Source organism: Dendropsophus ebraccatus, chromosome 6 (genome assembly GCF_027789765.1).
Source record: "Dendropsophus ebraccatus isolate aDenEbr1 chromosome 6, aDenEbr1.pat, whole genome shotgun sequence".
NCBI classification, from domain to species: Eukaryota; Metazoa; Chordata; class Amphibia; order Anura; family Hylidae; genus Dendropsophus; species Dendropsophus ebraccatus.
Genome location: NC_091459.1, coordinates 107539704 through 107602432, shown reverse-complemented (window position 1 = coordinate 107602432; position 62729 = coordinate 107539704). Strand labels below are relative to the sequence as shown.

Below are 62729 nucleotides of genomic sequence, written 5' to 3'. Positions count from 1 at the left end.
TGCGGAGATACTTGAAGAGTAGAATATAGTTGAGGAATTTGTAGCGGTGCTTGTAGAGTGGAGGAGAGGAGTTTGTCAAGGGACATTTGTGCAAAAATTAGATAAATTTACTATACTTTTATATTAAAAATTATTTTTCTGAGAAAGATAGTCATGCTGCATGAACTAATTATTACTGCAACATCTACATCATGTCTACTTTATGGTGACGTCATTTGGTGAACGTCCTTTTACTTGTTAGGATGTTAGAGGGCTTCGAAATTCTGCAGTGATTTTTCAAATATCAGGAAAATGTCAAATTCTGTTTTGTTTTTTTTAGGGACCAGTCCAGTTCTGAAGTGGACTTGTGGACCCTGTATGTTAGTTACCACCATAAATCTCTCCACTATAAAAACTGCACCTCTCAAAGTATTCAAAGTAACATTTTATAAGTTTGTTAACCTTTTGGGTGTTTCGCAGAAATTTAAGCAAGTTGGAGGGGGAATTTAACATTTTCATTTTTTTGGCAGATATTCCATTTTAATCCATTTTTTTCCCTCTAACACAGCAATTACTAACTGAGAAATGGAACTCAGTATTTATTCCCCATATTCCAATGTTCCTAGAAATCCCCCATATGTGGCTGCAGTGCGTCACCTGACTTATGGCCCTATTCCACGGGTCGTTTTAGAGGAGCAAACGAGCGCTATTAGCGCTCGTTTGCTCCTCGTTCCCCGCTCGCTGCCGCCGCTATTCAACGCGGCTGCAGCGAGCGGGTGTGTGCGGGAGGGGCGGCGGGGAGCTGCGGGGGGGCTGCTCGGAGGATCGCTGATCGTCCGGGCAGCCCATAGGATATAGCAGCGTCTGCTGCCGATGCTCCTATTCAACGGAGCGACGGCAGCAGATCGCTGCTATATCAGTCGCTTGTTTTTCAACATGTTGAAAAACAAGCGACTGCAACGATCAGCCAACATGAACGATGTCGGCTGATCGTTGCACTCTATTCCACGGAACGATTATCGTCCGTAGCGGTCGATATCGTCCGAAAACGAACGATAATCGTTCCGTGGAATAGGGCCATAAACCACAGGCTGCAGACATGACAGAGACCTGGGGAATTTTGGGGTCTTTTTTTTATTTCAGGTTTTTTTAGAGCCATTATACCATGTCACAGGGTCTTGCGGTGCCAAAATATTTGTGTAAGACAAGTTGACGTTTCCATCGGTATCATTCAGGGGGACATGTGACACCCTGATTGTTTTTTAATAACATTTTTTATAAGGTGGTATGAATAAAAAACACAATTTAGCAGCTGTTTTTCACCATATTTTTGTACGCCGTTTACTATTCGTCCCATATGACATGTTATTTTTATTCGTCAAGTCGGTACGATTACAGTGATATCCATATTATATAGCTTTTGTTATAGTTTATGGCATTTATACTATAAAAATTGTTTGTGTCTTGCATATTAAAAGAGCAGTAATATTTTAATTTTTCGCCAATGGAGTAATGTGAGGGCCTTTTTTTTTTGCGGCATAAACTGACGTTCTTAGTGGTACACCTTTTGGGTACATGTGACGTTTTGATAGCTTTTTTCTATATTTTTTAGGGGAGCGGGATTAACAAAAAATTGTCATTTTGGTTAGTTTTTTATTTATTTTTTAAATGGCGTTAATATGGCGGTATAATTAATGTAACGGGTTAACAGATGGGGTCATTACGGACAAGGCGATACCAAATATGTGTATCTTATTTATAGAGATGTGTCACAGCCTCAGAGTTATGCCGGGCTAGAGTAAAAGGACCTTGTTCGGCGCTGAACGGTACTTTAGTTCAAACAGGTATATTGAAGAGATGATTTATTGTCTCAGAAACAACGCGTTTCGAGGTGTAGTACCTCTTTATCAAGTTAAAAGAGAGATTTATTGTCTCAGAAACAACGCGTTTCGAGGTGTAGTACCTCTTTATCAAGTTAAAAGAGACATATATGTCTCTTTTAACTTGATAAAGAGGTACTACACCTCGAAACGCGTTGTTTCTGAGACAATAAATCATCTCTTCAATATACCTGTTTGAACTAAAGTACCGTTCAGCGCCGAACAAGATCCTTTTACTCTAGCCCGGCATAACTCTGAGGCTGTGACACATCTCTATTCTCCGGCATCGGGATCTCGTGGCTCAGGATCCTCGACAGCAAACTCTTGGACTGGCTGCTGCGGCTACTCCGTCTGTCTTCGTTGATAGCGCTACAAGGTGTTGTACTCTTTGTACAACACAAAAAGGTGAGCATAACCATATGTGCTCCCCCTTCCCACCCGAGTATTGATGTTATTACCCTATGGCGCCTCTCTCTTCCTTTTAGCCTGCTTCATATTTTATCTTATTTATAGGGGATGATTTATAAAGAGGGATAGGGAATGTGTATATTTATTTTAATTATTATTTATTTTTATTTATGTATTTATTTATTTAATTTATTTGTTTTATTTATGTATTTCTGTGTGTTTTTTTTTACTTTTGCAGGTGTATATATAATGCATTACAGCACATAATTACTGCCCGGACATTACAGGGGGAAGGAAGGGGGGCCTGGGGGAGGATTACAGCAGTGGCGACAGGAGGAGGCAATGTGCTGCAGCCTCCTCTTGCCGCCCGATCAACCTGCTGCACAGAATCTCCCCATAGACGCTGCGGTTGCACTGACCGCGGTGTTTATGGGGTTAACTGCCCGGGGGGGAGCACGGCTTCCCTCCGGGCAGTGGCAGCAGGGGGAGGCTGTGTCACACAGCCTCCTCTTGCTGCTCGATCTTAGATAGAGACAGAGGGAAAGGCAGGGAAACCATGACATCCAGGGACGTCATGATGCGTTCTGCCACTGCTTTTCATGACGTCCCTGGACGTCATATTGGGGGAAGGGGTTAAAGTTTGTGAGATTGAAAAAGTGAAACTGCCATCTAGAGGTGGAAATAGAAAACAGCTACTTCAAAAGAGGGAGGCCTTATGCACACGTTCAGTAATTTCTTTTGGTCCTGAAACAACTCGCTAAAAATTACGGGTTGGACATCCGTATTACATCCGTATTGCATCCGTATTTCCGTAAATCCGTTTTTGCTACTGACTGCTTTACACAAGTTAATAAAGTTGAGTAGGGTAAAAGTAGGGCACTCCTGACCTGGCTTGTTTCCTGGCGCTTTGGAGAGCAGGACACGCTTGAAGAAGAGCCGAGGAGCAAGTGTCCAGAGATACTGGGTGCATCCCATTGTCTCTGCGCACCCGGAAAGGGAACAGTATTATCAGCTGTACACCGACCTGCGAAGGTATCCTGACAAGTTCCAGACCTATTGCCGGATGACCATTGCGACCTTTGATCACCTCCTTGCTGACCTGCGTCCAGGACTGCTACACAGGGATACAGTAATGCGAGAGGCGATTTCACCAGAAGAAAGGCTCCTCGTGACCCTCAGGTAGGTTTTTTTTTTAATTAAAATCCTACTATTGTTTATTGCTAATTTTAAATAACTAATATTTTTTACTGTCTTTTATTGCAGATTTCTTGCCACAGGTAACTCATTTGCATGCCTGCATTATGAGTTTGCTTTGGGGATTCCAACAATATCCTCTATTATTGGATTGACCTGCTCAGGCCCAAAGGGTATGAACATCCGTCATGAATTATTGCTTCATTATCGATTATAGTCCTTTACTCTGATACTTACATATTCCTCTCTTTAAATCAACGTGCATTTGTATACTTTGTTTTTATAAGGTATGTTTTGTTTTCACTTATATGCTTCACAATGGGGAGGGGCTTGTTCCCCTTATTACCCCAGCTCATTCCAAATGTATCAAGCCTTGACTAAGGGTGGTATTACACGGGCAGATGGGGGCCCGATAATACCTGTAAACGAGCAGCGATCTGCTAGATCGTTGCTCGTTTACTTGGCCTATTACACGGCCCGATAATCGTTAAACAAGGGCTGCAGGGACATCGTTACCGATGTCCTTGCAGCCTTTGTTTAAACTGTATACATACCTAATCCATGGTCCAGGGTTCCTCTTCTTCTTAACTTCTCCCCGGGTCCGCGCACTTCAGCTTCACAGCGGCTTGTCTCTGCTGACAGGCCGCTCGGCCAATCACTGGCTGCGGCGGTTCCGGCCTGTGATTGGCCGAGGGGCCTGTCAGCTGACACAGGCCGCTGAGAAGCCGGAGCGCACGGGACCCGGTAAGAAGCTCTGAGGAAGAGGAACCCTGGACCATGGATTAGGTATGTATTCTTCTTTGCTAATCGTCAGCGTCGGCCGCGCACCGCTATTACACGTAGCGGTGCACGGTCGGCGCCCGGCGATTATAGGTCTGAACTTATATCAACGATCAGCCGATGACAACGATCATCGGCTGATCGTTGTCTTTAGTACACGGAACAATAATCGTCCGAATCGGGCCGATTCGGCCGATTATCGTTCCGTGTAATAGTACCCTAAGGGTGCATAACCAGAAATGCGTTGGCCTAGACCGGGACCTCTGCTGTTTCCAACACGTTGGTTTTATGGGCTGCAATAAACTGCATTTAAAAATCTCCATTGACGCTGATCCTACTTGTATCTTGGATTTGGAGTGAGGGCCAGCCTTGCAGTATTCCTGCTGTGAAGCTCCTTCTAGCTGCTCAATCCCGCTCTCACCTGCCTGCTCGCCCAGGCGTATGAGCAATAGAAGACGGCAGTCACAGTCCAGTACCCGATGTCTGCATTCAGCCCCCCGACAGAGCAGTCTGGACGGCTTTATCAGTGCCAGGAAGTAGCCTAGCATCCTTCTGCCGGTAGAGACAAGACATGCAGCCTGGTGTTACATGCAGGGGCTCCTCGTACCCGACACTGGAGCCAGAGGTCAGTGACCAACAGTGTGAGGGCACCGGTAACCCCGGCAGCCACCCCAATGCAGCCAAGAGTAAGGGGTCAGTGCAGTACACAATCTCCTTTTAGCTGGGCACATATCACCAGCACCTTGTTAGCTGAAGTTCCAGCTTCTCACAGCACACAGCTCCAGGGCCTTTACATGAACAAACTTCAGAGCTCACAGTCCTGGGATTGGCAGGAGCATAGGAAACAGCTTCCCACACGACAGGAAATGGAACATTTTGTGCAGCATGTAAAAATCCTACAAACAGGAGCTGACACCCATTAAAGCTGCTATTCAAACAGCAGAAGCTAAGATTGAGGAACTGGCTGCTGACCATGCTGCAACATCAGTCCAGATAGAGGAGGCAGTGACTAGAGGGGATATGTATGACTTTCCCATAGCCCAGTTATACCCCCTTCATGGTGACAACGAAAATAGAAGCAGGTGCAAGCTGACCTGATTCCTACACTTCAGGGGACATTTAAGCCATACCTCCCAAGTGTCCCTCTTTTGAAGGGACAGTCCCTACTTTTGACCCACGTCCCTCTGTCCCTCTTTGCCCCTCTTTTTGACCTAGATTGGCATTAATAGACTTTTTATGTTACTCTAGAAAGTGTCTGGTTTCTTATTTTATAATAGACCCAAACTTGCATAATATTCCATCATGTGGTGCAAGTTGGATCTTAAATTGGTATATTCAGATGGATCATGTGATATTATTGGCCCTTTCACACATCAATTCACACATGAAAACGCATTGATATCTAAGGCCCCATACACACATCTGTAGGTGTTACAGATCCATTTTGGGGACATGATCTGTGCCACAAAAAAAGATTAAGGTGTTGTGCGTCCATGTCCCCTTTATGACAGTCGGTCCTTGCAAATGCGGACAGTTACTGAAACATATTTGTAATTTTGTCCACAGTTACAGGTCCACAATTACAGACAGGGTTACTGATGTGTGAATGGGACTTAAGGATGCAGTCACAGATACAGCATCTGCTGCAGATTTGCAGATATCAATGTAACTTAACCCCTTAGTGACCGCCGATACGGCTTTTTACGGCAGTCACTAACGGTCCTTATTCTGCTGCCATCAGCTTTTTACGGCGATGGCAGAGAATAAGATTGCGGGGCCGGTAAGGCCCCCACCCCATACCCCCAGCCAGAGGTAGCTGAGGGGTTGGAGCAGTGTGTGGGGTCCGTCCCGCCCCCCCCCCCCCCGTACCGACGATTGACGCTATTAACGTTATAGCGGCGGCCGTCGGTAACGGGGATTACCGGTGCCGCCGCCGCCTTTCATCTCCCCCCGCCGTGAATCCACGGCGGGGGGAGATGAAATAAGTGTCCCCAAGACCTCAGATCAGCCCCCCCCTAGTAGGGCGATCACTAACCCCCCTCCCCCGGCGGCCATCATTTCCAAGATGGCCGCCGCCATCGCTGTGAACAGACTTATGTCTGTTCACAGCGATGGAAAAGTGAAAATGAATGAAAGTGATCGGGGGCCCCCCTGTGGGGTCCCGGTACAAGCGATCAGCGGTATATACTAATATACTGCTGATCGCTTGTGCCACGTGCATCCCAGCACTTTTTATCCCCTGTCACCATAAATGATTGGTGACAGGGGATAAAAAGTGATGTGTCCATCCCCCCAAAGTCGTCCCCCAGTCACCCCCCCCCCTTCCCCATATATGTTACCTGATCCTGGAGCTCCTTCCTCCTCGGCGTCCTGGCTGGTTATGAAGTGCGCACGCGCTTCAGAACCAGCCAACTCTGAAAATTTTAAGTGACAGAGACCAATTTGGTCTCTGTCACTGAACTATGATTACTGTGATAGAAAATATCACAGTAATCATAGTAATACAGTGAAAATGAATGTATAAAGTACAAAAAGTGACACAAAAATAAAACACACTTTTTATTATAGTAATAATTGCAGTTTACTCCCAAATTACCCCTAACCCCCTCCAGATTACTAATAACCACCGCATGTTGCCCATAACAACCGCACGTTGCCCATAACCACCAAACATTGTCCGTAACCACCGCACATTGCTCGTAACCACCCCAAATTGCCAGTGACCCCCTCCAGATTGCCTGTAACCACCCCAAATTACATGTACCCACCCCAGATTACCTATAAGCACTTCAGTTTATTAGTAACAATCTCAGATTGTCTGTAACCCTTCCAGGTTGCACATAACCCCCCCAGGTTGCCCGTAATCACTCCAGATTACATGTAACCCCCCAGATTGCACGTAACCACCGCATGTTGCCTCTGACCACGCCACAATGCCTCTGACCACGCCACATCGCCTCTGACCATGCCACATTGCCTCTGACCACCCCAAATTGCCAATGACCCCCTCCGGATTGCGGTAACCATGCCAGATTACAGGTACCCATCCCAGATTGCCTATAAGAACTTCAGTTTATCCGTAACCACCCCACATTGCCCGTAACCACCCCACGTTGCCCGTAACCACCCCAGATTGTCTGTAAGCACTGCAGGTTGCCCGTAACCACCCCACGTTGCCTGTAACCACCCCAGGTTGCCGTAACCACAGCAGGTTGCCGTTGCCTCTGACCACCGCACGTTGCCTCTGACCACCGCACGTTGCCTCTGACCACCGCACGTTGCCTTTGACCACGCCACGTCGCCTCTGACCACCGCAGGTTGCCTCTGACCACCCCAAATTGCCAATGACCCCCTCCAGATTGCGGTAACCATGCCAGATTACAGGTACCCACCCGAGATTACCTATAAGCACTTCAGTTTATCCGTAACCACCCCACATTGCCCGTAACCACCCCACGTTGCCTGTAACCACCCCAGGTTGCAGTAACCACAGCAGGTTGCCCGTGACAACCCCATGTTGTCCGTAACCACCCCAGATTACCTGTAGCCACCTCAGGTTGCCCATAACCACCCAGACTGTCCGTAACCACCCCACATTACCTGTAATCTTATTTTTTTTATTTTATTTTAGTAACTGCGCTATTCTAATAACCATTACTAGCTGCGGTTTTGCTCCAGTAAATTGGCACTCCTTCCCTTCTGAGCCCTGCTATGTGCCCATACAGTGGTTTATGCCCACATATGGGGTACCGTTTTACTCAGGAGAACCTGCGTTACATATATTGGGGTGACATTTCACTCATGTTCCTCGTGAAATTGAGAAATTTCAAACTAAAGGAACATATTATTGGAAACATTCGAGTTTTTCATTTTTACTGTCTACTTTTGAATACTTTCCTTTAATACCTGTGGGGTCAAAATGCTCACCACACCCCAAAATGAATTCTCTGAGGGGTGTACTTTCCAAAATGGAGTGACTTATTGGGAGATTTTACTCTGCTGGCACTACAGGGGCACTGCAAACGCACCTGGCGCTCGGAAACTTCTTCAGCAAAATCTGCATTGAAAAAGCTAATTGGCGCTCCTTTCCTTCTGAGCCCTGCTGTGTGCCCATGCAGTGGTTTATGCCCACATATGAGGTACCTTTTCACTCAGGAGAACCTGCGTTACAAATTTTGGGGTACTTTTTTTCTCTTTTTCCTCATAAAATTGAGAAATTTCAAACTAAAAGAACATAATATTGGAAAAATTTGAGTTTTTCATTTTTACTGTCTTCTTTTGAATACTTTCCTTTAATACCTGTGGGGTCAAAATGGTCACCACACACCAAGATGAATTCTTTGAGGGGTGCACTTTTCAAAATGGGGTGACTTATGGGGGTTTTTCTCTCTGCTGACACTACAGGGGCACTGCAAACGCACCTGGTGCTCAGAAACTTCTTTAGCAAAATCTGCATTGGAAAAGCTAATTGGCGCTCCTTCCCTTCTGAGCCCGGCTGTGTGCCCATACAGTGGTTTACGCCCACATATGGGGTACCGTTGTACTCAAGAGAACCTGCGTTACAAATTTTGGGGTGCTTTTTCTCTCATGTTCCTTTTGAAAATGAGAAACTTTAATCTAAACGTATATATTATTGGAAAATTTACATTTTCAATTTTTTTACTGCCTAATTGTGAATACTTTTCTCCAGCCCCTGTAGGGTCAAAATGCTCGCTATACCCCTAGATTAATTCTTTAAGGTGTGTAGTTACCAAAATGGGGTCACTTATGGGGGTTTTCAGGATACCAGACTTCTAAATCCATTTAAAAAAATAACTGGTCCCTAAAAAAAAAAAAAGAGTTTTGGAAACTTTCACGAAAATGTGATAAATTGCTAATTTGCTGATAAATTTCTAAGCCCCATAACACCCTAAGGGTACAAACCCACTTGACGTATTTGCTGCGTGAATCAGTCTTAAAAATAAGCAGGCAAAACGCAGGTTGGCTTTATACAATTGTTCTGCGTTAAAATACGCAATTGCGTATTTTTGAAGCGTGAAGCTACATGCGTTTTTCGCACAGGTTGTTAACAACTGATGCTTTGCTAACAACAAGCTTCACGCTTCAAAAATACGCAATTGCGTATTTTAACGCAGAACAATTGTATAAAGCCAACCTGCGTTTTGCCTGCTTATTTTTAAGACTGATTCACGCAGCAAATACGTCAAGTGGGTTTGTACCCTGAAAAAGTAAAATATGTTTACCAAATTATGCCAGAATAAAGAAGACATATTGGTAATGTGGCTTAGTAACTAATTTATGTGCTACGACATTCTTTTTTTAGAAGCAGAGAATTTCATAAAATGCTAATTTTTTTAATTTTTCATGATATTTTGATGTTTTTCACAAAAAACACACAAAGAAGTGACCAAATTTTGCCACTAACATAAAGTGCCATATGTGACGAAAAAACAATCTCAGAATCGCTAGCATAAGTTAAAGCATCACTGAGCTATAAGAGCATAAAGTGAGACAGGTCAGATTTAGAAAAATTAGCCTGGTCATTAAGGCCCAAACTAGCTGCAGCACGAAGGGGTTAAATCATCAATCTGCAGCAGATCCTGTATGTGTGAATGCATCAATCTACAGCAGATCCTGTATGTGTAAATGCATCCTTGAATTAAAAAGAAATGTCTGTAAAATTTTCCTAGCGTGAACCACAATTCCCTCTTTGGCCATCCAAAAAGTTGGGAGGTATGCATTTAGCTTCCTTCTACATCGCTCAGTGAAAAAAAGAGTTGGAAATCGATTAGGCGCATAGAGCTTTGGGCCCTATGAATGCTGACCCTAACAGGCCCTGTGATGTAATCTGCAGGCTGTACTACTATTCCATTAAAGAGGAGATCATGTGAAAAGACGGGAAAAAGCAACCTATTGACTCTGACAGTGCAAGCGCCATACCCTCGAAGACCCATCGGAACTACCATAATTCCTTCATGTCCTGGGCTTGCCTAAAGTTGTTTGGTTCACATAATATATTAATTTAACTATACTTTTGCCCTACATTCTGTGAGACATTGCATACTCCAATTGACCGGATTGGGTTAACAGTGGCAATCTTGCATGCATCTTGCTCATAACTGGACTGTTGCCACTCTTGGACTTTTGCCTGTGAACTTCACATTTTGTCCGCTGGACTTTAGTAATGGCGCGGCATTCTCGACAAAGTGTGAGATTCTGACATGATACCATATTGTGAAATGTATTTTGAGATGTGCAGTTTCTGAAAATGATTGTTTTTGTATGTTTTGTATGTTTATGTGGAAAATTCTATTAAAATAAAGAGTGTATATCAGGTATACCATAAAGGTGTATATCAGGTATGGGGAACCTTCGGCCCTCCAGCTGTTGCAAAACTACAATTCCCATCATGCCTGGGCAGCCGAAGCTTAGCTTCGGCTGCCCAGGCATGATGGGAATTGTAGTTTTGCAACAGCTGGAAGGCCGAAGGTTCCCCACCCCTGGTGTATATGGACCTTAAGAAGAGGCCTGAATAGTGCCACTAAACATAAAGGGGGAAATTTATCAAACTGGTATAAAGTGAAACTGGCTTAGTTGCCCCTAGCAACCAATCAGATTCCACTTTTCATTTTCCAAAGAGTCTGTGGAATCTGGTTGCTAGGGGCAACTAAGACAATTCTACTTTACACCAGTTTGATAAATCTCCCCCAAAGTGTGTGTGGTGACAGAGCGGAACAGGGATGAGTCTTAGAAAAATTGAGAGTATGTAAACTAAGCCAAAACAGAGTGTTCTTTCTACCTGCAAATAAGTATGAGTGGTATCTGGTGAGGATACTGAACAAAGTTGTTCTGTGTAAAGAACTCTAGAGTGAGAGGGGTCACAGCGGTTGCCATTGCGACTGGACCCATCTGCTAGGGAGGTCCGCCCGTTTCTCTCACCACTTGCTGTCACTTTGCAGTTCTCCTGAGTTAGTTGGGTGAGCAGCTCTCTCCCTGTATTCAATTGTATCAGCACATTGCTAATAAAACTGAATAGCCAAGTGCTGGCAGGAGGAGGGAAGCCCTGGCATTGGAGGAGAGCAGGAGCCTGGACAGATAAGTATAACCCAGGCGTGGGCCTCTCTGCGTTGCAGAACTACAACCCCCGTTATGCCCTGCTGACAGTTCATGATGGGAGTGTGGGTTTGTTACTTGGAGAAGACAGTGAAAAGAACACTGACCAGAGAAGACGTCACCTGTCAGTCACTGGATAGAACTGTTAATTCTGCCTCTGGCTGCTTCTGCCTCAAATTGGAGAGGGGAGCTAAAATTTTGCTTCGGGGCTTATAAACCTTTAGCTAAATTCCTGGTGAAGAAACTTGTTGACCTGTGTGAAGTTACCTATGTGTTGCTGCAATATTGATGTTCCAGATTTAAAAAAGAGCAGCATTTAATGGGATGGTTCCGTGAAAGAGCTGATCACCTTGTGGTTAGTGACCATACAGATGCTCTGAGTGTTGGTTGGTCATGAGTAAATTCTTTGAAAGGACTGTACTCTGACCTATGGCTGCGTGTGACCCAACACATGTCATAACCATGAAATGTACTGTGCCTTTTGTTATTGTAACCATCAAGTGTGCTGTGGTATAATTGAGAAAAATATAAAGGTACTTGACCCAAAAGTTCAGTGTCATTCAAGTGGGGTAACACCCCACATGACTTAGTGGGGTAACACACCTCCATGACAGCACCTAACAACCTGTTACATGTAGTCCTGCTATAGCATTTTACCTGTATTATATTATGTGGTTGTGGTGAAGCTTTATTCATATGACAATAATAAACCATACATGAATATAAAGAACTATTTTATACATGAATATAAAGAACCATTAGCAATGTAGTATAGTATATAATAGATTTATATAAGATTCATTGTACATTACCAATGTAGTACAGTATATACCAGATTAATATAAGAATCATTGTACATTACCAATGTAGTACAGTATATACCAGATTAATATAAGAATCATTGTACATTACCAATGTAGTACAGTATATACCAGATTAATATAAGAATCATTGTACATTACCAATGTAGTACAGTATATACTAGATTAATATAAGAATCATTGTACATTACCAATGTAGTACAGTATATACCAGATTAATATAAGAATCATTGTACATTACCAATGTAGTACAGTATATACCAGATTAATATAAGAATCATTGTACATTACCAATGTAGTACAGTATATACCAGATTAATATAAGAATCATTGTACATTACCAATGTAGTACAGTATATACCAGATTAATATAAGAATCATTGTACATTACCAATGTAGTACAGTATATACCAGATTAATATAAGAATCATTGTACATTACCAATGTAGTACAGTATATACTAGATTAATATAAGAATCATTGTACATTACCAATGTAGTACAGTATATACCAGATTAATATAAGAATCATTGTACATTACCAATGTAGTACAGTATATACCAGATTAATATAAGAATCATTGTACATTACCAATGTAGTACAGTATATACCAGATTAATATAAGAATCATTGTACATTACCAATGTAGTACAGTATATACCAGATTAATATAAGAATCATTGTACATTACCAATGTAGTACAGTATATACCAGATTAATATAAGAATCATTGTACATTACCAATGTAGTACAGTATATACCAGATTAATATAAGAATCATTGTACATTACCAATGTAGTACAGTATATACCAGATTAATATAAGAATCATTGTACATTACCAATGTAGTACAGTATATACTAGATTAATATAAGAATCATTGTACATTACCAATGTAGTACAGTATATACCAGATTAATATAAGAATCATTGTACATTACCAATGTAGTACAGTATATACCAGATTAATATAAGAATCATTGTACATTACCAATGTAGTACAGTATGTAGCTGCTTACTTCCAGAAACATCACCACACTTATCCTCGTTTTTTGTGTGGCATGGCAGATCAGCTCCATTGAAGTGAGAGTAGCCAAGTTGTAATACCACACACAACCTGAAGACAGGGGTAGCACAGTTTTTTCATGAAAGCAACTATTTTTTCCCATTTAGTAATAGCATGTTCCATTCTGCAAGTACATAAATATATGAATGGAGAACACGGAGATCTTTCTGGTGATCTTTTTACACCTAGGCCTGTAACCATGACAAGGGGGAATCCTCTAAGTGTAGAGGAAAGAAAATTTCACCATCAGCACAGATGTGGATTCTTTACTGTAAGAGCAGTGAGACTATGGAACTCTCTGCCACATGATGTTGTCATGGCTGATTCATTAAATTATTATTATTATTATTAATTATTTATTTATAGCGCGCCCTCAATTCCAGAGTGCTATACAAGAGATAGGGGTAACAAACAGGAACATTACACGATCAAAAACACATTACATGAAGGCAAATGGCAGACTGATACATGGGGGAAGAGGACCCTGCCCGCGAGGGCTTACAATCTATAAGGTAATGGGGAGAGAGACAGGAGGTAAAGTGCAGCCAGTCAAGTGTGATACAGAATTGTTATAGGTTGTAGCCTAGTTTGAAGAGATGGGTTTTCAGGTTACTTTTGAAGGACTTGATGGTGGATGAGAGCCGGAGGTGTTGGGGTAGTGAGTTCCAGAGTATGGGAGAGGCTCAGGCAAAGTCTTGGAGGTGGTTGTGCGAGGTACGAACAAGGGGGCCCAAAAGGAGGTCACTGGAGGATCGAAGGTTGCATGAGGGATATCAGGTCAGAGATGTATGGAGGGGACAGGTTGTGGATGGCCTTGTACGTCATGGTCAACAGTTTAAAGTGAATACATCACCCTCGATAAAGCAAGTATGCGAAACGCGCGTCGGGTGAGTGGTATGGTGGTCGTTGCACTAAGGACATATGGGTAGTATCTAAATATGCACTTTATGGACTTGTATGCACCTTATAAAGCACTATGCATAAATTTAGCTAATTACATGCCCAATGCCCAGTGCTTCATTTGTGTAAATTAATTTATTACCTCTGCACTCTGTATACATATTATTTTGTACAATTTACCACCACCATTGTTCTGGGGATCTGTTTATGTGTCAGTTGCTTTACTGTTTTAAATTTTTGCTTTGTAAATACATTTTTCTATATATGCAAATAAAGATAAATAACATATACATATTTTGTGATTTTTGGTCCTGCATGTTTTGCTAGTGGGGTGGTTTTTTCCCCCTCTTCTTCTTTTTTGGTTTTAGTGAATACGTTGGGCAATGGGCAGCCAGTGGAGGGATTGGCAGAGGGGAGAGGCTGAGGCAAAGCGAGGGGAAAGATGGATTAGTCGGGCAGCAGAGATAAGGATAGACTGGAGAGGAGTAAGGGAGTTAGCTGGAAGGCCAGAGAGGAGGATGTTACAGTATTCCAAGCGATAGATGATCAGAGCATGTACCAGCAGTATTGTGGAGTCAGGGGTGAGAAAAGAGCGGATTCTGGAACTGTTTTTGAGATGAAGGTGGCAGGAGGTGGTCAGGGCCTGAATATGGGGTTTAAAAGACAGGGCAGAGTCAAAGGTGACCCCAAGGCAGCGGACTTGAGGGACAGGGGACAGAGTGCAGCCATTGATAGCGATTGACAGGTTAGACGGCGGGGTGGATGAGATGGGGGAAAGATGATTAGTTCTGTTTTGTCCATGTTGAGTTTTAGAAAGCAGGAGGAGAAGAAGGAAGATATAGCTGATAGGTATTCTGGAATCCTGGATAGCAAGGAGGTCACATCTGGACCAGAGAGGTAGATCTGGGTGTCATTGGGTGGTACCTGAAGCCGTGGGATTCTATGATATGTCCCAGGCCAGAGGTATAGATGGAGAAGAGAACAGGCGCGAGTACAGAGCCTTGGGGAACACCAACAGTAAGGGGATGAGGAGAGGAGGTGTTGTGGGAGTGGGAGACACTAAAAGTGCGGTTGGAGAGGTAAGAGGAGATCCAGGAGAGGGCTGAGCAAGTGATGCCAAGGGATGAAAGAATTTGTAAGAGGAGAGAATGGTTAACTGTGTCGAAGGATACAGTTCAAGGGAGGCCTGGATGCTTTTCTCGATAAATATAATATTACAAGTTATGGGCATTAGATTACATGTGATAGGACGCTAATCCAGGGATTTATTCTAATTGTCATTTTTAAGGCTATGTTCACACTACGTAAGTTTCCGGCCTTAGCGCGTTCCGTGAATAAGCGGCCGGAGACTTACGTAGTTTGCGTATTATGGAAAGTATACGAAGTACGGCTGCACAGTTCACACTACGTACGAACTTACGCCCGGATCGTATGCGGCGGCGTAGAAAAATTAACCAGACCATTGTTTGCGGACGAAAACTTACGCCCGTAGCATTACATGCGGTCCCGTACGTAGTGGTGATTTCTTTATTTTTGCAGCTTTTTGTGCCAATCTTAAAAGGTTCTGTGGGGTGTCCGGGGCTAGGCGAAGATTTCCAAGTAAAAGACCGCTGTCAGATCGTTACGTAGGGCGCTCGGGAAGCGTAAGTAGACTTCGGGCGTAAGTTCGCGGACCGTACGTAGCCGGCCGCAAGTAGCGTAATTCTCCGGCCGGAGTTTACCGCGTATATGTCTGGCCGGATATATACGCAGTGTGAACATAGCCTGAATCAGGAAGGAATTTTTCTCCCTGTGATGGAGCAATTGTCATCTGCCCCTTGAGCATTTATTTTCCCTCTGGATCAACATAGTAGGGTTATAGGTTGAACTTGATGGACTCTTGTCTTTTAACTATGTAATTATATACATCTCTATATAATATAGTACTATAGGATTTTATATGCAGGTCCCATGCATGTGTCTTTGACATGTGCTCAGGGTTATAAATTAACACTAAATAGAATCAGTAGATTAATGTGGAGTTCAGAAAAAGAATCATAACATATGTATCTAGAGTATGTATCAGAGATGGGATACCTTGGCCCCCCCTACAATTCCCATCATGCCCAGACAGCCAAAAGTTCCCCATTCCTGGTATATAGAAACAGTAAATTCACTTAGAACACCACCACCTGCAATAGAAATCTTTTAGAGACAGGAAAGTTATGTGACTCTTTTAGGAGTTGAAGAAATTTTAAAGAAGGCTCAAACACTTACATAAATTATCAGCTGCCTGCAAATCTAAGTATATTTTTTCTAAATCCTTAGCACAATCTCTTACCTTTGCAGCTTCCTCAGTCCTACCTCCTCTGTGCAGATCTATTGCTCCCCTAACAATGTAATATGCATCAAGTATAATAAAGACCCCTGCCAAAACCCCAGAAATGGCTGTGGCTGCCTGAACTCCCCGAGAAGCTAACTGGGCCCCTCGAGATGCCAGTGTTGTTATCTTACCCAGTTGGGCCAGCCTACCAATCTCTGTCGAAGCAAACACACCTCTTCCAAACAGTCTTGTAAACTCAATGCTTTTGTTTTGATCAAACCCTTCGACCCTACTCTGTAGAGTTTCAATTACGGAGGCAATTTTGGCAGAAATCTCTTTCAGATGCTTCATCTCAGCATTGAATCGATCTACAATCTCTTGTACCCTGGTGGTCTTCTGTCTAATATTTACAATATCAGCAATAGAAGCCCCCGCCCCTGTGACTCCGCCAGCTACAGCAACACCAACACCGACGCCACTGACAATCAGGGATGCACCGAGTGTAACGGGGATCAGTGCCAGGCCTACAATAGTAAGGATGCCTCCAGCAATTCCGAAGGAACTTCCCGTCACACTGGCGATGGTGGCTCCTCTATGGAACCTGTCCAGCTCATTTGCAATTATGGTCATTTCTAAGATGCAGCTTTTAGTTGTTTCAATCAATTGTGCTAATGTCTTAATATATTGGGAAACATATCCTTCTGACAGTTCTATCTGTGAATAGTAAAATATGAAGCAGCAATTAGTCTACATCCATAAGTCTTAATATCATGCAGTAAAATTAGTACATTTTGATATACAGTATATTACAGTTTAATGTTTTTACTTATTGTGCACCAATTCTTTGCAGCTCTTTATGGTACATAGTTTCACCATTGTCTTGGTATTTTTGCTGACGTTATCATATGTTTTGTATAATGTATTTGCACAAAGCCCTTTTGTCCTTCTACTTGGTAGATATGGGAATCCAGGCAATTGTAACGCTATGGTGTTGTTGTTGTTTTTTAATTTGTGGTGTCTGAGATTTGGTAAAATAAAAAAATATATTTGTGCAGTATTTGCAGTGTGGCTTTTACCAGTAGTGCTGTTGCTTTTTACTTGTATTTTGTCTCTACTATGTAACTACTGTTACCCATTACACACACCCATTCCCGGGATATCTTCTTGATCTTTGCCTTTCTAAATAGTATTTGGGCAACATCCATGCCTCTTCTTCTTGTCCCAGAGTCTACTGAGGTTCCAGCAGATAATTGGCAACAAAGATCTCCCTTTGGTAAGCGGTGAAATAGAATGTAGATGTTAAATATGAAGGTCTCCTCCCCAGTTAGCTCCAGGTGATAGAGCTTGGCTTTCCTCATGGAATATCCAGATGAGCGTTTCTATTTATAAGTTGACTCCTCAGTCCCCTGGTGGTCCTGAAGATGATCAATCCGGGGTCTTATAAACTCTGATTACCACCTTCTCTTAAAATTCCTAATGCCTTCCATATGTCTCTCCTCAAACCGTTAGTTCTCAACATATACTTCATCCACATCTGTCACCACAGACTTTGAATCAGAGTATGAGGTAAAGAACATCCTGAATTGCAAGGTTGTTAGAAGAAAAGATATGCAAAGTATCTCTCACAAGTCAAGTCTCGCTCAGTCAAGGAGCCTTAGAACATTGAATGGGGATTTTATGCCAAGCCAAACTATCTGTCCAAAAGGAAAGATTTCCCATCCGCAGAGTTATTTTGGGGTGCAGAGCAGGGTGTTGGCTGGCTAGTGAGAAGTCTATCGACGTGGGTCAAAGGGGTAGTGGCTCTCCTTAAGGAGAGCTTGTCATAAAGACGTGTGGAGACTTACAGACCATTGCTGCTCCACTGAGAATTCTGGGAAGAAAGGATATGCAAAATGGCTCTCACACCTCTTAAGCAAAGAGATGTCCCTTCAAGTCAAGTCTCGCTCAGTCAAGGAGCCTTAGAACATTGACTGGGGATTTTATGCCAAGATTGTTTGAAGAAAAAGATACTTCTTGGTGGATTAAAGGAATTATGGACCAGAAGAAAGATCCAGGGAACCGAAAGAGAATTTTCATGTCGTCTTCTCCTCCATAGCCTTGTTTCCCACTTTAGACCCAAGAAAGGGGTGTGTGGAGGTGGGAGTACTGTCCTGACACTACTGGCGGCACTGTCCTTGACTTGATCCTATCCTACATTCTGCCTTGGTCCTGCCCGCTCCTCCGCTGCCATGGTCCTGGGGGCACTGGTGTCCACTTGTGTCCTCACTCCTCCTTGTCTATATTGTTATCCAACCACCACTGCAATGCCACCTTCGTCTGCTAGGGTGGGTGTGTGGCTGCTCGCCTGAGATTTCAAGGGCCAGTGTATCGCCACCTATTTCTGCCTCCACCAATCCTAATCTACCTGCACCTATTTGCCTCATGTTGCTGATTTGGACTGTCTGACTTTATCTGAAGCCACCTACCCTGATCCTACACCTGGTTGACTATGCTGCTGTCCCATCCCTGGTACCATGCTGATTCTCTCTTTGACAATCCGGCTTGCTTGCCATTCTTATTTCCCCTGTTCTCTGGTGCCCTGCCACAGCACCCTGTTTCTTAGGACCAGCCACTACCTACATAGGGACAATGCTTGTGAGTGACCTGGTTTCCTCAAGCTGCAGAAACCCATGAGATGAGCATGCATTTCCTATGTCCAAATAATAATAATAATAATAATAATAATAATAATTGCTTTCCAACACTACATTCTGACCCCTATAACATTTCTATTATTTTGTCCATGGTAGTATGTGGGGCTCATGGTGCAGTAAGCTATTTGTACAATCTTAGGCAGATGTAACTACTTGATAGCTTTTTAATCTATGATTTTTGGAATGTGCAATGACAAAAAAGGTAAGGATCTATAACTTTATTTTTTAAAATTCCACTGTGTGACAATAACAAGTTTGTATATGTGTGTGTGTGTGTGTGTAGGGGGTGGGGCTTGTTTTATGCAGGCTGGTGGGGTTTGTGTGCCAGAGCTGCTTTCACTCTTAGGGTACTATTACACGGAGCGATAATCGACCGAATTTGCCCTATTCGGCCGATTATCTCTCCATGTAATAAATACAACAATCTGCCGATGACAACGATCATCGGCTGATCGTTGATATAGGTTTGGACCTATTTTCGTCGGGAGCCGACCGAGCACCGCTACATGTAATAGTGGTGTGCAGCCGGTGACTGATGATATACATTACCTATCCACGTTCCAGGGCTGCTGCTGCGGTCTTCTTTTCCCCGGGTCCTGCGCACTCTAACTTCAGAGTGGCCTGTCAGGACCCGGGGAGAAGAAGACCGCAGCAGCAGCCCTGGAACGTGGATAGGTAATGTATATAGTTAAGCAAGGGCTGCAAGGACATCGGTAACTATGTCCCTGCAGCCCTTGTTTAACGATTATCGGGCCGTGTAATAGGTCCAGTAAACGAGCGACGATCTAGCAGATCGCTGCTCGTTTACAGGTATTATCGGGCCCCCATGGCAGGTATGGACTTATAATGTAAGTCTATTAGGCCTTCCTTGTCTCAATGACATAGACTCGTGATCATGGACATGGACTTTAACAATGCTTTGTAAATAATGTAAGTGCATATAGAGTAAAACAAAGGCAATTTCACTGTTAAAGGGGGTGTCCGGCATTAGCAAATTTTTCCTATATAGCTGCAATCATATAGAAAATAAGAAATATCTTGACCCAGATTTATCAAAGAGTATAAAATATAGACTGGTGTAAACTGCCCACAGCAGCCAATCACAGCTCCTCACTCATTTTACCAGAGCTGAAAGCAAAGCTGTAATTGGTTCCTATAGGCATATTACACCGGCCTATATTTTCACCCTTTGATAACTCTCCTTCCCTATGCTTACCTGTCCACACTCCCCCGATGTCCTGCTTGCGCTGTTTCTGGTCTCCCCCAGCTGACTGCAGTCACTTTGCTTCACTCATTCAGAAGTGATAGCCCGCTCAGCCAATCACCAACTGAGATGGTATAGTACCAAGGCCTGTGATTGTCTGAGTGAGCTCAAATCCAAGAGAAGTCCATCTCGGAAGTGAAACCCCTGCAGTCAGAGTGGGACACCAAAGAAACCGCTAGCAGGACATCAGGGGAGTATGGAGAGATAAGCGTAAGAATTTATGTTAAACTCCTGGAAGGAAATCTAATAATTTTTTTTCTTTTTAAAAAAAAAATTCCTTACCTCACAGGGGATCTGTTCATATTGATTGGCGCTATGTGTCTAAAAACAAAAAAATAGGTAACTTACATTTTCTTAAAAGCAGTTATGGCATAAATATGCTTGCGGGTAAAAGAAAAAGAACACAACAACATAACTTACCATGGTTGATCCTAGAATTTTATTTTAATGTCAGATGAATGTAGCTGTGTGCGGCAAATTGTTGAGTAATAGGCTACAAAAGAGAAATTAGATAGAATTTAGCTGTCAGTTATACAAAGGTAAAAAAAACACTGAACTATAACAATAGAATAAAAGTAATTATCAATACAGCTGAGATTGTCCGGATTGGCACTAACATGCTTATCACAATGAAAAGGCACAGATTTTTGACTTACCTACCGTGTAATCCTGGCAGGCCTGACCGGCCAGAAGGGAGGGGAGGGGGGGGGGTCTGGCCTCTTCCCACGCCTAATTTTTTTTATGGTTTACGCCTATTAATATATGTTTGATAAATGTTCCCCAAATTATCCTAAATTATATCGCTATTGGCTGCACATCTCCCTGTGTAAACAGGATATGTGCGTCCAACAGCAATATATTTAATGGGCCGCACAAATGATACAGTGATTGTTTGTGTGTCCCACCAGTGTAATTAATCATGCCTTCTGAAGCTATTGCCATTCCTTCTGAAGCGTGCTATTCCACGCAGCAGCATTGTGCGGGTGAGTGCGGGAGGGGCCGGGTGATCGCTAGAACTTCCAGGCAGCCCATAGCATACAGCAGTGGTCTGCTGCCGCCGCTCTTAGGGTACTATTACACCAACAGATCTGACGACAAATTATCTGCCAAAGATTTGAAGCCAAACTCAGGAGTGGATTTGAAAAAAGGAGAAATCCAGTCTTTCCTTTATGACCTGTTCTCTGTTTATAGTCTGTTCCTGGGTTTGGCTTCAAATCTTTGGCAGATAATCTGTCGTCAGATCTGTTGGTGTAACAGTACCCTTATTCCACGGGGCGAAGGCAGCAAATCTTTGCTGTATGAATTGTTTGTCTTTCAACATGTTGCAAAGACAAACGACGCAACGATCACCTGACATGAACAATGTCGGCTGATCATTGCCTTCTATTGCACGGGATGATTATCGTCCGTAGCAGTCGATATCGGCCTTAAGTCCTGGGGGTAATGATGTCTAATGATCAGACCATGGTGGCCATATTCAGCCTCTATTTACACACAAAGTTTTTTCCTCAAATTTAGATACACACATAGATAATATGAGAGAAAGAAAACTGTGCCCTGTTCTATCACATGCTATATAATTATTTCCTATAAGCCCCGTGAAGGCACCATACATTTCTTGCTGTGCATTCTTAGACCAAAGCAGTAGCAAATTCCCCCCAAAAAACCTCTCCTATTCTCCAGACTGAAAAGCATATCACTTCCTGCAGGACATAAAGCAGCTGATAAGTACTGGAAGATTTGACATTTTTTAATCAAAGGTTTTACAGTTTTAACACTGTGCTTACTCCTTTCTCCTTTGCTCTTTTCTGTGACACCATTATTGTCACACTTGTATCTTTACTATTAAGAATAACTGTAAAGTTTTGGAGAGCTGTTTTTTTATATTTAAAAGTTTTATTTTAGTTTCCAACAACAAGATAAGGAGGGGAGGAAAATGGATGCATCAAAAATGAGTATAGTAGTTGAACCACCTGATGGTCTACAGAAGAAATAGGGAGATGGCGGATACTGAGAACTAAACCAATAGCAAATACAAGCAGTCTGATATGAAGTATGGTTAGAAAAAGTCTGTTCATTGCCATTCTCTGTTCATTAAGGGTACAAACCCACACACCGTATACACAGCAGATACGCAACAAAAACGCAGCAAATACGCAGCAGATTTGTTGGTACAGATTTGATGCTGTGTTCAGTTATTTAGATATAATCTGCTGCGTTTTTGATGCGTTTTTGCTGCGTGTTTGCTGCGTATTTGCTGCGTATCGCAGCAGTAAATACGTTGCTTATACGGTGTGTGGGTTTATACACTCAAGGAGCATTTAAAGGGTAGTTCAGCAAAAAAAAAAAAAAAAAAAAGAGAAAGAGAAAAATTCAAATGAACTGGTGCCAGAAAGTGCAAGCGACTTCTAATTTACTTCCATTAAAAAATCTCAAGTCTTCCAGTACTTATCAGCTGCGGTATGTCCTGCAGAGAGTGGTGAATTCTTTCCAATTTGCAGAGCAGGAGAGGTTTTCTTTGAGAATTTGCTACTAGTCTGGACAGGTATCAGCAGAGAGCACTATTTCATGCTGCGTTTATACGAAACGATAATTGGCCCGATCGTACGATTAACGATGTCGGAGTAACGTTTTTTTTTTTTTAACAAACAGCGTTTAGACGGTACGATATATCGTACGGAAAAATCGTTTACCGATCACGTTCCCGCAGCCCGCCCCCCCGCTCATCCGCAGCTCCTTGCGCCGGCTCAATCGCCACCCTACCTACCCCCCTCCGGACACTCTGTAGTCTAAGGGAGAATACTGAAATATACCTTATAATTTGCCTACACAACAATAAATCAGGGAATCATCTTACTTAACCCCTTAACGACCGCGGGCGTATATTTGCGCCCTGCGGCCGTTAGGACGTTCAGAGCGGGGCCGCGCGGCGGCCGTGCTCTGAACTGCGGCGGTCCCGGGTGTCGCTTGTAGCCCGGGACCGCAGGTATTAGCGGGCACGGTCCGGTCGCCGTGCCCGCTAATACAGTAATCAGATGCAGCTGTCAAAGTTAACAGCTGCATCCGATTACCGTTTGCAGCGTCATCCCTGGTGTCTAGTGGGGAGATCGCTTCTCCGGGACGTTATCCCGGAGGAGCGATCTCCGTTTCTGAAGCTGGCTGGGGACCGCTCCAAGATGGCACCGTCCCCGGCTCGGCACTCGTTTACTTCCGGCTGCAGCAGCCGGAAGTAAACGAGTGCCTATCTCATGGCATAGATATGCTGCAGAGATCTCTGTAGAGATCTCTATGAGAGATCAGTGCACTTATACTAGAAGTCCCCTAGGGGGGCTTCTAGTATAAGTGTAAAAGTATTAAAAAAAAGTGTTGTTATTAATAAAAAGCCCCCTTCCCTAATAAAAGTCAGAATCACCCCCCTTTTCCCAGGTTATTAATAAAAGTAAATAAATAAACAAACATGTTTGCTATCGCCGCGTGCGTAATCACCCGAACTATTAATTAATCACATTCCTGATCTCGCACGGTAAACTGCGTAAGCGCAAAAAATACCAAAGTGCAAAATTGCGCATTTTTGGTCGCATCAAATCCAGAAAAATGTTAATAAAAAGCGATCAAAAAATTGTATATGCGCAATCAAGGTACCGATAGAAAGAACATATCATGGCGCGAAAAAATGACACCTCACACAGCCCCATAGACCCAAGAATAAAAGCGCTATAAGCCTGGGAATGGAGCGATTTTAAGGAACATATATTTGTAAACAATGGTTTTAATTTTTTACAGGCCATCAGATACAAGAAAAGTTATACATGTTATATATCGTTTTTATCGCAACGACTTGTGGAACATATATAACAAGTCAGTTTTACCCCAGGGCGAACGGCGTAAAAACACATATCCACTAAAAACACAAAGGGCCACATGTATCATCCGGCGACTGGCTGTTTTTCGGCGGAAAGTGCCGATTTGCGTCTTTTTTTAAGCAAAAATGGCGGATTTGCGAATAAAATATTCGCAAATCGGCACTTTCCGCCGAGTACGCCAGGGGGCGGAAAGGGGGCGGAAAAGGGGCGGAGAGTGGGCGGAACGGAGGGCGCGGACTCAGAGTCCGCGCGATTTATCATCCGTTCCGCCAAAATGTACGCCGAAAACCTACTCCAGTCCTCAGCTGGCGTAGGTTTTCGGCGGTGCGCAACGTCGCGCACGGGATTTATGTAGAGGCAGTCCGCCTCTACATAAATCTCCGTAGCGCCGGAGCTGCGGGGGCATTTTTACGTCCGGCGTAAAAAACGCCGGACTTAATAAATGCCTCCCAAAATGTGTTTGTTTTTTTTTCAATTTCACCACACATTGAATTTTTTTCTGCTTTTGCAGCGTACTTTATGCAAAAATTCAGCCTGTCATTGCAAAGTACAATTAGTGGCGCAAAAAAAAGAGCTCATGTGGGTTTCTCGGTGAAAAAATGCAACTGCTATGGCCTTTTATGCACAAGGAGGAAAAAACGAAAACGCAAAAATCAAAATTGCCCCGGTCCTTAAGGGGTTAAAGTGATGTTTGCATAATTATCAGTGATTAATATTAACATGGATTAATAAAAAAATACAATACATACAACACACAGTATACTACTTACAGAGTCTCAGTCAGGAACAGATGTGAGCTGCGTGATGCCTCCTAGTAAAGTGAAAATGAAAAGAAATCTATCTGTAATAGGAAGCCTTCATACCCCACCTTCCATTGTTTTATGGTTACTGCCCAATTCTTAAAGTGCCCACAAAAAATGTTTTGTTTACCTACTAGAATAAATAGCAGGATTGTGATCTGAATAACCAGCTGGATAAGAAACCAGGATAGTCATGTGATCTGCAATTTTAGACATGTTATTTTCATTTTCGTTTTCTTTTTCTTCTTTTTTTTTTTTTTTTGCTGGAAATCTAAAATAAAATCTAAAACAAAAGTAAACATACTGTATGTTTGTTCTTATGGTGACAAAGCATGGTGATACTAAGGGTTATTTTACTGGGTCACCTGGCTCACAACATGGGAACACAAGGGGCGGAAAGGAATTTTTGTGCAAGTCTCTCTCCCCAACCCCAGAAATTTTTTATAAGTACATAAGTCCTTGAGCAAAGAGCTGTTTCAGTTCCTTTAAAGGGAATCTGTCAGGGATGTTCTTCCTTTAATAATCACATGATGTTGCTGTATGTAGAGACAAAGTCAGTGTGAGTGCTTAAAGGGAATCTGTCAGCTCAGAAAGGCCATGCTCACACACTGTTGAAATTGAGTGGATGGCCGTCATTTAATGGCAAATAATTACTGTTAAAACAGCGTCCGATATTTGCCATTAAATGACGGCCATCTGCTCAATTTCAACAGTGTGAGAACATAGCCTTTCTGTGTTCTCAATCCACTCCTGGTTTTGGTTGCAAAATACTGACCAAAGTACTGAGCAAAAATACTGTGTGAACATCGCCTTAAAAATGTTACAATAATGAGAAAAAAAAGACATGTATTTAATTTCCATCAGGCGATTCAAACCAGAGAATGGGCTGCTGGCAGGTCTCTAGACAGGTTAGTTACCCCTAGACCACAGCTCAAACACATTAGGGAGAAGAGATTCTTTCAGACATAACCTGCCTACAGAGGACTGATCTGCAATCTGACAGCTGAGCGAGCAGGAGGCCGGGCAGCATTAATTATTCATGAAGGGAGGAGGATGCATGCCAGAGTGTGGCACAAACAACTGCTCTGTAACTCTTCAGTACAGTAGGAGACATAAGATTGTACATAATCCGCTGCATGGAAAATTACCAAACAGGCACCATGCTCACTGGGAGACTGCCAGCTATACCACACTGTCAGCACCTCAGGTAGTGCCTGGGAGCTGACAAATTCCCTTTAAGCACTCACACTGACTTTGTCTCTACATACAGCAACATCATGTGATTATTAAAGGAAGAACATCACTGCTTATTGCAGAGGTCTCCCCATCATATGTTGCTATAAAGCTCACAATATGGTCAAAAGAACAATAACAAGTATAGTAATTATTGCCAATCCCTGCTGCCTAGTTCATGCTACTGGTGGTCACATACAGCTACAGTTCTGCACTAAAATACACACTAAAAAACGTTGGCCCCTTTCTCAATGGCAGATCATTTTTTCCCCATATTGTAGGTAATGGGAGGTGAAACAACAATTTCTTCTTTCTCTACAATCAGTACACATTTCAGCAGGTCAGTACTGGCTGCCCCTGAATGCAGAGCTGTCTTTCCCACTGGGCAGGGTAGTAGGCTGCCGGGGGGGGGGGGGGGCTCTCAACTGCAGCTTGGAAAAGGGACCAGGAGAACTACATGGAGGAGATGGTCCCAGGCAACATCCACTGGAATGCCTAGTTTACAGCTCTGCCCAGGGGCTCATAATGCTGGTAATGCCATGCCTGAATGGAAAGAGCACAGCTGTACTTGGGGTGAAAATGGCTAGAACACTGGAGGAGTTTCAAACTAAGGAACATGACCTTGGATGCTCAAGGCCCTTTAACCCCACCACAGTCCCAGATTCTGCTATCTTTATGAGATCAGGATATATACTGTATTAGTTATACACCTCACCTGAAACTGTGCTCACATGTTCTACTTTGGTGCATTTTTTTCAGTTTTTACCATGATTCTCCCATAATTGCAGCAAAAATGGTGCTGTTTCAACCCAATTGTGCAAGTCATTGTAAAAAACATGCCAATGCCCTACAGAGTCCTGGAAAACATAGATACGGTCATGTTGCTGATTTGCAACAACAGCCGTGATTAATAGAAAATTTATGTTGCATTGCAGTCAATGGAATCTTGGCCGGAGTGTATACACATGGTATACACTCTGGCCAGGATCCCTAGCGGCCGTACGAAAAACTGACATGACATGTAGCGGCCACACAGAATGGACAGCTCAAACAATGGAAAGTGCGGCTCTGACCGCACTTTCCATTGTGTGCTATGGTGAATTGAGATGCAGGTGCAAATAGATGCGCCCGCATCCCAATTCAGCACAAATGAAGTTCATCCGGCCAGTACTGCAGTACCATCCGCAATAATCTTCAGTGACACTAGCCGTTCTGTGACCCGACCGGGTCACAGAATAGACAGTGTTTTACAGCGTGTGAACCTGGCCATAGGCTGTATCCATGTTTTTCTGGCAGCCCTAGAACAACATCAAACTTTTCCACCTGGGTGAGAGTCAAATACCCAGTGTTCGGGTTTGGAGAATGTTTGGCAAGTCTACTTAACACTAGTCTCAACCAGTAATGGGCTGCCATGTCAAAAGCATTTCTAACTTTACCACCACTGATGCATGAATTTCAGGCATGTAAATAGGTAAGTGTCCCAGGTAAATAGATTTGAGCCAATGTGGTTATCTGTATTCTAAATATAGTCAGGATCTTTCACTTTCGTCCTTTAGTTTTTTTCCTTTGTGTTATTAAGGTGTTTTAAGAACAAGTAGCACTGATAACGATAACATTTCCATGGAACTAAGACTGTAAATATAAATTGTGTTTTTGGAGGGGGGAGGGGTGTTATTTGCCTTTTAGGGTTTGAATAATTTAATCATACAGTCATGGCCAAAAGTTTTGAGAATGATACAAATATTAACTTTTACAAAGTCTACTGCTTCAGTTTTTAAAATGGCAATTTGCATATACTCCATGTTATATGTTATAAAGAGTGATCAGCTTAACAGCAATTACTTGCAAAGTCAATATTTGCCTAGAAAATGAACTTTATCCCCCCAAAACACATGACTTTGGTATTGCAGAGTACGGCTTCCATACGCCACAATCCCAATGCCAATCCCTTCTCCCTTTTACCACAGCCCCGCCCCCCTTCTTTCCACCCCCACCCCTGAAATTTTCCACCCCCCCCCCCCAGCTCCTCCACCTTAAATAATGACACAACCACTGTTTGGCTAATAATGGCCACAGCAGCCAATATTTATTAACAAATACAAACATACAAGTTATTAACAATATAAACCGGATTAACTACTCTTCTAACATAACCCTTGAGGGAGGTCCTTGTAGCTACATAGATCTGACGCCCATACTAACACATCGGTTAATTATCTATATATATTGCCCCCAGCCGCCCCCCAGACTCAGGGACACCAAGCCCAATATGGCTACCATGCCAACCACCAACTCTCCGGTGATAAACCTTCCTTGAGAGTCCACATGCGCCAGACCACCATTTTAACTACTTCCAGAAATGAGGAGGAGGGTCATACCCCGGATGATCCCCCCATCCCCCCGCCAATTTACCTCCAACTACAAGGACCCCCCCCCCCCCCCCGCCTGGCTGCAATGACACCTGCACCACTGACCGAACCCCAAACTGCCGTGACCCCCCTTAACCAAACCCGCACCAACCTGGTAATAAACAAAAAGGGAGGGAGGGTGGGACTGCTGAAGTGCTTCCCGCCGACTGATTGGCGCCCCCGCCGCAGGTACGTATATAACTTAAGCTCCGCCCCCCACGTTCCTACGTGCCTCCTACAAACCCTAGTCATGTGGGCCTCCTCACATGACTGCGTCCCTACTCCGGCCCTCCTTTTCAACATCATTGCAGCCCTGCCTTAAAAGGACCAGCTAATAGTGCGTTTACACAGGCAGATTTATCTGACAGATTTTTGAAGCCAAAGCCAGGAACAGACCATAAACAGGGAATGGGTCATAAAGGAAAGACTGAGATTTCTCCTTTTTTCAAATCCATTCCTGGTTTTGGCTTCCAAAATCTGTCAGATAAATCTGCCCGTGTAAACGCACCATAACATTGTTTCAGTGATTGCTTCATTAACACAGGTGTGGGTGTTGATGAGGACAGGGCTGGAGATCAATCTGTCATGATTAAGAATGACACCACTGGTATTCTGACTCAATGACCTGGCAGTAAGTGTGGGGTGTATGAGATAGTCTCTGTATCTGTATTCCATTTACTTACTCCGGACCATATATTATCAGATAGCTAAACTCCACTGCAGAGGCATTGTAGAAAGATTCCAGGTTTATTCCAGGTAGAAATCTTGTAGAAATGCTGGTTACAATGGTGTGAAAGAATATAAATGACCAGGGTCAACAGCAGGATACAGTGGCTTGTACAATACAGTAAGATAAAATGGCTGACAGGATGAGGGACAAGTGGGGAGCTAACACACCACAGCTAGGGTACAGGAAGACAGGAGGGTCAAACTAAAACAGACAATGCAATATAACAGACACATGTCAGTGAATGAAACGAAGTCCTGGGACATGACACTCCCCGTCTGAAATCTTTTAGATTTCACTACATACTATCGTAGGAACAATGTTCCTTTAAACCTGTAAACAAGAAAGAAACAACAATATGCAACAATAAGAAACATTCGGTCCAAACCTTGAAGACTAAGACTTGTATCTTCAAAATGGAGAACTCAAATAAACCCATCTTCAGATTAGGGAAGCCGCTATAAGCCAACACTTTCACCAACCCACACTAGTCCACGGGTGAGGTGTCCACTGATGCAGGGCCATCTTACCCATTGGGCATGGTAGGCGGCTGCCCGGGGGCCCTTGCGTCCTAGGGGGCCCCTGTCCCAGCCCGGGCGCACACTGAGCTTCCGGATGAAGAAGCTTCCGAAGAAGCAGCAACAAGGGAGCGCTTGTTAGGTGAGTTGTGTGTTTGTTTGTTTTTTATCTGCTGTGCAGGGGGCCATCTATAAGGGGAGAATACAAGGGGGAGCCATCTATACGGGGGGGGGGGGGGATACAGGGGGGAGCCATCTATAAGGGGGGAATAAAGGGGAGCCATCTATAAGGGGGAATACAGGGGGGAGCCATCTATAAGGGAGGAATACAGGGGGAGCCATCTATAAGGGGCCAATACAGATGTGCAGTTTGTAGAGAGATGAGGATGGTGACAGAGTGAGGAGCCTAATATGTCTGTCTGGCAGATTCTGTGGATTAGTGGCTCGGAGAAGTTCTCATAACGGCCCAGGTTAAATGGAGAAGAAGATGAAAAGGGAAGAACTCCGATCAGAGAAGACGTTCCCTGTGAGTCACCTGATGTAACTGCACTGTAATGTATTTGGTGTACAGAACCTGTGTAGAGCTGGGTACCTCTATATGACTGGATGAGGTGCTAGTGATATGTGTACAGTGGATTAGTCAGTAGCAGCGGTGGTGTTAGTCAGTATGTGGTGGTAATATTTGTTGCTTGTTATCTGGCACTGTGTTTTATTGGATTTAGTGTACAGGATTTAGTCAGTAACAATATGGTGGTGATGGTTGTGGTGTGGCAGTAATATTTCCCCCTTGTATACTGGTATTATTGGTAATACCATATATATATACAAATAGCATGCGCTTGGTCGAGGAAGGAAAGGGCCAAGTTAACAGTCTGCAGCCCTCAGGATATGCTGGGAGTTGTAGTACAGTGTAGACAGATGTATTTCTGGACCTTCAGGGCTGATGGCTGTCACCCACAGATTGCAGCCACCAGGAGACTCTGCACACACTGATTTCTTAAAAGGTTGTGCCCTCAGAAACTACAACTCCCAGCATACCCTGAGAGCTTTATAAATGTAGGGGGTTCTGAGAGTTTTAGTTCAACTGAAAATGTTGTTCACAAGGGATTTGTCACAGATACAGATGAATCCAGGGAAGGAGCAGGGTCAGCATGTCGTGTCTCACTGGTTCTATGTTGGTGGGCCCCAAGGATCATTTCCTCTGGTGGGCCCCAGGTACCCCAGTCCGATACTGGCTGTGACATATTCCCTGTCCCCGGCCCCCGAACAAGCAAGCTCCCTTGTAGGTATTGTGCCTGTGCTGCCGTCAGCCGCTCCCCCCTCCCCCCGGCCGACGTGACATCTTCCTTGTCCCTGGTCTGCACAGCGCAAGCTCCGCCTTGTAGGTGCTGTGCAGTGCCTGTGCTCTGAGTCCTGCCGTCAGCTACCCCCCCGTGTGTGGTCCTCAGGCTCAGGCCAGCAGAAGGGAGAGGAGTCTGTGAACGCTGTACGCAGCAGCTGAGACTCCTCCTCCTTCACATATTAACTGAGGAGGACAACGTCAGGTCTCAGCCCATGAGGGTGGCCGTCGGAGTACTGTGCAGTGAACAGGGAAACGTGGTGAATATATTACATGCCCCAGATACAATATATGAGACATGTTGCTGTCCCTCTGCATATAAGCCTTGTTGTCTCCCTGTATACTGTATAATACAATATACAGGGAAACAACATGGCTTATATATAGCGAAGGGCAAAACAACATGTCTTATATATACAGAGGGGCAACAACATGACTATTATATTATATATGAACCATGTTGTTTCCCTGTATACAGTATACAGGGAAACAACATGGTTCTCATATATAATAGTCGTGTTGTTGCCCCTCTGTATATATGAGACATGTTGCACTGGTGTGAAAATAAACCCTGAAGATTGCTGTTGGAAGTGCTGTCTCCATTGCGTTTTTTGGATACTTTGGTCTGGTTTGGTGAGGCATGCACGCACGGTTATTTTTCGTTTTTGTGCTGCTGGGAGACTGTGTTGTGAATTAAAGTTTATGTTAACAATAATTAGTATTTTTTATTGTAAGTAATTGTACTGGCTAGGGGCGGGGTTGCAAAGATGGGGGGGTTTTGATGGTGGCGGCTGCGGGGGGAGGGCAATTCGCACCTCTCCCCAGGGGCCCATAATGCTGTTAAGACGGCCCTGCACTGATGACACAGTCATAGTTCACGGTGGTAAGCTCCCCGCCATGGGCTGAATATGGTATCACAGTCACTTATGTGATATCTTCCTTAGGGTATATTCACACAAACGGGCTCGCAGCGAGAATCTCGCTGCGAGCCCGGCAGGTCCTGGCAGTTCCCATACACTACATACTTGCTGCGGTCTAAACGACCGCAGCGAGTATGTAATTATACCGCCCTTAACCCCTTCTGCTCCCGCCCGGCTCCCCCGCTGTAAGCATACTTTACCTGTCCTTGCTGCACGGGTCCGGCGTCCTGCTCTCCCGCCCGGCCAATCAGTGGCTGCGGCTGGGCAACACACTAATTGGCCGGACAGGAGAGCAGGACGCAGGACCCGTGCAGCGAGGAGAGGTAAAGTATGCTTACAGCGGGGGAGCCGGGCGGGAGCAGAAGGGGTTAAGGGCGGTAGAATTACATACTCGCTGCGGTCGTTTAGACCGCAGCAAGTATGTAGTGTATGGGAACTGCCAGGACCTGCCCACCCGTGTGAATATACCCTTAGGAGGAAAAAGTACTAGTTCGTTGTTAGAACAGAAGAAGACTGGGTTGAGTTTGTAGAGTGCACTGCTCCTGGACAAACTGACGTTTCTTGAGGTGCTGTCTATCTCCTGACGATACACTTCATGTTGAACACAACGGATGATAACTTGTTTAGCTTTTTCGAGGTCTGCGGCTGTAGGGTGTTCCTTACACATATGCCAACGACGACACTGTGACGAAGTGTCCCTTGCAAAGCAGTGAGACATGTGAATTAATCTAGCAATAGCTCACACAATAGATGACCAAGTTGAGAAGCGTTCGAATCGTTGTGACTTCAGCTTGACTCTCGAAGTTACAGAAGTGTAGAGTGTGCAGTTTGCAGGCCAGGATCAACTAGCTCAAAGACGTCATTAGTTGGAGTCAGACAGGGGTCTTCTCACAGAAACTTTGGAGGATGTAACCACATGTGATCTAAAAGGCATGCAATTGATGCAGGTCTTGTTCCTCGATCAGCTGGGTTATGTTCTGTGGAGATATAACGCCACTGTTCAGGAGTAGAGAAGCTTCTGATGCGTTCCACACGATTGCTGACATACATATAAAATTGTTTGGTCTGGTTATGTATATAACCGAGTACGACTTTGCTATCAGTGTAGAATATAAATGAATAAATTGTAATGTGCATTTCGGCTCTTACAACTTCAGTACATCGTACATCCAAGATTGTCTAGGGTTAAAATAAAGTCTGGAGTACCCCTTTAAGCTGGCTATACATAGTTGCCATGGATGAACCAATTGTTTCCCTGACAGTACTCTCCCCCGTCCTCCCTATACACAGTGGCGGTCTTTGGCACCAAGCACCCCAAGCGATCGCTTGGGGCCCCCAACATCCAGGGGGGCCCCCACGCCCCGCTCTTGTGCTCAAGACTGCTGGACAGGGCCCTCTGCCCCGCTCGCTGCTGCCATCTGAACTGTAACTATGAGCACTCGTAATGAGCGCTCATAGTTACATGCAGCAGCAGCACTTACAGGGCGGGAGCCATGGGCTCCCTTCCTGTCAGTCACTCTTGTGGCCGCAGGAAGGCAGCTTTGTCCTTGTGGTGCCGGCGCTCCAGTGACATCACTGGAGCATCGGCGCCAGGACAAGGGGAGTGCGGCCTCTTGTGATCGCAGGGAAAACCCTTCCTGCGGCCACAAGAGTGAAGAGAAGAGGAGACGCCCGGACCCAGTTGAGTATAAGTGTTTGTTTTATTGTGTTATATACTATATGGGAGGGGGAGCACACAGGGGTCTGTTTAACTGGGGGAGCACACATCGTGGGTCTATATAAAAGAGGGGAGCACACAGGGGGGCTATAGACTACTGGGGCTTCACAGAGGGGTCTATATACTACTGGGGGCAGCAGAATGGGGTCTATATACAACTTGGAGAGCACACGGGAGGTCTATATCCAAGTGGGGAAGCACACAGGGGGGCTATATACTACTGGGGGAGCACACAGGGGTCTATATACTACTGGTGGGGCACACAGGGGGTCTATATACTACTGGGGGAACATACAGGGGGTGTATATACTACTTGTGAGGCACACAGGTGGTCTATATATAACTGGGGGAGCACACAGGTGTCTGTATACTACTGGGGGAACCACACAGGGGGTTTAAATACTACTGGAGGAGCACACAGGGGTCTATATCAAAGTGGGGGAGCACACAGGGGGGCTAAATACCCCTGAGGAAGCACACAGGGGGCCTATATACTAGTGGGGGAGCACACAGGGGGTATATACAACTTGGGGCAGTACACAGGGGGTCTATATACAACTGGGGCAGCACACAGGAGGTCTATATACTTCTGGGGGAGCTCACAGGGGGCTATATATAACTGGGGGAACACACAGGGGTCTATATACTGCTGGGGGAAGCAAACAAGGGGTATATACTACTGGGGGCAGGACACAAGGGGTATATACTATTGGGGGCAGCACACAAGGAGTATATATTACTGGCGGTAGTGCACAAGGGGTATATACTTCTGGGGGCAACACACAGCGGTCTATTGTTTTGGAATGCGTGTCGAGGGGGGGGGGGCAGACATAACTTCGCTTGGGGCCCCAGAAATGCCAAGACCGCCCCTGCCTATACACATGAACATTCAGCATGTCTGAATGTTTCTGTGTTCTCTATGGGGCGGGGAGGGGTAAGCCACAGTCAGACAGCTCTGGTAGTGACTTTACTCTCCGAGAACAAAGGGGTCTTTCTCTCCACTGACACTATCTGTCAGAGACTTGGGAGGCACCATACACATTATATTGTCACCTAAACCAACAGCAAGCAGCAAGTTTGATGGATATCACTATAAAGTACACAGGAACCTTTACAATTGTATTTTTTGTGCTGATTGTGAAATAAAATGAATGTGTATTATTCCACCGTTGCCTCCACAGCAAAATCTGCACCATCCTTTTTATTGTAGATTTGTTGCAGATTTTGTCCTACTTAGGGCTCATTAACACATCTGCACAATGTGTCTATAATTGAAGATTAACAATTAGGGACCAATTTAAAACCAATAAGTTTCTATGTCCGTATTCAAACATTAGTGAATAGGCAGTGATCCCTGCTGCAAAAAAATATGTGGTAGGGCAGAACCATAACTGCGGCACAGATCACTGTCTATAATGTAATGGTCAGTGAATTACGGAGCGCTAGAGGTACAAAGTGCCGTCTGCTGTTGTGGATCCGTGATTTCAGATGTGTGAATGTAGCCTCACTGAGGTCAATAGGGAAAAATCTTAGCGTATCTGAAACATCTGGTGTTTTTTTTTATTTAAATTTGGCAACCAACAGGGGGGAATTCGATTACAACTTACCTCTCCCTGTGCCCACAGTGAGCGACGGGACCGTCCTCGGGACCCCCGCCGGATTGTGATGATGTCACATTTCGAGAGAAAAGTCCTGTCCCGGCTGATGGACTGGCCACTCAGCCAATCAGTGACTGGAGTGGCGTCCCTCCAGTCCATCAGCCAGGTCGTGACGTGTCAGCTCCGCAAATCCCAAATTTGTATTCAGGGGGAATCTGTGTGATAACCCAGGACCTTCTCTTCTCTCTGGATAACCCCTTTAAGCAACAAGTAGAGTTCTTAATATCCAGACCCCCACCATGTCAATGACATGTTGAAAATGTTTAAAACGTTTTCTTAACCAGGTATAAGTACATTTCATTTTTGAGGAACATTTACCAATTTTAATCCCAGATTAAGACATCGCAGGAACACAATGGGCACCAGGTTCAGGTGTCTATGTTACGAAATTAGAAAGCTTCAAGATATAAATTGATGGTTTGGTTTTAGGGCAGAGGTGAATCTGACAACCCCTACTGACTGGTGGACCATCATGTACATAGTACAGGCTGCAGGAAGATTATATATGATTATAAGTGATTTCCTAGCCTCAGGATATAGAACTAGGTGATGGCGGGAGGTCAGACAGCAAATATGGGAGCCACCGGAGATAGCAGAGCTTTGTAGTCAGATATCTCCCACACCTCCCATACAGATTTTCTCATGTTGTAGAGACATATCAAAAGTTTTTCATGATGTGAACACTAGAAATGCTCTAATGCAATTCAAAGTTCACTCATCTATACTTACCTGTCCGCGATCCCCCATTTTTCTTTTTCTCCAGTCCCTTATTTGGTGACACCTTGCTCATCCAATAACAATTCAGGGGAACAGCACATGCACAGTAAAAGTAGAAAAGGTAGATACAGAGTGCTCGTCTCACTGGACAGGACCCCTCCTTCCAGATACAAATCTTCAAAAATCAGCAGGAGACAGCACTTCAAGGTGAAAAAACGTGATGCTTTTATTCAGGATGTGAATAAAAGCATCACATTTTTTCACCTTAAAGTGCTGTCTCCTGCTGATTTTTGAGACCTTGCTCATCCAATCACTGGCTGATTTGGACGGGACAGCACCGCAGCCAGTGATTGGCTGAGAAGGCTGTCACTCTTGTCTCTCTTTTATTTTAGTGGCAGGTACTCTTTATTAAAGACCTTACACCAGTTAGGCTTATTTCACAATTTTAACGTTTCTTGGAGTTCATCCAAGGTATATTTTGGTGAACTCTCCAGCATATACTCTGACAAATGCCTCAAGTGATATCTGCCATACATCAAGCTCCTATGTAAAAAAAAAAAAACGACAAAACACAGTAATCACTGAACTCAAGGAGAACAGTGAAAAAAAACAAACTCCATTGAAGTACTCAACCAAGAGTCTCCACTAATGCCCCCAAAAATGTAATTATGCAAATGAAGAGTCCGTGGAGTCTCGGTTGCGAGTCTCAAAACACAGGATAGCCAGATATCTCTAGCCTGTTGCCACGGGGTGCCTCCATGATGGGGAGAGCACCACACCACCCTGATAAATAGCCCCTTAAGTCCCACTCGGTTGCGAGTATTGGAACATAAATAGGGAAATACCAGGGTGGCCCCTTTTTGTCAATGTCTAACTCAAGGTACGAGTATTGAACTAGACGTTAACAAAAAGGGGCCACCCTGGTATTTCCCTATTTACGTTCCAATACTCGCAACCGAGTGGGGCTATTTATCAGGGTGGTGTGGTGCTCTCCCTATCATGGAGGCACCCCGTGGCAACAGGCTAGAGATATCTGGCTATCCCGTGTTTTGAGACTCGCAACCGAGACTCCACGGACTCTTGTTTTTCCTATGTAAAGAAGTATCATTTAATGAATGGTAAAGCAACCTGCACAGTATACCATATGAATGGAGGCCAAAGTGACACTTGTGGTGATGGGGTCTATGGAGGTTTCTGGGCACATACAATAAGTAAATATGCAGCGCTGATGCCGTGTGAAAAGATCTGATGCAAGATGCCATAATCCAGCACTATATAGGGGGCAAGTATAGTCTTTGCTCTGGGGCCCCTCTATTCTATCTACATCAGTGTCAGCACAGATCTCTCCCCTGTCCTGGAGCTTTACTACAATGTATCTGCCTGCAGCTGGATGTGTCGTCTATTCTGTAGTAAAGTGTCAGCTGTGAGAAGAGGCTATTCCAACTAGCATCATGGCTGATGGATGGCAGTGACACCATTACTAGTAGCAGATTGTGCTATACTTACCACTGCAAATCCTCCATCCATCCATAAGAGTTACCATCTGTGTCCCAGTAAGAGAGCAGCGTCATTGTGATAAACCACATAGAGAGGTGATAGCCAGACTGACTGTGATGGAAAAGCTTATTGGAGTTACAGCAATCAGATATCAGCAATGTCCAAGTGTAACTCTCAGGAGGGGGCCGCCATGTTGTCACTCTTTGCACTCATCCATAACCATGTACTGTATATATGACCATGACCACTAGGGGGCAGCAGAGCCAGGGGGGCAGGATTAGGTCTGGACATCCCCTCTGGGTATAAGATTTTCCTTCATTGATAATGATGAGATAATAAATCACACAGGGGGAGATGTAACAAGCCGTCTTATGGGAACAATCTCCTGTGTTGCCCATAGCAACCAATCACAGAGCAGTTCTCTAATATTCATGAGCTCTGGTAAAATAAAAGCTGAGCTGTGATTGGCCGCTATGGTAAACAAAGAACTTTCCCACTGTAACTGATTGATAAATCTCCCCCATAGTATTATATATCAGAGAGTCCCATCCATGATGAATGGCTATGAGATGGACACCCAGGAGCCCAGTTATCAGAGCTCTGTCCTGTAACAAGCCAGGCCCCTGTGTGACCATCTCATGGCCAGGACAGATGTCATCCACTAGGAGGAAACAATAAAGGTTCCTATTACATGAAAGCAAGTAGAGATCTTACACTGTGAGGAAATATATATAACATAACTCAGAGTAATAGCAAAGCTGAGGAAGATGACTGGGATTTCCACCAATAAGACAATGGCACAATGCTAATAAATAACAACAATAACAACAACAACATGATGTCATAATGCTTTGCACTTTCCACCAAACAGAAGGTTGCCCAGACATGACTGCTGCAAGGTGGCTGTGATGTCATAATACCGTGCATATGTCACCAGTCAGAAAGCATTGTGATGTCATGATGGAATTACCACCAATCAGGGCACAACACTGGCAGCACATATAGCTGCACACAGCTGCTCCTGCTCATTCTACACAGAGGCAGCAGCAGGAGAACAGCTAGGAGCAGCATCTAAGGAGGATCTGAGGGAGCAGCAGGGCCCCATCCAGGAAGGAAATTAAGTTTTAAGTAGCTTCCTGGATGGGGCTCTGCGGCTCCTTCAGTTTCTTCCTGGATGGGGCTCTGCTGCTCCTTCAGTTTCTTCCTGGATGGGGCTCTACTGCTCTTGCCTCATCCAGGAGCCCAATCTAGGGAGGACCCAAAGGAGCAGCAGGGCCCCATCCAGGGAGGAACTGGAGTTTACAAAAAGGCTTTCTATGAAAAGGTATTTATGTATATCAAATGCATTATTACTGATAATTTACTGAAAGTTTGTGACTGTTTTTTGTTTTGTTTTTGTTTGTTTTTTTTTTTGGGGGGGGGGAGGGGGGACACTGTAAAGACCATCAATAGGCTCTATGGATGACTTTATGATTTTGCTATATGACATTTATATACATTTGTTTTGATTGATTTGAGCCGAATAGTAAAATATGTTGTTTTTATTTCCTAACCTGTTCCTATTTTCTCATTATAGTTCTTTTTCTTACAATTTATAGTACATTATTTTGGAGACTACCATCTTGTCTGAGCTATATACGTATTTTTCTATTTAAATCAAGAAAAAATGTATATAATGTAAGTATACAAATGTTTTATAGAGTAATTGAGTAAGGGGCTGTGCATATCATCATTTTGCTGTACATCAAATATCAATAATCTCATTGTAAGAGGAACATCTGGACTAGGAACTGCACAGACTGTATTGTCTAACCAAGCAGAATTTCCTTTAAGAAAATAATAACTCTAATTTACTACTCAACTCATATATACATAACCAGTATAGTAAAATACACATTAGTATCCCCATTCCAGGAATATATTATCACACAATAGTCAGGGTTTCCGCACTGTATAAGCAATGACACAATAGAATATTCTGGCCATAGAAAGACGCCCTTAGAGTGTTATCTATATATTGGGATCTCCATTCCAGGAATATATTATCACACCTATGACTTTTCCTAGGTAGCCGATTAGAAGAAAGAAATTGCAAGAAAGTGACGGACATTCAGATCAGATGCAAGAAGGGAATCGCAGGACAGGTAATTAATATTGTTATTAATTACTGATAACTATCAGGCTAGGCTCTAGGTCTAGTCCTGCATAGGTGTGATGATATGTCCCTGGTCCATGAAGATATATGTTTTGTAATGACATACATCTTCAATAGACGTTAAATATGATAACACTTACATTTAGGAAGAGAAACGTGGTATATCTTTGCCACATATCTCTGATCATGTTAGTGTAATATTATATATGCTCTCACATACACTAGGACACTATGCCCCCAAGAAGTCATATTCCCCATTTTTTGCCCACTAATATTATTATCACACCCTGTGACCCCAAGTATTTATTATCCTCGTCCTGTGCCCAGAAATATCAATAATATCATCCCACCTTTTGCCCCAAAATAGTTTTTCCCACCCTGTGTCCACTGATATTAACAATATCCCCACCCTGTGCCCCCAAGCAGTAGTGGATTATAATAGGGGCCTTTCGGACGGCAGCCCGGGGCCCTGAGCTCAGGGCCGATTCCAGGGTTTCTGCCGCCTGAGGCAAACCTCAGGCGGCCGCCCCGAGTAATGGCCGGCATGTGACCCCCGCCCCCTTCCCCCCCGCAGCCAGCTGCTCACCTGTCCCATGCTGCAGCCGGCCCGCGCTCTCCGCTGTCTCCACATCCCGTCAGGTCCCGCGACGTCACCCTGCAGCTGTCACGGACCTCCAGGCTGTGGTGAGTGAGTGGGGTGATCGGGTCACGCGGGGCGGCCCTGCGCGACCCGATCACCCCAGCGCATCCCCCACCGACCCCGGGCACTCACCACAGCCTGGAGGTCCATGACAGCTGTAGGGTGACATCGCGGGACCTGACAGGATGTGGAGAGCGCGGGCGACAGGACAGGTGAGCGGCCGCTGTCATTTTTGTTAAGTGATACTTAACAAAAATGACAGCAGGGGGGACATAATGCCGCCCCCTGCCGGACCTCAAAATCTGCCGCCTGAGGCGGAAGGTTCATTCCGCCTCATGGCAGAAGCGGGCCTGCCTGAGCTCCTGGGGGGCCCATGACCAACCAAAAAGACTGTCTCCTGGCTACACTTCTGCCATGATTTGCAAAAAATCACAGTTTTTTTTATGGCAATTTTGCACAAATCAAGACATCATAACATTATCTGTCCTGTACTATGAACGCCAGGCTAGTGCTGCCATAGTTACAGTGGGGTGGGGGGGCCCAGGCTTGGTGAACAGCCCGGGGCCTATGGTAAAGTTAATCCGCCCCTGCCCCCAAGTAGTTATAGGCTATGTTCACACTACGTAAAACTACGGCCGTTGTTGCCGATGGCAACAACGGCCGTAGTTTTTGCGCGGTGGAACAATACCTTACTTTCAATGGGATCCCGGCCGGAGCGTATACACATCGTATACACTCCGGCTGGGATCCCGTGCGGCCCCGCAAATAACTGACATGTCAGTTTTTTGCGGCCGCAATTCAATGAATTGCGGTCGTAGAAAACCCTGTCAGTTCACACTATGAAGCGAGCGCCTCTGGCCGCTCGCTCCATAGTGTGCAGGGGGAAGCGCTGATGCGCCTGCATCAGAGCTCTGCGGCCGGACAGATCATCCAGACGGTACTTAAGTACCAGTTGAGATGATCTGGCCAGAGACCGGCCGTTCCGTGACCCCGACTGGGTCACGGAATGGCCGGTCTTTGGCCGGATCATCTCGGCCAGTCTTATACGACGTGTGAACATAGCCATAATCTGCATCCTTTGCCCACAATTTCTAACAATATTCCACCTTGTGCCCCCAAGTAAATCTAATGTCATTCCTGTGTCTACAAAGATTAATAATATCCCACTCTGTGCCCCCCAATTAGTTATAATCCCTGTCCTGTATCCACAAATATTAATATCCCAACCTGTAGCCCCCTAAGTATTTTTAATCCTCGCTTTGTGCTCATATACTTTGTATTAAGAATATCCCACCATGTACCCACAAATTTTAATGCTATCCCCACTCATGCCCCCAAGTATATATAATCCCCATTCTATATCTATAAATATTAATATCTTACCCTGTGCCCCCAAGTAGTTATATTCTCCAACAATTCCCACAAATACTCACAATATCTTATCCTGTGCCCCCAAGTAGTTATAATCCCCATTCCGTACCCAAAAATATTAACAATACCCCAACCTATGCCCAATGTAGATATCATCCCCACCTCCCGTGCCCCCAAGTAGACGATAAGGGTGTCTATAATAAAATAGTCAGGGTTTCCTCACTGTATAAGCAATGACACAATAGAATATTCTGGCCATAGAAAGACGCCCTTAGAGTGTTATCTATATATTGGGATCTTCATTCCAGGAATATATTATCACACCTGTGACTTTTCCTAGGTAGCCGATTAGAAGAAAGAAATTGCAAAGTGACGGACATTCAGACCAGACGCAAGAAGGGAATCGCAGGACAGGTAATTAATATTATTATTTATTACTGATAACTATCAGGCTAGACTCTAGGTCTAGTCCTGCATAGATGTGATGATATGTTCCTGGTCCATGCAGATATATGTTTTGTAATGACATATATCTTCAATGGACGTTCAATATGATAACAGTAACATTTAGGTAGAGAAACGTTGCATATCTTTGCCGCATATCTCTGATCACATTAGTATAATATTGTATATGCTTTAACATCCAGTAGGACACTGTGCCCCCGAGTAGCAATAGTCCACTTTGTGCCCCCAAGTAGTCATAATCCCCAGTTTTGTTTATAAATATTAATATCCCACCCTGTACCCAAGTAGTTATAATCCCCAAATATTTATAATTCCCTTTTAGTATCCAAAAATATTAACGATAATCCACCGTGTGCCCCCAAATTTGTTATAATCCCAATCCTATGTGTACATATATTAATATTCCACCCTGAAACCCTTAGTAGTTATAATTCCAGCCCTTTGTCCACAAATATTAGGATGGGGTTTAACTACTTGAGGACACAGGGTGGGATATTCCTGTGTCCAAAAATATTTATAAAATCCTACTCTGTGACCCTAATTAGTTACAATCCCTGCCGTGTGTTCATAAATATAACATCCCACCCTCTGGCTCCACAGATATTATAAATATCATCCCAACTTGTGTCTTAAATAGTTATTATCTCTTTTCTGTTCCCATAAATACTATTATTGCACTCTGTACCCCTAAATATTTATAATCCCCCCGTCTCTACAAATGTCAGTAATATCCAACCATGTGCCCCAATTAGTTATTATTCTCTTCCTGTGTCCATAAATAATAATAATATCCCACCCTTTGTCCCTAGGTAGTTATAATCCCCGCCCTGTGCCCAAAAATATTAATAGCCAAAGCTGTTCCCCAAAATGCTTATAATAGCTGTATTGTGCCAACAAATATTAATTATATCCCACCCTGTGACCCCAAGTACGGTCCACAAATATTATTAATATCGCACTCTGTACCTTAAACCCAGTCCTGTCTTTATCAAGAATATCCCACCCTTTGTCCCCCAAGTAGTTTTAATCTTCATCCTGTGCCCAAAATTATTAATATTCCACCATGTGCCCCAAGTATTTATAATACCACAATTATCAACAATAACATTCCACCTTGTGCGCCTAAATAGATATAATCCCCACCCTGAGCCACCAAATATTAATAATAACCAATACTTTGCCCCAAGTAGTTATATTCCCCATCCAGTGCCCACAAATATTAATAATAACCAATACTTTGCCCCCAAGTAGTTATATTCCCCATCCAGTGCCCATAAATCATGTTGAAAATTATCCCACCTTATGCCCCATATAGTTATAACCCCCGTACTGTGCCCATTAATTCTAACAATATTCCACCTTGTGCCCCCAAATAGTAATAATCCCTGCCTTGCATCCACAAATATTATTAATATCACACCCTGTACCCCCAAGTAGGTATAATCCCTGTCATGTATCTACAAATATTAATATCCCAACCTGTACCCCCCCAAGTTTTTTTAATCCCCGCCTTGTGTCCATATACTGTGTATTAAGAATATCCCACCGTGTGCCCCAAAGTAGTTTATATCCCCACCCTGTGCCCACAAATATTAATACAAACTCACTTGTGCCCCCAAGTATATATAATCCACATTCTATGTCTACAAATATTAAAAAAATATCCCACCCTGTGCCCCCAAGTAGTTGTAATCACTCCCTGTGTCCACAAATATCATCCCACCCTGTGCCCCCAAGTAGTTATGATCCCCATCCCGCTCCCACAAATATTAACAATATCCCACCTTATCCCCAAAGTAGATATAATCCCCCTCCTGTGCCCCCAAGTAGTGTAGGTGATAAGTTGTCTATAATAAAATAGTCAGGGTTTCCTCACTGTATAAGCAATGACACAATAGAATATTCTGGCCATAAGAAAGACGCCCTTAGAGTGTTATCTATATATTGGGATCTCCATTCCAGGAATATATCATCACACCTGTGACTTTTCCTAGGTAGCCGAATAGAAGAAAGAAATTGCAAAGTGACGGACATTTGGATCAGACGCAAGAAGGGAATCGCAGGACAGGTAATTAATATTATTATTAATTACTGATAACTATCAGGCTAGGCTCTAGGTCTAGACCTGCATAGGTGTGATGATATGTTCCTGCTCCATGGAGATATATAGTTTGTAATGACATAAATCTTCAATGGACGTCCAATATGATAACAGTAACATTTAGGAAGAGAAACGTGGCATATCTCTGCCGGATATCTCTGATCACATTTGTATAATATTGTATATGCTGTCAAATCCACTAGGACACTGTGCCCCCAAGTAGCAATAGTCCACCCTGTGCCCCCAAGTAGTCATAACCCCATTTTTTGTTCATAAATATTAATATCCTATCCTGTACCCATAAATAATATGTCACCCTGTGCCCCAAGTAGTTGTAATCCCTGCCCTGTGTCCACAAATATCAATAATATCCCACCTTGTGTCCCTAAATAGTAATAATCCCCACCCTGTGCCCAAAAATATTAGTTATATCCAAAACTGTGCCCCAAAATAGTTTTAATCCCAGTACTGTGCCCTCAAATATTAATAATATCCCCCTCCAAGTATTTACATACCCTTTCCTATGCCCATAAATATTAAGAATAGTCCACCCTATGCCCCCCACGTAGTTATAATTTCCATCAAATATTGCCCAATATGTGCCCACAAATGTTAATATCCCACCATGTGCCCCAAGTAGTTATCATCCCCGTCTTTTTCTCACAATTATCAATAATATCATCCCACCTTGTGCACCTAAACAAATATAATCCCCACCCTAAGACCCCAAGTAGTTAATCTCCATCCTGTGTCCACAAATATTAATAGTATCCAATTCCGTGACCCCAAGTAGTTATAATCTCCCTCCTGTGCCAAATTATATTATTATCCACCTTGTGCCACTACGTAGTTATAATCTCCGCCATTTGCCTAAAATATTAGCGATATCCCACCCTGTGCCCCAAACTGTTATAATCCCTCTTTTGTGCCCACAAATATTAACAATATCCCGCCCAATGACACCATAGAATATTCTGGCCATAGAAAGACGCCCTTAAAGTGTTATCTATATATTGGGATCTCCATTCCTGGAATATATTATCACACCTGTGACTTTTCCTAGGTAGCCGATTAGAAGAAATAAATTGCAAAGTGACGGACATTCAGATCAGACGCAAGAAGGGAATCGCAGGACAGGTAATTATTATTATTATTATTAATTACTGATAACTATCAGGCTAGGCTCTAGGTCTAGACCTGCATAGGTGTGATGATATGTTCCTGGTCCATGAAGACATATGTTTTGTAATGACATATATCTTCAATGGACGCTTAATATGATAATACTAACATTTAGGAAGAGAAATGTGGCATATCTTTGCCGCATATCTCTCATCACCTTGGTACAATATTATATATGGTCTCACATACACTAGGACACTATGCCCCCAAGTAGCAATAGTCCACTCTGTGCCCCCAAGTAGTCATAATCCCCATTCTGTGCACACAAAAAATAACAATATCCTACCCTGTGCCCCCAAGTAGTTATAATCCCTATGTTGTGCCCACAAATATTAATTATATCCCACTGTGTGCCGTCAAGTATTTACATACTCGGTCCTATGCCCATAAATATTAACAATATTCCACACTAGTTATAATCTTATTCCTGTGCCCACAAATATTAATTTCCCACTCTATGCTCAAAGTAGTTATACTCCCTGCCGTGTCTACAAATATTAATATTATCCAACTCTTTGCCCCCATGAAGTTATAATCTACCTCTGCCCCCAAGTCCTCATCCTGTGTTCACAAATATTAATTTCCCACCCTGTAACCCCCCTTAAGTATTATAATCCCTACCCTGTATCCACATATATTAAGTATATCCCACTGTGTGCCCCAAAATAGTTATCATCCCTCCCTGTGCCCACAAATATTAATCTCTAACTCTGGGTCCCCAAGGATATATAATCCCCATCCTGTCTATAAATATTAATAATATCCCACCCTGTGCCCCCAAGTAGTTATATTCTCCGACATTTTAACATAAATATTAACAATATCTTATCCTATGCTCCCAAGTAGTTATATTCCCAGACATGTGCCCACAAATATTAGGAATATCTAAAACTATGGACTCAAATAGTTTTAATCCCCATTTTGTGCCAATAATATTATTAATATCCTACGCTGTGCTCCAAAAATAGATATAATCCTAACCTCCCAAGTCCCCAAGTAGGTAATAAAATAGTCAGGGTCCCCTCACTGTATTAGCAATGACATGAGAGATTATTCTGGCCATAGAAAGACGCCCTTAAAGTGTTATCTATATATTGGGATCTCCATTCCTGGAATATATAATCAAACCTGTGACTTTTCCTAGGTAGCCGATTAGAAGAAATAAATTGCAAAGTGACGGACATTTGGATCAGACGCAAGAAGGGAATAGCAGGACAGGTAATTAATATTATTATTAATTACTGATAACTATCAGGCTAGACTCTAGGTCTAGACCTGCATAGGTGTGATGATATGTTCCTGCTCCATGGAGGTATATGTTTTGTAATGACATATATCTTCAATGGACGTTCAATATGATAACAGTAACATTTAGGAAGAGAAACGTGGTATATATTTGCCGCATATCTGTGATTACGTTAGTATAATATTATATATGCTCTCACATCCACCAGGACACTATGCCCCTGAGTAGCAATAGTCCATTCTGTGCCCTTAAGAAGTCATAATCCCCAGTTTATGTTCATAATTATTAATATCACAACCTGTCTCCCAAGTAGTTCAAATCCCCATTCTGTGCCAACAAATATTATCTCACCTTGTGCCCTTCAGTGTCCACAAATATTAACAATAATCCACCTTGCGCCCCCAAGTTTTTTTTAAATCCCAATCCTATGTCTACATATATTAATAATATCCCACCCTGTGCCGTTAAGTAGTTAATATCTCCCTCCTGTGCCAAAATATATTAATAATATCCCACCCTGTGCCCCCAAGTAGTTATAATCTCCCTCCTGTGCCCACAAATATTAATAATATCCCACCCTTTGCCCCCAAATAGTCAAACCCCATCCTGTGTCCAAAAATATTTATAAAATCCCCACTCCTTGACCCAAGTTAGTTATAATCTCCACTATTTTCCCCAAAATATTAAAAATATATCACACCATGTGCCCCCAAGAAGATATAATCCTTGATATGTGTCCACAAATATTAATATCCCACCCTGTGCCCCCAATTAGTTATTATCCCCGTTCTGTGCCCAAAAATATTAATATTGCATCCTGTGCCCCTAAATAGTTGTAATCCCTGCCCTGTGCCCAAAAATATTGCTATCCCACCCTGTGCCCTCCAAGTAGTTATAATCTTAATCCTATGCCCACAAATATTATTATCCCACCATGTGCCCCAAATAGTTATAATCCCCGTCCTGTGCCCACAAATATTTTTAATATCATCCTAACTTGTGTCCTAAATAGTTATAATCTCCTTTCTGTGCCCAAAGATATTAACAATATCCGAACCCTACTTATATTCCATACTTATATACCCTACTTATATACCCTACTAATATTCCACCTTGTGCCCTCAAGTATTTATAATCCCCGCCCTCTGGCCCCAAATATTAAAAACATCCCACATTATCACCCAAGAAGTTATAATCTCCGTCCTGTGCCCGAAAATATTAATAATATCCCACCTTGTGACCCCATTTAGTTATTATCCCCATCCTGTGCCCACAAATACTATTATTGCACTCTGTACCCCTAAATAGTTATGATCTCTGCCCTATGTCTACAAATGTCTATAGTATCCCACCATGTGCCCCAATTAGTTATCATTCTCTTCCTGTGTCCTCAAATAATAATAATAGGTGATAAGGGTGTCTATACTAAAATAGTCAGGGTCTCCTCACTGTATAAGCAATGACACAATACAATATTCTGGCCATAGAAAGACCCCCCTAAAGTGTTATCTATAAATTGGGATCTCCATTCCAGGAATATATTATCACACCTGTGACTTTTCCTAGGTAGCCGATTAGATGAAAGAAATTGAAAAGTGACGGACATTTAGATCAGACGCAAGAAGGTAATTGCAGGACAGGTAATTATTATTATTATTAATTACTGATAACTATCAGTCCACAAAATGTCCACAAATATTAGGAATATGCCACCCTGTGCCCCCAAGTAGTTAAACCCCATCCTGTGTCCAAAAATATTTATAAAATCCCACTCAGTGGCCCCAATTAGTTATATAATCATATAATAATATATAATATAATTATATATAATATAATACATTTTCCCAAAAATATTAAAAATATCCCACCTTGTGCCTCCAAAAAGATAAAATCCTTGATCTGTGTCCACAAATATTAATTATATCCCACCATGTGCTCCCAATTAGTTATTATCCCCGTTCTGTGCCCACAAATGTTAATATTGCATCCTGTGCCCCTAAATAGTTGTAATCTCCGTCCTGTGGCCAAAAATATTGCTATCCCACCCTATGCCCTCTAAGTAGTTATACTCTCAATCCTATGCCCACAAATATTATCCCACCATGTGCCCCAAAGAGTTATAATCCCGCTTCTGTGCCCACAAATATAAATATTCCACCTTGTGCCCCAAGTATTTATAATCCCTGTCCTGTGTCCACAAATATTTTTATTATCATCCCAACTTGTATCCTAAATATAGTTATAATCTGCTTTCTGAGCCCACAGATATTAAAGAGGATGTACCACCAGGTGCATCCTCTTTAATCTGACACAGGGATAGAACGGCGCCGTCACGGCAAGCCGGTGCCGCGGTCCATTTTCCGATCTGCGACCCAGTTCCTGTGTACGGCATCTGCCACCCGCCCCCCAGTGGGAGGAATCCCCCGCCCCTGTATGACACGGCTCCATTGATTGTAAAGGAGCCGCGTCATACAGGGGAGGGAAGTCCCTCCCACTGGGGGCGGACCAGTCTACCTCCAGTGCTTGAGCAGCGGGCCGGGACCCGTGCATAGAACGGCGCCGTACACGGGAATCGGGCCGCGGATCGGAAATCAAACCGTGGCACCGGCTTGCCCATGACGCCGCCGTTCTATCCTTGTGTCAGATTAAAGAGGATGTACCTGGTGGTACATCCTCTTTAACAATGTCCCACCCTGTGCCCCCAAGTAGTTATAATCACTGCCCTGTGCCCACAAATATTAAAAATATCCCACACTATCACCCAAGAAGTTATAATCTCCTTCCTGTGCCAGAAAATATTAATAATATCCCACCTTGTTACCCCATTTAGTTATTATCGCCATCCTGTGCCCACAAATACTATTATTGCACTCTGTACCCCTAAATAGTTATGATCTCTGCCCTGTGTCTACAAATGTCTATAGTATCCCACCATGTGCCCCAATTAGTTATTATTCTCTTCCTGCGTCCACAAATAGTAATAATATCTCATCCTGTGTCCCCAAATACTGATAGTCCCCCTCCTGTCCCCCTGAGTAGTGATAGTCCTGCCTCATGTGGCCCCAATGTAGATATAATCCTCACCTCCCATGCCCCCAAGTAGGTGATAAGGGGGTCTATAATAAAATAGTCAGGGTGGCCTCACTGTATAAGCAATGATAAAATAGAATATTCTGGCCATAGAAAGACGTCCTTAGGCTATATTCACATTATGTGAACGACCGGCCGTTCCGTGACCCCTGCCAGGTCACGGAACGGCCGGTCTCTGCCCAGATCATCCCAGCCGGTGCTTAAGTACCAGCGGGATGATCTTTGTGGCCGTAGTGTTCTGATGCGGGCGCATCAGCGTGCGCCCGCATCAGAACTTCCCATAACGAACAATGAAGCAAGCGGCCAGAGCCGCTTGCTTCATTGTGTGAACTGACAAGGTTTCCTACGCCCGCAGTTCATTGAATTGTGGCCGCAGAAAACTGACATGTCTGGCGATGTTCAGACTCAGTCAGTGTTTCTTTTTGTTTTTTTTATGTGCGGCCGCTGTCATGCCAAACTGCAAGAGGTTTGATTTGGTAGCGAACTGATTTTTTGCAAAGTTTGTAACGACTCTGGGTTCGGCACGCGAAAAAAGTCTTTGCTTTGCAGTTTAGTCTTTGCTCTGGGGCCCCTCTATTCTATCTACATCAGTGTCAGCACAGATCTCTCCCCTGTCCTGGAGCTTTACTACAATGTATCTGCCTGCAGCTGGATGTGTCGTCTATTCTGTAGCAAAGTGTCAGCTGTGAGAAGCACTAGAGGCTATTCCAACTAGCATCATGGCTGATGGATGGCAGTGACACCATTACTAGTAGCAGATTGTGCTATACTTACCACTGCAAATCCTCCATCCATCCATAAGAGTTACCATCTGTGTCCCAGTAAGAGAGCAGCGTCATTGTGATCAACCACATAGAGAGGTAATAGCCAGACTGACTGTGATGGAAAAGCTTATTGGAGTTACAGCAATCAGATATCAGCAATGTCCAAGTGTAACTCTCAGGAGGGGGCGGCCATGTTGTCACTCTCTGCACTCATCCATAACCATGTACTGTATATATGACCATGACCACTAGGGGGCAGCAGAGCCAGGGGGGCAGGATTAGGTCTGGACATCACCCTCAGGGTATAAGATTTTCCTTCATTGATAATGATGAGATAATAAATCACACAGGGGGAGATGTAACAAGCCGTCTTATGGGAACAATCTCCTGTGTTGCCCATAGCAACCAATCACAGAGCAGCTCTCTAATATTCATGAGCTCTGGTAAAATGAAAGCTGAGCTGTGATTGGCCGCTATGGGAAACAAAGAGCTTTCCCACTGTAACTGATTGATAAATCTCCCCCATAGTATTATATATCAGAGAGTCCCATCCATGATGAATGGCTATGAGATGGACACCCAGGAGCCCAGTTATTAGAGCTCTGTCCTGTAACAAACCCGGCCCCTGTGTGACCATCTCATGGCCAGGACAGATGTCATCCACTAGGAGGAAACAATAAAGGTTCCTATTAGGCTAGGTTCACACTGCGTTTTCAGCATCCGTTTAACGCATCCGTTTTTTGAAAAAAACGCATAAAAAACGGATTGCAAAAAACGGATTCATTTGTGTGCATCCGTTTTTCCATTGACTTCCATTATAAAAAAAAAACGGATCCGTTTTTTTTGACGGACCAAAACGGACAAAAAAACGTTGCTGACCCTATTTTTCTGGACGTTAAAAAAAACGGATCCGTTAAACGGATGCTGAAAACGCAGTGTGAACCTAGCCTTACATGACAGCAAGCAGAGATCTTACACTGTGAGGAAATGTATATATATAACATAACCCATAGTAATAGCAAAGCTGAGGAAGATAACTGGGATTTCCACCAATAAGACAATGGCACAATGCTAATAAATAATAACAACAACAACAACAACAACATGATGTCATAATGCTTTGCACTTTCCACCAAACAGAAAGTTGCCCAGACATGACTGCTGCAAGGTGGCTGTGATGTCATAATACCGTGCATATGTCACCAGTCAGAAAGCATTGTGATGTCATGATGGAATTTCCACCAATCAGGGCACAACACTGGCAGCACATATAGCTGCACACAGCTGCTCCTGCTCATTCTACACAGAGGCAGCAGCAGGAGAACAGCTAGGAGCAGCATCTAAGGAGGATCTGAGGGAGCAGCAGGGCCCGGCCCAGGAAGGAAATTAAGTTTTAAGTACCTTCCTGGATGGGGCTCTGCGGCTCCTTCAGTGTCTTCCTGGATGGGGCTCTACTGCTCTTGCCTCATCCAGGAGCCCAATCTAGGGAGGACCCAAAGGAGCAGCAGGGCCCCATCCAGGGAGGAACTGGAGTTTACAAAAAGGCTTTCTATGAAAAGGTATATATATGAATAGGCTCTATGGATGACGTGATGAGTTTGCTATATGACATTTACATACATTTGTTTTGATTGATTTCAGCGGAATAGTAAAATATGTTGTTTTTATTTCTTAACCTGTTCCTATTTTCCCATTATAGTTTTATTATATTGAGGACGGACGTCTTGTTTGAGCTATATACGTATTTTTCTATTTAAATCCAGAAAAAATGTATATAATGTAAGTATACAAATGTTTTATAGGGTGATTGAGTAAGGGGCTGTGCACATCATCATACACATAACCCGTATAGTAAAATACACATTAATATCTCCATTCCATGAATATATTATCACACCTGTGACTTTTCCTAGGTAGCCGATTAGAAGAAAGAAATTGCAAAGTGACGGACATTCGGATCAGACGCAAGAAGGGAATCGCAGGACAGGTAATTATTATTGTTATTAATTACTGATAACTATCAGGCTAGACTTTAGGTCTAGACCTGCATAGGTGTGATGATATGTTCCTGGTCCATGGAGATATATGTTTGGTAATGACATATATCTTCAATGGACGTTCAATATGATAACACTAAAATTTAGGAAGAGAAACGTGGCATATCTTTTACATATCTCTGATCACGTTAGTATTATATTATATTATATATGCTCTCACATTCACTTGGACAATTTGCCCCTAAGAAGTCATGATCCCTATTTTATGTCCATAAATATAGGACACTGTGCCCCCAAGTACTGTAAATATAATCCCCATCCTGTTTCCACAAATATTAATAATATCCAACCCTGTGCCTCTAAGTATAAACGTACCCGGTCCTGTGACCATAAATATTGAGAATATCCCACCCGTTGCCCTAAAATAGTTACAATCTTTATTCTTTGGCCACAAATATCATTATTATCCCACCTTGTGCCCCCAACTAGTTATAATCCCCCTCCTGAGCCAGAATATATTGATAATATCCCCCTGTGGCTCCAAGTAATCTACGCCATTTTCCCAAAAATATTACCAATATCCCACTCTGTGTCCCTAAGTAGTTATGATCCCCGTCCTGTGTCCACAAATTTTAATTATCCAACACTGTGGCTCCAACTTTTTACATACCTGTGCCCATAAATACTAATAATATCCAACTTTTTGCCACCAAGAAGTTATAATCTATATCCTGTGCCCACAAAAATTATTATACCACTGTGTGACCCCAAGTAGTTATAGCCAGCCTACCTCTCGTGATCTCAAGCAAAACACTGCTTGCGGTCGCAAGAGGGAGTGGGTGGGGGGCAGTGCGGGGGCTTCGTGCCCCCCCCCTTGGTAGCAGCGCGTTCGCAGTGGCGACCGCGGTAGATACGCCACTGCTCCATGCCCTGTGTCCACAAATATTAATAAATCCCCCCTGTGCCTCCAAATAGTTATCATTCTCTTCCTGTGTCCACAAATATCAATGATATCCAAAACTATGCCCCCAAACAGTAATAATCTCCGCCCTGTGCCCCAAAATATCGATAATATCCCCAAATTTTCCCCCAAATACTTACAAACTCTGACAAACCCTCCTTTCTGTCCATGTCGTAAATTAATATTATCCCACCTCATGCCTCTAAATAGTTATAATTTTCATCTTGTGATAACAAATATTAATATCCCACCCTATAATAAAATAGTCAGGGTTTCTTCACTGTATAAGCATTGACACAATAGAATATTCTGGGCATAGAAAGACGCCCTTAGAGTGTTATCTATATATTGGGATCTCCATTCCAGGAATATATTATCACACCTGTGACTTTTCCTAGGTAGCCGATTAGAAGAAAGAAATTGCAAAGTGACGGACATTCGGATCAGACACAAGAAGGGAATCGCAGGACAGGTAATTAATATTATTATTATTAATTACTGATAACTATCAGGCTAGACTCTAGGTCTAGTCCTGCATAGGTGTGATGATATGTTGCTGGTCCATGGAGATTTATGGTTTGTAATGACATAAATCTTCAATGGATGTTCAATATAATAACACTAACATTTCGGAAGAGAAACGTGGCATATCTTTGCTGCACATCTCTGATCACATTAGTATAATATTATATATGCTTTCACATCCACTATAACACTATGCCACCAAGTAGTAATAGTCTATTTTGTGCACCCAAGAAGTCATAATCCCCATCCTGTGCCCAAATATATTAATAATATTCCCCCTGTGCCTCTAGTTATATTTTCCGCTATTTGCAAAAAAAAAGATTATTAATACCCCACACCCCACCCTGCGCCCCTTCATAGTTGTAATCCACACCCTGTTCCCAAAAATATTAACAATATCCGAATACTGTGCACACAAATATTATCTCACTCTGTACCCCCAAATAGTTATAATCCTTTCCCTGTGTTCACAAATATTAAAACCATCCCACCTTCTGCTCTAAGTATTTACATACCCGCTCCTATGCCTAGAAAAATTAGGAATATTCCACCCTTTGCCCCCCAGTAGTTATAATCCCTATCCTGTTCCCATAAATATTAATAATATCCAACTCTATGCCCCAAGTACTTATAATCCCCGTTCTGTGTCTACAGAATGTTGCCCCCCTTATAGATGGCCCCTCTCCCCCCCTTATAGATGCCAGCCCTTATAGATAGACCCCTCTCCACCCCTCCTATAGATGCTAGATGCTCCCCTCTCCCCCTACCTTATAGATGGCCCCCTCTCCCACCTTCCTATAGATGGTGCCTTCCCCCCCTTATAGATGGCCCCCTCTGCTATAGATGGTCCCTCCCTCCCTTATAGATGGCCTCCTCTATAGATGCCCCCTCCCCCCCTCCTTATAGATGGTCCCCTCTCCCCCCTCCCTTATAGATAGCTTCCTCTCCCCCCTCCCTTATAGATGGTCCCCTCTCCCCCCTCCCTTATAGATGGTCCCCTCTCCCCCCCTCCCTTATAGATGGTCCCCTCTCCCCCCTCCCTTATAGATGGTCCCCTCTCCCCCCCTCCTTATAGATGGTCCCCTCTCCCCCCTTATAGATGTCCCCCCTCCTATAGATGGCCCCCTCTCCTCCCCTCCTTATAGATGGTCCCCTCTCCCCTCTCTCTTATAGATGGCCCCCTCTCCCTTATAGATGGCCCCCTCTCCCCCCCTTCTTATAGATGGTCCCCTCTTCCCCTTCCCTTATAGATGGTCCCCTCTCCCCTCCCCCTTAGAGATGGTCACCTCTCCCCCCCTTATAGATGGTCCCCTCTCCCCCCTTATAGATGGTCCCCTCTAACCCCCCTTTATAGATGTTCCCCTCTCACCCCCCTTATAGATGTTCCCCTCTCACCCCCCCTTATAGATGTTCCCCTCTCACCCCCCCTTATAGATGTTCCCCTCTCAGCCCCCCTCCTTATAGATGTTCCCCTCTCAGCCCCTCCTTATACATGGTCCCCTCTCACCCCCCCTATTGATGGTCCCCTCTCCCCCCCATATAGATGGTCCCCTCTTAGCCCCCCTTATAGATGTCCCCTCTCAGCCCCCCCTTATAGATGGTCCCCTCTCAGCCCCCCCTTATAGATGGTCCCCTCTCTTGCCCCCCTGTATAGATGGCCACCTCTCCCCCCCCCCCTTATAAATGGCCCCCTCTCCCCCTCCCTTGTATAGATTTCCTCCGTCACAAGAGGCCGCCTCCGTCTGCCCCCGGATCATGCGCTGCTGCCGGTGGTGTCGCGTCCTATCCCCGGCAGCGCGCGCATCATAGACTTCCCTGTGCGCCGAGGCTGGGACCTCCAGCACAGGGAGCGTCTCTAATGTGCGCTCCCTGTGCCCGAGGTAACAGGCGCACAGGGAACTCTATGATGCGCGCTGCCGGGGATAGGATGCGACACTTCCGGCAGCAGCGCATGATCCGGGGGCAGAAGAAGGCGGCCTCTTGTGACCGCAAGCAAAACAATATTTGCAGTCACAAGAGTGATTGATGAGGGGGGCCTCAGGGGTCATGCGGGCCCCGTGGGGCCCCCCTTGTGGCTATGTTCACACTACGTATGTGTCCGGCCGCATATTTTTCGCGGCTGGACATATACGAGTAAAACTGCGGCCGGGATTTACGCAAGTTGCGTCCGGCTACGTACGGTCTGCGAACTTATGCCCGTAAGCTACGTACGCTTCCCGAGCGGCGTACGTAGCGATCTGACAGCGGTATTTTACTTGGATATCTTCGGCTAGCCCCGGACACCCCACAGAGCCTTTTGGATCGGCAAATCAAAGTGTCAAAAAGAAAAAAATCACTACTCCGTACGGGACCGCATGTTACGCTACGGGCGTAAGTTACAGCATTTCCGTCCCGAAACAATGGTCTGGTTCATTTTTTACAGCGCCGCATACGATCCGGGCGTAAGTTCTTACGTAGTGTGAACTGTGCAGCCGTAGATCATATACTTTCCATTGTACGCAAACTACGTAAATCTCCGTCCGCTTATTCACGGATCGCGCTACGGCCGCAAACTTACGTAGTGTGAACCTAGCCTTAGAGTGTTATCTATATATTGGGATCTCCATTCCAGGAATATATTATCACACCTGTGACTTTTCCTAGGTGGCCGATTAGAAGAAAGAAATTGCAAAGTGACGGACATTCACATCAGATGCAAGAAGGGAATCGCAGGACAGGTAATTAATATTATTATTAATTACTGATAACTATCAGGCTAGATTCTAGGTCTAGTCCTGCATAGGTGTGATGATATGTTCCTGGTCCATGGAGATCTATGTTCAACATAAAAACACTAAAATCTAGGAAGAGAAACGTGGCATATCTTTGTCGCATATCTCTGATCACATTAGTATAATATTATATATGCTCTCACATACACTAGGACACTGTGCCCCCAAGTAGGACTAGTCCACTCCATGTCCCCAAGTAGTCATTACTCTATTTTATGATCATAAATAATAATATTCCACCCTGTGCCCCCAACTTATTATGATCCCCGTCCTGTGCCCACAAATATTAATGTAATCCCACCCTGTGCCTCCACTTTGTGCACCTAAACAGATATAATCCCCGCCCTGTGCCACAAATAATAATTTCCTACCCTGTGCCCCCAAGTAGTTATAATCCCCGTCCTGTGCCCACAAATATTATAATCACCCTTCAGCGTCCACAAATATTAAGAATATCTCACCCTCAGACCCCAAGTAGTCAATCTCCATCCCGTGTCCACAAATATTAATAAAATCCAACCCTGTGCTCCCTTGTAGTTATAGGCTGGGTTCACAGTATATTTCAGGCAGTATTTGGTCCTCATGTCAGGTCATCATAGCAACCAAAACGAGAAGTGGATTGAAAACACAGAAAGGATCTATTCACATAATGTTGTAATTAAGTGGATGGCCGTCATTTAATGGCAAATATTTGCTGTTATCTTAAAACAATGGCTGCTGTATTGAAATAATGGCAGTAATTTACTGTTATACCGTATGGCAGCCATCAGCTCAATTTCAACATTGTGTGATCATAGCCTTTCTGTGTTTTCAATCCACTCCTGGTTTTGGTTGCCATGAGGACCTGACATGAGGACCAAATACTGCCTGAAATATACTGTGTGTGAACCCAGCCATAATCCCCACCCTATGTCCAAAAATCTTAATTATATTCCACTCTTAGCTCCCTCATGTGCCAAAATATATTAACCCTTAAAAGACCGGACCGATTTGGATTTTTATGTTTTCGTTTTTTCATAGGTGGCCATAGCACTTGCATTTTTTCACCTAAAAAACCACATGAGCCCTTATTTTTTGCGCCACTAATTGTACTTTGCAATGACAGGGTGAATTTTTGCACAAAATACACGTTATACTGCGAAACCAGAAAAAAATTGAATGTGTGGTGAAATTGAAAAAAACAAAAACAAACACATTTCTTATTTGTGGGGTATTTGTTTTTACGCCGTTCGCCAGGGGGTAAAACTGACTTGTTATACATGTTCCTCAAGTCGTTAGGATTACAACGATATGTAACATGTATAACTTTTCTTTTATCTGATGGCCTGTAAAAAATTCAAACCATTGTTAACAAATATATGTTCCTTAAAATTGCTCCATTCCAATGCTTATAACGCTTTTATCCTTTGGTCTATGGGTGTGAGGTGTAATTTTTTGCGCATGTACCTTGACTGCGCATATGCAACTTTTTGATCGCTTTGCACATTTTTTGGTCGCATCATATCCAGAAAATTTACAGTTTTCTTCTTTGGAATTTTTTTGCCCTTATGTCGTTTATCGTGCGAGATTAGGAATGTAATAAATTAATATTTTGGGCGATTACATACGCGGCGATACCAAACATAATTATTTATTTATTTTTATTTATAACATGGGAAAAGGGGGGTAATTCAAATTTTTATTAGGGGAAGGGATTTTTTATTGACAAAAACACTTTTTTTTTTCTTTTTACACTTATACTAGAAGCCCCCCTGGCTGCATAAGGTAATCGGAGACAGCTGTCATCTTTGACAGCTGCATCCGATTACCTAATTAGCGGGAACGGCAACCGGACCGTGCCCGCTAATAGCCGCGGCCCCGGGCTACATGCGGCACCCGAGACCGCGGCGGTTCAGAGTGCTCTGAACTCCCTTAATGACTGTAAATATATGCCCGCGGTCGTTAAGGGGTTAAAAATATCCCCCCGTGCCTCTACCTAGTTATAATTTCCGCCATTTCCCCAAAAATATTAACAATATCCCACCCTGTGCCCCCAAAGTAGTTATAATCCCCACCCCATGTCCACAGATATTAATTATATCCCATTCTTTGCCCCCAAAGTAGTTATAATCTTCATCCTGTGCACACAATTATTAATAATTTTTCACCCTGGAGCCCCAAGAAGTTTTAACTTCTGCACTGTGTCCACAAATATTAGGAATATCCCACCCTGTGCCCGCAATTAGTTATAATCCCACCCTGTGTCCACAAATATTAGGAATATCCCACCCTGTGCCCTAAGTAAATATAATCCCTGTCCAAAGTCAAAAAATATTAAAAATATCCCACCCTGTGTAGAAATAATCCCCACCTCGCGTGCCCCAAAGTAGGTAATAAATTGTCTATAATAAAATAGTCAGGGTCCCCTCACTGTATAAGCAATGACACAATAGAATATTCTGGGCATAGAAAGACGCCCTTAGAGTGTTATCTATATATTGGGATCTCCATTCCAGGAATATATTATCACACCTGTGACTTTTCCTAGGTAGCCGATTAGAAGAAAGAAATTGCAAAGTGAGGGACATTTGGATCAGCCGCAAGAAGGGAATCGCAGGACAGGTAATTAATATTATTATTCACCCCTTCACGTCAGCAATCTGTTTATATGCGTTTCTATTGCACATGCTCCGTGCAGTAGGAATGTATATATATACGTTCCTGACTTAAGGGGGCTTTAAGATGAGAGCGGGATCGCTGCAGGGATAGCGATCCCGCTCTCATCTGAGTGAAGCACCGGAGATAATGAGAATCAGCTGTGACCCCGCAGCTGACCCCCATTAACCCCTTAGTGACTGCCGAAATGGGCCGGTGCGGCCGCTGTATTTCATCTCCCCCCACCGTGAATCCACGGTGGGGGGAGATGAAGTACGTAAAATCAGACCCCAGATCAGCCCCCCTAGTGCCCCGATTACTAACCGCCCCTCCCCGTGGCGGCCATCAGATCCAAGATGGCCGCCGACATCACTGTGAACAGACAAATGTCTGTTCACAGTGATTTAAAGTAAAAATGAATGAAAGCCCCATGCTCTCCGCCACCGGAGGTAGCGGAGAGCATGGGGCAGTGATCGGGGACCCCCTGTGGGGTCCCGGTACAAGCGATCAGCGGTATATACTATATACCGCTGATCGCTTGTGCCATGTGCTCCCCAGCACTTTTTATCCCCTGTCACCATGAATGATTGGTGACAGGGGATAAAAAGTGATGTGCCCCTACCCCCCAAGTCGCCCCCCTCCCCCCCAGTCACCCCCCGTCCCCCAATCACCCCCCCTACCCCATATACTCACCTGATCCTGGAGCTCCTTCCTCCTCAACGTCCTGGCTGGTTATGAAGTGCGCATGTTCTCCACAACCAGCCAGCTCTGAAAATTTAAAGTGACAGAGACCAATTTGGTCTCTGTCACTATACTATGATTACTGTGATAGAAAATATCACAGTAATCATAGTAATATAGTGAAAATGAATGTATAAAGTACAAAAAGTGACAAACATACAAAAAAATAAAACACACACTTTTTATTATAGTAATAATTGCAGTTTACTCCCAAATTACCCCTACCCCCCCCAGATTACCCGTAACCACCGCAGGTTGCCCGTAACCACACCAGGTTGTCCGTAATCACGTCAGATTGCACGTAACCCCCCCAGATTACACGTAACCACCGCACGTTGCCCGTAACCACCGCACGTTGCCCGTAACCACCTCACGTTGCCAGTGACCCCCTCCAGATTGTCCGTAATCACCCCAAATTGCCTGTAACCACCCCAAATTACATGTACCCACCCCAGATTACCTATAAGCACTTCAGTCTATCTGTAACAATTCTAGATTGTCTGTAACCCCTCCAGGTTGCCCCTAACCAACCCAGGTTGCCCATAATCATGCCAGATTACATGTAACCCCCCCCAGATTGCACGCAACCACCGCAGGTTGCCTCTGACCACGGCACGTCGCCTCTGACCACGGCACGTCGCCTCTGACCACCGCACACCTTGCCTCTGACCACCGCACCTTGCCTCTGACCACCGCACCTTGCCTCTGACCACCGCACTTTGCCTCTGACCACTGCACCTTGCCTCTAACCACCCCAAAGTGCCAGTGACCCCCTCCAGATTTCCCGTAACCATGCCAGATTACAGGTACCCACCTCAGATTACCTATTAGCACTTCAGTTTATCCGTAACCATAGCAGGTTGCCTGTAACCACCCCAGATTGTCTGTAACCACCCCAGATTGTCTGTAACCACCCCAGATTGTCCGTAAGCACCCCAGATTGTCTGTAACCACCCCAGATTGTCCGTAATCACCCCAGATTATCTGTAACCACCCCAGGTTGCCCCTAACCACAGCAGGTTGCCTGTAACCACCCCAGATTGTCTGTAACCACCCCAGGTTGCCCGTAACCACCCCTGGTTGCCTGTAACCACCCCAGGTTGCCGTAACCACAGCAGGTTGCCCGTAACCACCCCAGGTTGCCTGTAACCACCCCAGGTTGCCTGTAACCACCCCAGGTTGCCGTAACCACAGCAGGTTGCCCGAGACCACCCCATTTTGACCGTATCCACCCCAGAATACCCGTAACCACCCCAGATTACCCGTCACCACCTCAGACTGCCCGTAACCACCTCCAGATTACCCGTAACCATCCCAGACTGTCCGTAACCACCCCACATTACCTGTAATCTAATTTTTTTTATTTTATTTTAGTAACTGAGCTATTCTAATAACTATTACTAGCTGCGGTTTTGCTCCAGCAAATTGGCGCTCCTTCCCTTCTGAGCCCTGCTGTGTGCCCATACAGCGGTTTATGCCGACATAAGGGGTACGGTTGTACTCAGGAGAACTTGCGTTACAGATTTTGGGGTACATTTTTTCTCCTGTTCTTTGTGAAATTTAGAAATTTCAAACTAAACCAACATATTATTGGAAAAATTTTTCATTTTTACTGGCCAATTTTGAATACTTTCCTCTAATACCTGTGGGGCCAAAATGCTCTTCCTACCCCGAAATGAATTCTTTGAGGGGTGTACTTTCCGAAATGGGGTGACTTTTGGGGGGTTTCTATTTTGTAGACATTACAGGGGCTCTGCAAACGCACCTGGTGCTCAGAAACTTCTTCAGAAAAATCTGCACGGAAAATGCTAATTGGCGCTCCTTCCCTTCTGAGCCGCATTGTGTGCCCATAGAATGGTTTATGCCCACATATGGGGTACCGTTCTACTCAGGAGAACCTGCGTTACAGATTTTGGGGTGAATTTTCTCTCCTGTTCCTCGTGAAATTGAGAAATTTCAAACTAAAGGAACATATTGGAAAAATTCGAGTTTTTCATTTTTACTGTCTAATTTGGAATACTTTCCTCTAATACCTGTGATGTCAAAATGATCACCACACCCCAAAATGAATTCTTTGAGGGGTGCACTTTCCAAAATGGGGTGACTTATGGCAAGATTTTACTCCGCTGGCACTACAGGGGCACTGCAAACGCACCTGGCGCTCAGAAACTTCTTCAGCAAAATCTGCATTGAAAAAGCTAATAGGCGCTCCTTTCCTTCTGAGCCCGGCTGTGTGCCCATACAGTGGTTTATGCCCACATATGAGGTACCTTTTTACTCAGGAGAACC

General features: G+C 43.9%; 1 protein-coding gene across 2 annotated transcripts; it reads right to left on the bottom strand.

Annotated features, from left to right (window-relative positions):
* Positions 1-12164: 12164 nt before the first annotated feature.
* On the bottom strand, positions 12165-37927 carry LOC138795878 (apolipoprotein L4-like). 2 transcript variants are annotated; one of them, XM_069975561.1, is made up of 5 exons: positions 37807-37927; positions 25034-25074; positions 20821-20893; positions 20683-20721; positions 12165-17157 (listed from the first exon to the last, which is right to left on the bottom strand). In XM_069975561.1, the coding sequence occupies exons 3-5, from the start codon at positions 20821-20823 to the stop codon at positions 16375-16377; spliced, it is 825 nt and encodes a 274-aa protein (XP_069831662.1). In that variant the 5' UTR covers positions 20824-20893; positions 25034-25074; positions 37807-37927; the 3' UTR covers positions 12165-16374. The 2 variants fall into 2 exon arrangements, with proteins under 2 accessions (XP_069831662.1, XP_069831661.1); XM_069975560.1 differs by lacking the exon at positions 37807-37927 and adding an exon at positions 25194-25264.
* Between the last annotated feature and the right edge of the window lie 24802 nt (positions 37928-62729).

Bases quoted from the DNA above. Each gene is read 5' to 3' on its own strand.
- LOC138795878 (XM_069975561.1), bottom strand. The intron at 17,158-20,682 runs GTAAGGAATTTT...TACTATTCACAG, and splicing joins ATGAACAGATCCCCTGTGAG to ATAGAACTGTCAGAAGGATA.